This window comes from Homalodisca vitripennis, chromosome 1, assembly GCF_021130785.1.
Source record: "Homalodisca vitripennis isolate AUS2020 chromosome 1, UT_GWSS_2.1, whole genome shotgun sequence".
In the NCBI taxonomy this organism is placed as follows: Eukaryota; Metazoa; Arthropoda; class Insecta; order Hemiptera; family Cicadellidae; genus Homalodisca; species Homalodisca vitripennis.
This window is the reverse complement of record NC_060207.1, coordinates 118,016,861-118,082,451: the sequence shown is the minus strand read 5'-3', so window position 1 is coordinate 118,082,451 and position 65,591 is coordinate 118,016,861. Positions and strand designations below refer to the sequence as shown.

Here is a 65,591-nt window from a genome sequence, read left to right as displayed (position 1 = left end):
AGTCAATAATAGAATATGTCTACACCAGAGTTCAATAAAAAGTCATAATGTAAGTTCAATATGTGCTAAAAAGCTTAATTATTTCATAGGAACAAATTCCAACAGAGTTATTTATAAACAGGTATGAAAGAAGCCGATAAATACTCATGTGAATACCATGGTGCTATACCAAATAGAAATGGTGCATTACAATTCCACTATATTTTATTGTAAGTAAAATGATCTCTCTTTATAAAAATATATTTTGATCAATGTTACTGATCCGATTGCAATTTTATATTATACGTACTTTATACTTGTTACAATTCTTGTTTTTTTCAAACCTCAATTCCATTGATAAAATTAAAAATAGCTTTTAACTTATCTTTATTTTCAGTAATACATTAGTACTGTAATTTACATATAGAGATGTATAGAACTCTTGCTGCAGACTTTGAATAGTATTGTTATTTAATCTATAGACAATAACATTGTTCCATCACCCACTATTCTATTGTACAAGGTATAATTCAATGCAACGTTCCATTATTCTTTATTTCAACATCTTGTTATATGAATTTTCAAAATAATCAAGAGGAAATATCAGTACGCCCTTCGGTCTAAATATGTGTGCTAAAAGTTATTTAAAATCTGGTGTGAAATATTAGAACATGTATTAAACAGTTCATGTTACAAAAACATGTTAAAGGTCATTTCAAAATTTCATTAGCACACACTCTTGTTTGGTTCCCTACATGGCTCACCAGAACCATCTACCATATGACGACGAATTCATCTATATTATATTATTATGTACCGATTAAATAATAATTCTGGGGTAACTGGATTACCGGTGGAAGGAGTAGGCCCAGAAGAATGATAAGGACTGGACTGTACAAAAGAGGCTGCTATTAGTGAGGCGCGCATCGCAGAAGGCAGTGTTTGATAACGAAATTGAGAGGTGGGAAGAGGTACCTCCCGTCTCAGTTGATCGGAAGTTATAGTAACGAGTAGACTTTGAAAGTGCTTAGAGTTTATCTTTTGCTAATCGTCATCGAACCTGTGGGTAAGTGAACCTTTTAACTGGAGTCCAGCCAATATTCATTCTTAGTTATTTTGAATAATTTTGGGGAAAGAAATATTGTAAAAATTAAATTTAATGGGAATTTAGGAACTTTTCCTTTTGATCTGTGCAATATAAAACTTGTTGGTGCAGTAAACACATGTATATAAAATTTTATGTAAAAATACTAAAAGAGTTTTGTGGTTGTTACAGATGCTTTCAGCAATATTTTTAATTCTCTAACACTGAAGAATTTTTAATTTTCTAACACTGAAAAGAAGTAATATTTAAAGTAAAGTAAAGAAAATTAGTAACAAAATTAAATTGAATTTTGATGATAAATTAAAGTGAAGAATTTCCAGATCAGATTAGAGTGTGAAAGTTTTGAATTTTGAAAATTGAATAAAAGACAAGCTGTAAGAACTTTGTACATTTTTGGAGTGACGAATACATTACAAGTTTGAATTTAAAAGTCATCAAGAAGTTTTTATTTTAATTTTAAATCCAGTAATTATTTTCAAGAAGAAGTTTTATTTTAGTTTGAACTTTATTTAATTCAGAATATTTTCATTTTCATTTTTTGAACCTTCACAAACATTTAAATTTCAAAGCTAACCCCTCATGTGCCAGTAAAACGGTACAATTACTTTAATAAGAACTTGTAAATTCTGCTGACTAGTTTCTAAACATATCTCTCAAAATGGTCAATTACTTTCAATTACACTCTTGTTCATTGCCTTATAATATAAAGTTTCAGTAACATAAGAGAACTAATTATAAAGTAGCTATGGTAGGAAGGGTTGGTTCAATGTGACTGTTGAGATTAGCTCCAGTTCACCTTCCTCTGCAGAGTCTGGAATCTGATGCTGTTACAGACCTAATTCTTGGGTGTTAGCGTTCTAATGAGTTGGCACTATGTAGACCACATGTAAGCCAGTCTGTCACACATCATGGCAGTGGTGGGTGTTACCTCACTATCAACACATGATGAATGGACTATAGCGCCAATAGCCTAAGAAGAAAATATGATTTATGGACCCAGTCACCATGTGTGAGTTTACTGGAATGCTTGTGTCTTTTACGTAAAAAAATAATACATAAAAAACTTTCCAGTTTATAATAGATTGGAATATTATTTGTTTAAAAAAATTTGGAAGCTAATATTAAATTGGTCGATGTCAAATATTTGCATTTTGTAAATTTAGGCTTTAGGCAGAGACAATGTGAGTTCACCAGTAAACAACTGTGTAATAAGATGTATATCTACAGTTGATAACTCGTGTTAAATATCTATACATTAGTCTAATGAGTAACCACATGGTAATGATAAAATAAAAGAATAAATATATTTGTAAACAAGCTAAGTATAATTCCCATGGGATTTAACCTGTGACCTATTAACACATGTAGATTATTCAGACAGTAAAAATAAAAAAATAGAGAGCAAGTCAATGTTAAAAGTTGATGGCAGAAACTAATTTCAGGGCACTCTTGCATTGTTTTATCTTCCCCAACTTAATAAACAAGAATTTAAATGTATCAAAACAATAAATCTATTGTAGAATCTTGGAGCATTGGAAAAAACGGTTTATTGTAGTATCACTAGATAAAGGAATACAACATTTTCCAATATATAATTTTTTATTTTGTGCAAGGCCTTTCTAAATCAAAGATTCCATCTTCAGGCACTTCACAAATTGTTTTTGTTAACACGTACTGATATTATTCAGTCTTTCAAGGAAGCGGTTCCACAAAATTGTCACAACGGTAGTTTTGTTAGAGGTTAACTTTGCTTGTTAGAGGTCCTACTACTTCTGCTTAAGCTGTAGGTTTCTAACAGAGCTTTTTAATTTTTGCATAATCTTTTTTAAGTTCTAAGACATCATCAGCTCTGACTGGCTGACCACCTGGTACCACTCAGTCTTTTCACAACTAGTTGTTTAGGCTTAAGGTGCGAATGAGTGTATCCCACCTATATGTTGAAGCACTAAAAAGTGTAAACATGTTGAATCAAGTAAAAAATAATAATAAGAACCCAATGCAACTTTCAGCAGCGTTATTGCCAACCAAAGTATGGCTGGTGTAATGCAAGTCGAATTTAGTATCATGGCTTGTAGTCCTGCATATACCTCTGATATATTTGAGGCATTGTCGTAGCACCAACCTAAGCACAGTGCTATGTCCAGACCTAGATTATTCAAGATTTTTAATGTCTCAAAATGTTTAAATTAATAGTGGTGAACAATCAACACGATGATGAATGGCTAAGTTGTACACCGTGTGCTGTATCTTGAATGTGGGTGCCCAGCTGACGTCATCACCCGAAGGGAATCAGCACGTGATCCCTACCGTCTAGTTTAGTGATCGTGGTTCTAGTTACCGTGGATATAACTGAACAACACAATGAAAACTAAAATCTAGTTTCTATGAACCATTTAGCCTTCAGAAGACAAATAAATCGTTGTCAATATTAATTTTTATTTTGTATTGTGTAATAGTTAAAAACTCAGACAAGGGAAAGTAGACTGGATAGTGTAAAAGCTATAAGATACAAGGCAAAAGAAGCAAGATATGTCTGTCTTGAGGCTATAAATAGCACTGATAAAACTACAAAATTGCATTGGTTTGCAAAAATATGAAGAGAAGATTTGTAGCTACTCAAAATGTTCATTGATGGTTTGAAAACAAAAATCATCAGCTTGCTGTGAACGAACATGGATAATGCAGAAAACATGGATATGAATGTAGCAACTAACTCTTTGGACAGTTTGGTTTATTTATAGTAAACTTTCGCAATGAAGGTTTTGTTAGCGCAATGTAGCCGCAAAAGAAATTGCTGCATCTGCAAATTGAATCTGTTTCAAGAAATAGAATTGGGCAGGAAATGAAAATATTTGATTATAAAGATAATGAAAGTTGGTTTGGTTATAAGGTTGATTTACCCACAAAAGAAAAGTTTATATAAATTATGCCTACCCAATTCCTGACACAGTATTAAATGGTATTTAAGAAAGAGTTGAAGTTTAAATATATTCAGAGATCTTTAGTTTTTAAAATTTCCCGTACACTTCAAAGTCGCTGAGAGATGAAAAATAAAAAAATAAAATAAAAAAACACTATATATTCTGTATATAGTGAGCTGTAATTTATAAAATATGGTTATTAATGACTTGTGTACACAGTACAGATACAGTTTATCCGCATTCATAATTTCTAACCTTCAATGATATTGACTCATGAAGCTTCTTAGCCATATACCTGTAAATATTTTCAGTAGAAATTGAACTAGACTCATTCATTGAGTATAGGTGGCATTATTGTGTATCGGTTTCCTGTTCAAATTAGCTACTTTTATTATAGTAACTATTACTTTGAATCACTTTCATCTAAATATAATACAATTTTGTTTACTATATTGATTATTGGTTATTGTTTAGCCCTTACTTTTTGAACACCAAGTATTCCAAAACGTCAATTGCATGAGGACTAAAAATTATAAAAATGAAATAAATTCCTTCCATACATTTCTAAATTAGACACACACACGCGCGCACACACACACACACACACAAAATTTTATCAAAATCATTATTCTATGCTATAATATGAAATTATGGTTTCAATCGCTTTTTTAATTTTATTGGGTGGGGGGAGTTACAGTATTGTTCTCTTTCATCGAATGTTTTTATGCCTTGGAGTAATATATGAAACGTTTTATCGATCTGTTCACTGGAAGTAATTTTAACCATTTAAAAAAATCCCTCAATCTTCATTTGCTATCTCATATAATTACTAAACCTGCTTGTATTTTTCTGCAGCGACTGTTTCACTAACGTATTGTTATGTTGTTTTTACAGTTCTTTTTACAGTACATGTAGCCTCTTTTGAGTATAACAATACAAACATTTCTTGTACAAATGAGTAGTCATTTCATTTAGATTTAATTTACTTTATAGGCTTAATGAACTTCAAATACCACCATATTATAGAGAATGTAATAACATTTAAGATTATAATATGCAACAGTTCGAACAAAGTTGTTCATCTAATAAAAACACAAGTGTGTTTTCCTGCGATGGAGCGGCCCAATCAAATCAGCCTGGTAACGTCACATGCGCGTCGCTGTAATTCGACCAGGAGAGGGCCAAATGTACTAAGGTGTAATATATCTTGATAATTCATACTGTATCATCAACACAAATCCTCTTGAATATTAAACAAGCTCTTATAACTTAATTGAACCCAATCAATATGTGTAAAATATATAACTAAATCTGACCTATTCAAGATGATTATGTTACATTTGTCATAAAATAAGAAGTAGAATAACTAAATATAATAAATAACATTGTTGAATTCCCATGGAAACTAATTTAGTGCGATACAAAATTCTGAAAATCTCCAGAAACTTTTGAAACGTCCCTTTTAAATCCAAATTATTAGTGGTGATGGCAGAGTCATCAAAAAGTCTCCTGAGAAATATAATTCCAGTTATTTGCAAGGCTATCCAGGATCTCGGTGAGGCCAATGGTTCTTCTGTGAAGTCGATTGTTACCTACCTGAGGTCCAACTGTAGCATGAGCGATGTACCCGGCCTTGGGGAAGTCAAGGCAGCACTCAAGTCGGCAGTAGACAGTCAAATGATACAAATAACAGACGCTGGACGCTACAAGATCTCGTCGGACTGTGGGTGTAGTAGACGCCAGAGACGCAGCTGCAGGAGACGCAGTTCCAGAAGACGCAGCTCAAGGAGGCGTGGTTCCAGGAGGCGGCACTCAAGAAGGAGGCATTCTAGAAGACGAAAGAGTTCCAGGAGGAGTAGGGTATGCAGCCGCAGAAGCCGCCGCAGGAAGGGAAAGCGTCGCTCGCTGTGTAAACCGAGAGGTTCAAGCAGACGCAAATCACACAGGAGCAAGTGCAGAGCTCCCCGACGTCCCTGCACTCGTATGTGGACTCCCAAAAACTCAGGAAGGAGAGGTGGTAGATGCCGGACACAAGATGTCTCCAAGAATGGTGATAATCAGAGTATCGAAATGAACCAACCCGATGTTAAATCTGAAAAAACAACGTAAAGATAATGAAAACAATGTTCCTGTTATAACAAATGTGTTAAATTCTGATGGTAATAAAGAGCTATTTATTGAAAATAGAGTAGGCAATTAATTTTGAGAGCCTAACTAGTGGTGCAGATACAAGTATTGGTCTACTATTTTGAACTATTGCAGAACATGACATATTCCTAGTAATAAGTGTGCCATATCAGTTTAACAAAAAAGTTTTCAAACAAACTGAGTTCAGAGCACTTAAGATAATTTAACTTAAAATGCCATATCCAGTAAGCTATACTTTAATAACACTTTTACTCTTTTTGAACCCAAATATCTGCAAAATTAACCTTAAAATGAAAGTATAAATTTATATTCAGATTGAACCTCACCATACTATACAGGAACAATATTTAAAATTTCATGTTTCCAAAATATTTAGTTTTGTTCCAAAAAAAAAACCGCGAAACCCGATTAGTTTTCATTTATGATATTTTCTTGACCATTTTGAAACATTTCTGTCGTGCAGTTTAGGATATGGACATTGCAGTGATATATCAGTAAGTGAGTTTTCATTCTGAAATAAATTCCAAATGTTAAATTTTGGGATTTTTGGTATATTTCACTGAAGCATTTAGGTGGCAAATTTAACGTTCATAATATTACCTTCCATTTTGATTCATCTTCCTCACGTTCTTAACTGTGCATGGTGTTTCACACCACTCATGCAGTATCTACAGCAGCAAAACAAATCAAGCTATGTTTTAACAGTAAATTACGTTGTCAGCTCCCATTAAGACATGGGCTCAACAAATATGGAGTGGCGTAACTTTAATTCCTTTCCTAACTAAAAGAAACTTAAAACAATAAATTAAAAAACATGAACAGTCAAAATTTTTAAATAGCAACCTATGTTGCAAAATATGTACATATTGTAAAATCATACTAAAGATACACTTTTTTATTTGATGTTTTTTTATCTTTTAAAAACGCTTAAACCTCTGTTTTACTATGTTTTTGGTGAATTAAAAACACTCATTGCTGTTTTTAAAACACAGGGAAAACCTTTTTCATAAACTCCACTGATCTCAAATAAATTGGGACTAGGCACTCTTGCAGTATAAAATACGTCCTTATCGCAGCGTGATTTATCAACAGGACTAAAAGAGTCTAGTTTTAATTGTTCTGGATATTGGTTGTTGTTTAATTTTCAAGTGTTGCATAATTATTCCTAAAATGCCTTGTTATAATGTAGAGTATTTTTATAAACTTATGGTGTAGGATGTATTCAAAATGTAACTGCTGCAGAAACCTATGCATAACGTTACCCAGAGCAAGAGGACACTCTCGAATGGTGTTCCAGCCATTGGCTGGTCGTGTTCAGCCAGAACAGAACAAAGATAATCAGATTGTAAGACTTGTTAGGGATTTAAAAACACCTGACGTTTTGGCTGGTTGTATGATGATGAATCACAATTCAGTTTGAAGTTTAATTTCTGATTCAGTAGTGACCATCTGAACAGTTTGCATTCACGTTACAGAGTGCTCCTAAAATGGTACTGGTATATGCAGGCCTGGAGTAACACTTTTTTGCGCCTTAGGCCACACTTTTGAATTACGCCCCATTTAAGCCAATCTCACCGCACCCCCACCCGCCACCCCACCACACCACACATCAGTCAGACCCACGCTAACAATGAAAACGTATCTACTCCTTTGATCTTCAAAACGCGTATTGATAATGATTTTTTGCATTGAAAGAAACAAATAATTAGTGAGTAGTCTTGGATACGAGGTTTTTTATTAACCCTTACGGTACAAACATTCGACCTCGGGGAGTGGTACAGTAGTGTCCTACTACTGGCACTGAAAGCGTTAAAAAAATAAGCGAATAAGGAAGATTATAACATCGATACCAAGCACAGTAAAACATATGCTATTAATCACAGTAAATAATATGTTACATAATAATTACACTTTAAAATAATACAAAGATACGTACAAACCCAAACCACTTTGGTTGAAGTCAACACTTTTTGTTGCATCGGCTTCGACGCACAGAAGAGCAAGAGTATTCAGTCGCGCCTGTTGCATCGTTGTCCTGTGATAATACTTTATCCTCTTCAAACAGGTAAATGACCTTAAATAAAATAAAAGTGTTTTAACGATTGAAAACCGACTTATATAAAGGAACAAAATAAGCATAATTATTAATTGTTATTATTGTAAGCAGAGTTAGGTAAAAAATAAAGTTTAAAAGTATTCATAAATTAGGATTAATAATAGAAAACATACACATTTAATATCGTAACTGGGTAGTTTACTTTAGGTTACAATTGATCATTACAATGCATTAATTTAAATGAAGAATAAAGTCGTTATCATCATAGTTCTCCGTTAACTAAACTTAATTTAAATATTAAATTATGCTGTTTGTATTTTGTTACATACCTCTCAGCTGATGCGTTCGTCACCGGGGTGGAGAGAAACATCCTCAGTAAGATTTCTACATAGGATAAATTTCCTGTAGGCCACTTTCTTCAAACCATCTGCAGAGAAGCAGTGGATTTTTACTTTCAGTTTTGTTGGCTATGAAATGTGATTTCAGATGAATAAGTTCTTCAAAAATCGAAGCCTCTAAATCATTATGAAAAACACCAACAAGTGTTTTACTTTCAATTTCTAGTTATTGTGTCGTTAAATTCCACAATTTTGTGATTGTTCCAAACTTTTCTATAAACTTCTTGAAGACAATCGTCCTCGTTTTGATCTTTCCTGTTAACTTATCAATTATGGGTAAAAATGTATTCACTCTGATGTCGCCGTTAGCTTGAAGTTCCCTCTTTGTTTTGAGTTTTTTGGCAAGTACATATATTTTTGCTTCGAAAACGACTAGTGCTTTGCTATTATACATATAAAATTGTTCTCTGAGTTCTCCAAAGAAAATGTATTAGTGACTTGAAAATTTCTACGAAGACTGCTACACTCACGTTCATTTTCAACATATTTGTTAACTTTATGAAGCCTAAGGACTCACCCATAACTAAGCTATTACAGCTGTTTATAATAGTCGCATCAATCTTTCGATCAGAGCTCTTGCTTCCGCTCGGGTACCAGTTTTTTATTTGGGTCGCTATCCAATTCTTCAAGAGCTTTGATAACTGTAAACCATTCTTAATGTAAAGCTCCCACAGTGTCATACCTTGCAGATCACCATGCCGTGGAAAAGCCTTGTGTTAATTTAGTATCTTTGTACTGTTCGTCTAGATGTTGAGCTACAAAAAATTATACAACTCTTGAAGTGCCGCTTCAAGTCAGGAAACTACTGCATGAGTACCAACTAATTTTAGAGAATGGGCCGCACAAGGGGCATATTATGCAAGTGGACTGATTTCAAGAAATCGAGCTTGTAGACCAGAATAAATCCCAAATATGTTTGACGCCCTGCTGTAAGATTGTTTTCGGCACTTATATCTGAACAATCCAAAAAGTTGCAGAACCTTGGTGACGGTTGTAAACATATCAAAAGCTTTGTGTCCAACATTTTGCAAGAACTTAAGCACTCTCTCAACTGGCTTTCCGCTTTGCTTAACATAGCGTATTACAAATTACAACAGATCCACGTGTGAAATGTGTAGAGTTAAATCCACAAAAATTGAAAAATATTGAGTTTCTAGCCTTATTTAAAATGTAGGTTAGTACTTGATTTTCAAGTAACCCAATGATTCATCACATACTGTGGATGAGAGATACGAAATAATTCCTCTCCCAGGAATACCATATTTTCCAATGTAGTCGGCCCAAAAAGGGTCAAACTCAGCAAGAACTTCAGGCATCATCGTGCAGTTCCCATCTTAATTGGAACCAAATACCTCTTCTAACCCCCAAAACGGCAACCCACGAGAAGCTAAAACCTTTATTACAACGACAACTCTTTGCAGTATAGGCCTAATTTTCCAGCAACTCATTTCTTGATCCATCATTTTAGTAAGTCTGGAATCAACTTCACCCAATTTTTCTCCTCTTTCTTTCAAAACCATTGCAATGTAATGTTTTTTATGTTCTTTGAGTCTCGACGAAACAATTGTCCAGTCACTAAAACCTTCTTTTACAAAAGACGACTCATTTTCTGAATGAAAGAGACGGCAAGGACCACAAAAATCTGCACTTTTAGTTTCAGAGAACATCAACCAGGCTCTGTTTTATTTTTCTCCAATCACCAACTGTTTATTAAAACTATTTACAGAACGCTAAGTATGGTCCCCACACATCTTATTTGTCTTTGCAAAATCTGCATTTTTATTTTTGAACTAACTCATCGCCGGGTCGGGATGTTTTGGGTTCTAAACTTGTTCCAAGATTTTCTTCTTTATTTACGCTGGTAGTGGAGGAAGATAGTTCATCAGTAGAGATGGCACTAGTACTTGCGCAGATTAAAGGAACAGATTCATCTGTCCTTGTTGTGATAACTAGTTTTTCACTACAATTTTTGACCTCTTCAGATTTAGTTTTAGCTTTCTTACTAAATTCAGTCCTAGATGGACGTTTTTGTGGGCTCATTTAAAAAACTGAAATTTAATTTAAAGTGGTTAAAATGTAATTTTTATAAGCGTTACATTTATTTAAAAAGTTTAGTATTAGACTCTGAAAGAATTTCATTTGGTTATTACATATCCATCGTACAGAAAGGCTGTGTCAGGCCTGTTGTAAAACGCATCCTTAAATACAGACGATAGTATAGACTATTTTAACAAGTTTAGTAATTTAAAAAAAAGTTACAACTTAGCTACGATTATTTTATGACACGGAAATTAATATAACAAAAATGTAATATTACAGTACACGTTATTTATAATAAGCAGTTACCCGCGGCTTCGCATCCAATTTCGAAGTTTTTGCACCTGTATGAACACTTCTGGTTCGAATTTCATTTCCAACGCTAATATTGAGTTTGCCTTCTTCAACGATCAATAAAATATATCAAAAGTGTATATTTATGGTCATTGAAATTTACTTCGATGTTAGTATTTTTCTGTTCCATTGCTTATTTTACCTATTTTTTGATCAAGAACATTTATATACATACACTGCTCTGAGAACCCTACTTTTTTCCAAAGACAGCTAATTTAGGTTTGATAACAGTGTTTAAATGTAAAGTAAAGGTTAGACTACATGTCTATTATATCTGCACTGCTAGCAGTTACCCGCTCCTTTGCTTGCAATTTAGTAGGTTTAGTAGGCGACCACTGCTGGTTCGAGTGAATTATATTTCGACACCAATGTTGAGTTTGCCTTGTTGTCACGATCAAGAAAATACGTCAAAAGGTTTATATTTATGGCCGTTCTAATTTACGTTGTTAGATAGTAACTTTGTCTTTTAGATATAATACAAATATTTTATAAAAATGTACTGCTAAAAGTATATTAACAATGGCAATATGCGTTTGTTTCTTTATAAACCGAAAATATTAGGTACTTTGGGATTATACCGACCACACCCAGACATGAATCGTTATTTCACATTTCGTTTCTACTGATTACTAGATTAGCGTTAGAACAATATTTCGTCAATATAAAACAGGAATTGTCTTATCGCAAACACCTCCCCATCCTCAGACAGAGGTCAAAGTCGAGCGTCTAGTAGATAACGTGATTGCAGAGTCTCGCCGCCCGTTCAGCTGGTGCATCGCTTTGTTGTACTTCCGTGTTTTACCTCTACATTTCTCCAAACACAAAAATTCAACAAAAACAAACATTTACCAAACTAAACTTTTTATTAAAAAAACACTCAAAAACTTGTTTTTATTCTTGATCACATTCCGCCACCCAAAATGCGAGTGCCTCCGGCCATCAGCGCGGGCTTCGACAGCACCTTCGGTGCTGCCCCGCGCTGATGTCGACGAAAGAAAAACATCCCTCGAGATAGTACCTATCAGTAAAATATCAAATTCTAGAGGGGCTAATCAGAAATATAAATTGAATTGTAATGGAAAGGCAATGATGTACCGTGCAAATCACGTGATGCCGCGCGGCCTGCCGTAATCAGGATTCTCGAGAAAGATAAGATAACAGCGACAACAATACCGATCACAATACCTGGAAATGCTTGTAAGTTTGTAATTTTGTAATTGAAGAGTTGTTTTTTCGTTCTATCATGTTTGTTTCTATAAATTTCTATTTTTGTGTTCTTCATACTGGTGTGGTCGGTATAATCCCAAAGTACCAAATATTATTAATATTTTAGAACATTTAGAGCTGGAATTAGTACATAGTTCAAAAGCACAGTCCAGCGAACTTTCATCTAGCATAGTTCTTGCTAACTGCTTCAAATGGAATCTTCGGTGTCAAATTCTGACCATCTTGTGTTTTGAGACATTTCGTAAGATAGATGAGTACTTATCTAATCGCTGAAATCTAAAACAGTGTTAGAATATTTGTACTCACTATACATGTAAACAAATTGAAAACAATAAACAATGTTTACACACATCAGTTGATTATATTAGAAATGCTCTTTTATTTAATATTTCACAACTTTAGAGACCAAGGTGGATTTGGTCGCTACTTTATAGACCGGTGGGGCGGAGAGATTTTCGCAATAATAATTGGCCATATTATCTCAGTGATGCTAAGAATGTTCATGTCAAATTTCAGCGCAATCGGTTGGATAATTTTTGTGAAAGCAAAACAAACAAACAAAGGCACTTTCGCATTTGTAATATTATTATGATTAGGATATTAACTCATGTGAATGCGTAGTTAATAATTATCATAAATTGTGATGATAATTATATCACACAACTTACCTCAAATTCACTCAGATAGCCCAATACATCTCAGTTGATCAGTGATATCCAAATAAATCAACAACATGGAAACATAAAATGTCAACAATTCACCGACACAAACAAAAACAGTGACCCTTCAAGGTACTTATACTCTCTTTACTACAAGAAGTATCGTTTGCACTAGTCTTGACGTGATCAGTTGTCACAGTAGTGAGTTAGTTGACGAGCTCTGAGCAGTTCTGTATTATGTTAGTTTGTTGTCATTCGTTGTCACAACGAGGAACATCGCCCTGAGCAGACCGCTGATTGTATAGTAAAAACGAACAGTTGCCGGCTGCGGTGAATTAACAAAACGCTCAATTTAATCTGTGTTTAAAATTAAACGTTTTAATTAGTGATTTACAAAATTATACGCTCAGGCAATTACCAAGCTAAATAATATGACTAATGTCAAACTTTGTGGATCACTCGGTCAAGAATAAAAGTTAAGATGGTAATTTAATAACAACTTTTTTCATACTATTCTTAAATTTTCCTAGCATAATTACAATTAGGTACACGTGTATCTATCTTGTATAGATATTTGGTCTTAATCGAAACCCAAGTTTCCGAGTTATGAATTTCAAAGTTAGAGTTTGGTTTAAAATCGCCAAAATCAATTTTTTATCGATATAACACCTGGAAGTTATTGTTAGTTTAAAATGTGGAAACGCAGAATTAAACAAGCAAAACTTTTAAATAACTCCCGGTATTGTAGCACTATTCTATTAGCTATATAGTTTTTGGTCAGCTTACAAACTCGGATATCTGTTCTTTTTTATTCGAGAGTGGACATCAAGATTTAGCTCTGGCATTAATTTGTGATTTGTGACGCTTTTTTCAATATTTTGTTAATGTTATTAAATTTCGCTTGAGTTAAATACGCTTCGTATTAACAGCTTTTGTTTTCTGAAGATGTTAATTATCCCTCTATAAGCTTCCCCTGGTTCATGGTAGTGGAGTGTTTATACTGTAAACTTAATAACAGTTTGGCCCGATTTCTGCCCTCTTTTATTAGTTCAGAAGTACTATTTTAAACAATTTTATGACCTAGCATTTTAAACAAATTTTCGGACTCCCCCCTAGTATGAGGGGTTCCCAAACCCCCGACTCTCCGGTCTCTCGGAAACCACCCACATAATATTTCTGGGTGCGCCGTTGGTAACACCTAACTTTACCCACAAAAACATCAGTTTCGCTTTATTTCCGTCCTTTCCCAGAAATTCTGACGATATCTTTCGCTAGCCGTAGTTCGCTAACAGAGCGTTATATGAACATACGTTTGTATGAACTATATCATTATTTTGATGAGAGGGAAGCAACTGAGAAGAAAGTTTGTCGGGTTACTCGTGGAACACCCTGTCTATTTAAACTATTCTTACAAAATAAGCCAAACATGGCATGTGAAAATTGTGTATCTGTTTCTAGATTGTACACGACTCAATAGATAAGAGCTTCATTCTGTTTATATGGGGTTATATAAAAATTTGAAAATCTCCAAAGTATTTGTCATAATTTCAAGAGTGCCATTAACTCTCAAAATTAAACATCGTGAGTTGTGAGTTACTTATTCTTTTATATACACCCTGAGTTGCACCAAAGATCAAACAACTAGTTTTTAGTACATCTAAAAGTGGTCAATCAACGACTGATTTATAACATTATTATAGTATACTTCGATTATCTAATAGTGCAGTGGGTTGCGTTTGTAAATATTTCATAATTATATTTTTTTCAACATTCAACAAGACAAATATATAACCAACAACATGTATTAATATATTTTTCAGTAGCGGATTAAAATATTTGCCAAGGACATTTAATGCACTGCTTTATTAACTAAGTCTTGCAATTCCCCAGCAATACTCACTTTTAGCTCATTTATACCTGCCAGTAGAACCTATACTGGATAGAGCAAAAACCTTTTTCTGTGCAAAATGTTCTGTCACTGTGCTGTAATATATACTTGTAGAAACTTGATACTCTATAATTATACAGGTTATTTAATTTTCATTCATTCAGTGTTGGTCTTAAATAGTTTGTCAATTGGAATGTTTCCACTCCCACACATTTCTCCCCAGATTTATCTGCCGGAATTATTCCATCGCGGCTAGAGGACGAGCCGCTTACGGACGCCACAGGGTTACCCAGATTTCAATAACATCGGTTTTTGCTATAACCAGTGTTGGTTCCGACTCATGGAAAGCTCTCCAAAAACTCTCATGCTTTTTTTTTAAAAAAAAGGAGAGACCGATCCCCTTTTAAGCCTTAAAGTGCAACGGTCACAGACAGGATTTGAACCTGCGCTATCTCTAACTCAGACTCAAAGTCCAACGTCTTAGACCACTCGGCCATCGGGACTCCCAAACTTTGTATACAACAAGCCGGGAAAACTAAATACAAATATACGTCTGCAGTGTATTTAACCCCAAACCCCTCGTGAATGTATAATTTCGCCAAAGACTACAAAAGATGCATCTCATGCTTGGATGCCCATGTTTTGCAAGAATACAGAGCCACAGCGCGTCACCTGTCAATAAAGTCATTACTCTTCATTGAATTTTTACTATCACGATTCCTCACTGGAAAATGTTCAGCCCCTCACTTAGTTCTTGGGCAGATCTCTCGAACTATGTAGACTATTTGAGACTACTTTTTATGTTACTTGAAATTTGTTCGCAGTTACAATAGTTGTCTTGTAATTTGACAGTAATTTTAATTGTGGTAGTATTTGAATATGGTAAAATTGTTAGTTCCTTGAAATTAGGTCTTAATAAGACTAATAATATAACATTACAACGTTACAACTCGTAAATTTTTTAACGATCAGTTCATCTACTGACGAAAAGATGCTAAAAGAAATTAAACTAGGTTGTGACAGGAGGAACGCTTTATAATTGTAACAATAGTTAAAAACCTCAGAAGTGTGTGTTATGTAATAACACAATACACTTTTTTAAGTTCTCAGACATCACTGTAGGCATTTACATATAGTTCCTATATTTTGAAATCATTGATGTGTTTCTTCATATTCTGTAACGTAAATGGGACCCATAGATATTTTTATAATTTAGATAATTTATGACATTCGGGAATAATATAAGTACAATCTTTATTTGAAATACATCAGATATGCCAATTTAATTAATGAATGTTTGTTCAAAGATATGCAAAGTATTGTTATATTGTCAGCATGATTGTGTAAGTTAAACTATGTGTATTGTTGAGTAATTCTATAAAAATGAGCATTATAAAAGTTGCAAACGCTTTGTATGGCTATTTCATATTTTTTTTAATGTGTATAATATTACTAAAAATTTGTTACTGTATAATTTGTATAATTTTACTGCTTTGAATGTTTTGAAAGTACGATTCACATCACATTCTTCAATTACATAATTATATGTTTTTAGTTATTTTTTCGTACTATTAGGTCATGAATCTTTGTATTCATACAATTATAAATAAAATAAGATTTTCATAAATAAAATCAAGGACTCTATATATCTAAAAAAATATAAAATCAATATATCTAATTCATCAACTTAGAGAAATCCATCTCTTCAATTTAAAAGCCCATGGGATTCCCTTAGTTGCTGTAAATCATAACATTGCCTAATGCAAGTGTTTAACGCAGTCATAGTAACTAATATTGGTGCAAAACATCCCCAGAAGAGAAATTTAAAGGTGTTATAGGTTAATTGAATAAAACACTTTTCGGCAAGAAACCAAATTCATTATATGAAAGTACTTACATATTATACAATGTGCTAGCAGTTGTTCGAAATGTTCACCTTGATTTTGTATACACTTCATACAACGACTAAGAACAGAATCACAAATTTTTAGCAATAAAGGTTTATCGTTATTAACAAGTTCAGATGCATTTCTAATTAGGTTTTTGAGTTCAAGATTTTGCAGTTTTGAAGCATATACAGTCTCGTTTATAATACCCCACAATGAAAATTCACATGGGATCAGGTCTGGCGAACGCGCAGGCCAATCGATTGTACCACAGCGACCAATCCATTCATTAAATGTCTAATTCAAAAAGTCTCGAATTTCGATACCGAAATGTGCTGGGGCATTGTCGTGTTGCCAGATGAACGAACGAATATTGAAAACAGGATTGTTTCTGAGGTCGGGAACTACTACTTCTTGCAGCAACCATAAGTAACTTTCTGAGTTAAAATTTCCTTGAAGAAAATAAGTACCAATCATTGCAGTACTCGAAATACCTCCCCACAGAAGCGCTTGAAGTAAAGATGGACGGTATCGCTTACATTTTAATTGCTTTAACATTATTTGCCGCTTCTTCTTGCTATTTCTAGTTGAGCAGATGCCTTACGAGTCGATTTACCGGGACTGGCTACAAAAGCTTGAGCAACACTGTCAGCAGGTTTTCTTCGTTGCAAATTGATCGTGCACGATAACACTTCGGGGAATTTAAAACGCTTCCTGTGTTTTCGAATTTCTTATTTAACTTCCGCATATACTGTCGATTCAGTATCGCGACACCTGGATATTTACCACTATATCCTTCAATTATTATAGCAGTATTTTTATTATGCTTCCATCACAACTGAAGGATGTAAACTCCTTGTTGGGTTGTAAACATTTTAAAAACACGCACAAACAAATAACAGATGTTAAGTTAAGAGCGTTACTTTACACTAGCTACTGGAACAGACAATAATAATGAACTTACTCTGTATTGCTATGAATTTAATAAATTGTTACCAACCTATCGGAACAAAATATCTCAATTTATGGGGAAACTGACATATGCGCCGCCTTGTATACAACAAAAAATTAATTAGTTGTTAATAGGATCGATATCCTATTATGAATTTGAAACAAAAATGTTGACACACATTACATTATATAAAAACTATTTATGTGGTGTATCTATAAAGTGTAAGAAACAAAATTGTTTAACATTTAGTTACTTTGTACGGTTTTTAAGGATATACCATGATTCTATTGTGGTGGTGGCCTCTTATTATACTGCAGCCAAATGGTTTTTTTTCTAACAATGACTTTCTACTCTAGTATAATCTATGCTACATATATATATGTATTTTAATTTTAATTTTCTCTGTGTATCAGCTGATAATCTATTCCTCTTCGACAATCATCTGACTAGTCAACTCCCTTTTGAGATATAAACAATCATATGCCATTGTCGTCTGAATACTTGGGATACTGTCTGCACCAAAACAAAACTGTTATAACCTAAGTGCCAAAACAAGATACTACAGTATGAAACTACGAAAATATATACTGCCTAGATGTGTGGGTGACTATTTAGCATTTCTGTTCATAATTGGAATGCTACCGTTCGGATATTGGTTTGAAGTGTTTTTGGTGTTCCCAACCATGTATCCAGCTAGTTCGTTATGGTACATAATACACATTATCATATCAACATTTCTTCTTGTAAACATCACAAGTAATTTTGTGTATATGGTTTTAATGGACACTAGTATTCAAGGAGAGGTGATGCCCTCAACACTTATTTCTCCAACTTGGAAATTTTGTGACATTTGTGAAACTGTTACTCCCCCTAGATCATGGCATTGCAACATTTGTAATATTTGCATTCTAAAACGAGATCACCACTGTCAGTTTGCTGGATGTTGTATCGGACATCAAAATCAAAGATATTTCTTGTATTTCTTAGCTTATCTTGCATTAGCAACTATTTACACTTTATACTTTAACACCTTCTTTATTCTTCAGTACACCAAATTTAATTACTTGAGTGTTTTAAAATTCACTTTCCCTCTTGCAATATTTTTGTTAGGTGTAGACTATTCAGTTGAACACTGTTATACTCTGTTCTACGTCATAAATCTGTTGGGAATGGTGTCTGCAGTTTTTCTACTTTACTATCACGGTTACTCCATATCTAGAGGGCTTGTAATGTATGAAAAATCACACAATATTTATGATTACGATTCAGGATCATTTAAAGAAAATATATTGCAAGTATTAGGTGACAGATGGTACTTGACTTGGATTTCTCCATTTATCGATTCCAAACTGCCAAATGATGGTATTAATTGGGTAAAGTGCAATTCAAAAGTAAAGTGAGTGAGCTATTTGTAAAAAATATTAAAACTGTTTCATACATAATTAATTACATGTTTGTGAGTACCGTGTAGTAAATATGTATTGTACATTAAATCTTATTAGCCTACTGCTGCCATTGTCACTATTTATTACACTAAGTATATATGAAGTTTTTTTCTTATATTTGCTCTAAAAAGGTTGAATAGTTAAAACTGTGGGTCTAAATTTTAGGCCTAGCCTATCTTATTAGTCCAAATAATATTCTATTCTGGTCCCAATATTGGTGGAGGCCATTAGAGGGTTGTGTAAATTTTCTACATAAACACAAATTAGTCTGGTAGACTGTATTTTGAGGCTTTAAAACACAGACTTCAGTAAATGTTAAGTACAACCTAATAGGCTATTAGGCCTACATTATTTAGCATCAATTCCAGTTTTATGAATTTGACTAGAATTAAGATTATAACTGCTTATGTTTTTTATTATTGTGAATATTATTGTTATAGGGCTTATGTTGTTAATTAGCCTAATATAGATTATATATTTTAATAGTTTATTGATTGTTTTAGCAATCAGCCAGATTTAACCATAGAAATAACGGGTAGGGTACGATAAGCGAACCTGGTTTTTTATATCGAAATTAGCAAATGATATTACTTTATTACCACCTAATCATAACCATCGATATAATCAATCGATACTGATTAATTATTTTGAACTATTAATTTAAATTATCTATATCAACAGCTGTAAACACTCTAAAATAATAGGCTACTTGTAGGATAATATTTCAATTTTATAAAACTACATGACATTGTTTTTTCCTAGCTTCAACATGTTGGACTCGTACCGTAAAACCCATTATCTGAAATGTGTGGGAAAGAAACAACAGTAACTGTGAGAGGAGTAAACATGGTCATCTTCAGTTTTCCTAATTTTGGTTATAATAATTTGATCACTGTAATATTATTTTAATATTTTAATTTGAAACATATGATGAGGACTATAAGTACTTTTATATCGATTGATAGTCTAGGATTTGAGATACGAATATTAGGTATCGATGACTATATTCTTCTATATAAAAAAGCGGGTCCGGTCCGCTTATCGTACCCTACCCGAAATAACTTTTCATTGTAAATTATAATTTCTAAACAATAAGAAAAAAGACCACTATATTTATTTTTTAATAGGTGTTACTATGACAATTTAAAAAAATAACCTTGTACTATTGGTTTTATAAGGATGTAGTTTATTGATAATAGATTAACAAGCTCATTCAAGTTAAATACATTTCAATAGCCTTAGTGTGCTTTAATAAATAATAAGTAGACTTTAATAGTTGGCCTACAATCATTATTCAGTTGTTTTTATGACGTGAATAAGTTGTACTACAGTTTATGATATGAACTTATTAGGATATGTTTTACATTAGTTAACTTATCATAGGTTTGTACATTTTACAGTTAAATTATAAAAACTTAATGGTGTTTATGTATTAATGCCTCCGCAGTAAAATGTAATACTGAGAAACTGTTAAAAAAATAATGGTCTCTGGATAATACCAAAATACCATTATTAGTTTTCTAAGTATAAAACCATAGCTGAACTATAACTACTATAATTTTAAATACTTACAATGTTATTCGTTTTGACATTTTGATATTGTAATATTCAATAGTTTATGTAGTCATAACGTACTAACACCACCGCAGCAAAAATTGTCCTAATGCACCAATAAAGAGCAATCTTGTTGTTTGATTACAGCTAGAAATAAGACGTAAGGGGACAGCGAGACATCATTTGGAATCTTATTTACCCAGAGTTCATATGTTAAAAAAGCATCGGTTGAAAGGAAATAAAGGCAGTTTTGAATCTATTTTTAATTATTTATCGGTCATTTTCCATTTAAATCCTAATGAATACTTTGCTTTTGAATAAAGTTTTTTGCACTTAGAAAATCTTATGATATTAAATGAAGTGTTTTATTTGATATTTTCTCACCAAACATTCAAGTTTAGATTGTCTGCACTTGATAACCATTAAATTTTTGATGCAGTGGCGTTAATACGTAAGTACCAACTTAATCAATCCAACGAGTAGTGCAAAAACTCAAACAATTAAAATTTCTGGAAGAGCAGTTAAGAGAAGTTTGAGGAGTGGAATAACAGCAGACTGTCAAGCAAACCATCTTTGTAATTTTTGTACTACAGAGAAGTGCTATAAATATTGTAAAGTTTGTCTGATATGTCAAAGTTGGTTTTTTTTATTGCATATGATTTTTATATTGTGATATCAAAGCTGAACAATACATTGAATTGTTTGATAATAACAACCAAATAATAAGTGTAGGCTGCTTATTAAAATCACCCCTAAATAATGTAAAACTTAATTATATTATTTTGTTTTATAATATATGATTATTAAGTAACAGTAATTAGTACATAATCAGAGTATGTAGGTAAAAATTAACCTTAAATAATATTTTGTAATATTTAAGGCCTACATTTTTTTACTCTTTAGTGATAGGCTATAATCGATTACATTTTATAATTTGAATAGATTACAAGGTATTCAAATAAGTATTCATTAAAATCGTTAGAAATATTTGTACCGACAACAAATTATTCTTATGTACTCCTAATAGCTTATTCAGGAACAATTCGGCCTGTTATTTATAACATCAATGGTAGATATGTCATCAAAATATAAATTATAATAAGTCATATTAAGAAAATATTCTTTTTTATTTACATTTATTTTAAATTAAATAAACAAAAGGAGATGTAAATATGCCAATTTGGAATAAGCCTATTTTTAAAATTATTTGTTGAGTAAATACAATTATTATATTACAATATTATGTTTTGTTAAAGAGTAAATTGTTTTATTCAAAAAATAAACTAATAAATTGGCCTTATTAACTTCTTCAGAGCATTCAGGAAAACTATTAGTTTATGGGATCTTATCCCATGCATTAATTAGCAAAATATAAAGGCAATATAATTCATCAAGAACCATTCATAGTTAAGATTATTTATTAAAGTATTCAGATTATTGTAAATATTAGAATAGAATAAAGCATACTTATTCAAATGCCCCGACACTGATACAACACTGGTGATGAGCAACCTGGATCTCAGGTCAAGATTGCTTACTCTTCTTGAAGTAGACTTTTGCTCCAACTTGAAAAGGAATCCTGACAGCTGTTATAAAATGTTAGTTCATACAAATGTATATTATGTGAATATACAGTGTAGTGATAAAAAATACAATTATGAAAAAAAAATTTGGTTATGTTGTAAAATAAAATAAAATTGGCTTGTAAGAGAACAAAATAGTTATAAAACTGCAACTTTAGAGTTCTCTGGTCTGTATCAAAGCATAAATCATGATAATAGCCACAAGTATTTAATAAATAAATTTTAATATTTTTATCGAAAATATAAAATAAAAGCATGCCACTCTAAAACTTTAAAAACTCAATCTTTTTTGCACTTTCAACTATCAATAAAAATACTAAAACTGGTCTCATGAAAACCTTGAACAACATGTATACATCCTTTAAAAAATGCATTGGCATTAACTGTAAATATAATGTTATCTTGTGGTAATCTAGGCATAGTTGAAATACTATATCAACATTGTGATTAATTGTCCAACTTTATTAATTTTTAAAATTTACCAGTATTAAATTTATTTGAGGTAAGATTTGAATTTATGACTTAATATGTGTTAAAACAAACATACACTGTAACTAGTTGATGGCTAGTATCATATGAACAGTTCAAGCTCATTTAAAACAACAGAATTATATTGTTGGTGTTCTGTTTTGTCTTAAAAGTTTTAATAAAGCAAAATGGTACAGATTGATCATAGAAACTTGGACCAACGCAATAGGTTAGAAACTTGGACCAACGCAATAGGTTAGAAACCTGGACCAGTGCAATAGGTTAACAATGCCTCTGAAGCACTTTGGTTATAATTTATGACCCAGATGTTATACTTAAGGTGACTCTTAATGGATTGCTGTGAGCTAAATAAACCATGAATTAACTGACTACAATTTCTATTTCAGAACTATTTTCAATTGATATTATGGACAATTTAAGAGATATGATCTTTTGTTATTATCATAAAAATATTTTTCACTGTCCTTCATAATTTAAGTATAGAAAAGTGATTTTCTATATCATGGAAAAAATTATCCTTTCAGTGTTTTTAAATTAAATGTCCAATGTCTTAAACAATTGGTTATGTTTCACTTCACCAAGTCTTCCCCATAGTTCTAGTGAAACAAAAAATATCTGAAATCATACCTCTAAAAATATTATCTACTTCCTCAACATCATGTAGACACATCTATTCTTTCAATAGTCTTGGTTACATTGTACATGGACTGAAGGCAGTAGTGTAAATAATACTACACATTTGTTAGTAGTGTAATTTATTTTTCTCAATAGGAGAAGTCATTCACAAACTGTATAAAAATGCCACATACATTTAAGGACGGTAACACAGCAATTATGTATAAATGCGATAGATAACATTTAGTCTTAGATACTAGCTAAGTTAGGGAGAGGATGAGGGGTTAAGATTGAAAGTCATTAAATCAAACCCATCTGATCACATAAAGGCACGGCTTGTTAGCACCATTTGATATGACTGACAAGCTTTATCTACTAACTGTAAAGATGTAGGTATCTCCAGTTAAAATTGTTTTGCCCAACATGAAAACACTTTTTGCAATACCTGTTAAATAAAAAATCTGAACAAACGACTGAAACATTTTTTGTATAACATATTATATGTAATGTAACATCTTTTGATGGAAACAGATTCACAAACTGATGTGTATATTCACAATGATAACCCTTGATTCCATGTGAGAATACTATAATATTATCGGACATGAGATTGAGTGGGTTTATCTACATCAAACATGAAAACAAGGTCTTCCAGTAATATCTTCCTCTTTCTAACTAAAACAAATTATGTTTCAACATAATAATTATTTCTGTATATTTTATTTTTGATTTTTCAATTTGAGAAAACTTAAATTTTCTTTTCTTTTAAATGAAATAGTCTGTGAAATATGCATTATATTATTTTTTATCAGTTACTGTCAGTATGACTTTCAATCAATAGATTTTAGTATTTATAACTTAATTGTATCATTAGTTTGTTTGTTAAGCTAACCAGATTACTGATAACAATAACTATTTTATGCTTTTTAAAATATTGTTTCAATATTAAACTGTAATAGTACAAGGAAATGTTATTAATGTAGCGATAGTATGAAATTACAGCAGTACATGCAGTAAATTGGCTGGTGTTTTTTCCTCTGAAATTAAAACATTGATATGTAAAGACATTAACTGGAATGTATGATTTCCATAATGCTAAAATCTGAACATATGATTGTATATATGTTTCCTATATACATTTCTTCATTGAGTCTTTGTAAACACTGAGCAAACTAATTTCTATAAATTAGTCAAGATGTACATAACATTAGAATGTAAACAATTACACAACATACTGATTTACAGTAATATGTTTATAGATTGTAATAAAGACATTTTGTACCTCAGTACTATCCTTATTTTAATTCCTACAGTAAAAATAGGTAAATATCACAACGTGGCTTAGATTATTGAATTTAAAACCTCAACAACAATTGGCACATTAAAATTAACGTAATATTGTCACTTTAAAGACAAAGAAGTATTAGAACAATTTAAAATCCAACCTTGAAAGATTGAGTATTAACAAAAATAGGTTCATTAAAATGTTTAAATATAACAGTATTCAGTATTGGACATCTTGGTAACAATATCTTCTCTTGACTCTTCATAGCAAGGTTGAAATTACTTAAGATGAGCAATGGTTTGACTGAGTGTGAATTGAATAACTTACATGAAGTTAGTTATGTCACAAGCTAAGGGAGCCAAATAGCTAAGGTTTTTAAAATATATATTGTAATGTAAAGAAGTACTTTTGTTTAAATTTATCACAAAAGTCATTCTAATAATTTTTAAAATGTAGTACGATGAACAATAAGGATTTCCTTAATGTTGTCAGCAACTGATCCTTAATATTAATCAGTGTACTCTTGGTCTTGAAAAGTGACAATATTTTTAGCACAAGCACAAAATCTTAGTGATTTCTTGAGTAACTATGTTGGGACAAATATACTGTCTCAATATCATGATATATTGTGTTTGCACAGAGAATAAAATATATTGTACTAAAATCTGCATCCTCAACATTGCCCATGATCCAACAAGATTAAGTGCTTATGATACATTACACCATTATCGTAATAGCTAAGATATAAACTATAGAAGCTGCAATATTTAAAACATCAATATTCATGTATAAAAGTCAACAATATAATATCACTAAATAATCCTCTTAATGCAACAAATTTAGAACCGAGATGTTAATGTCTCAGTTCAAAATATCCTACTAACTAAAAATAATATTGCCACTTTATTCAGTACCTTGAAAATCAAATGGTTTACCTGGTCAAATGGTCAGTACCTTGGAAAATCAGTAGTCTAGTCAAATGGTGTTCAAAAAGAGTTTGAAATATAAAACTCTGCTGTAATTGTTTTTTTTAATATTTCATGTTTTGAAGTTGCTGATCATGAATCTAATGTTTTCTAACAAAAATTATGTCAGCAGACATAAAATTATATTTTGTAATACACCAAAAACCATTATTTTGTTTTATTTTTAAACTTATAACTTAAAAAATTTTTATTGTAACAGGAAAATGTCTATAGTTAAATAAAGAGCGTAACATTTCCTATAATATGACTGGCAGTTTTTTGTACCTATACTGTAACACACAAAAATATGTTGAATATAAGGAAAAATCGGATGACTAAGCCTAAAAGTAAAACCTTTTTTTATTTCTTAGTGAGTGAGTATTCATTTAGGGATATATTATCAATACACTACGTGTATAATTGGTTTTTGAACATTTTGCTCTGCAATTATGAATTTGTTGTGTATTGTACTTTAATGAACTTGGAGGGGAGAGGGTTACTACGACAAAAGCCTTATATTTATTTGTTTGCTTACATAACTCACCACTACTGTACTCTGTTCTTGCTTGTGTTTGTCAATAAAAACAATTACAACAGAACTTTTCACTTAAACACAACATTTGACTGGCCTAATTAGAAAACTTAAAAACTGAGTATGAAACCTAAAAATTATTCCAAAGTTATCGCCTTATGTTAAATACACAGCAGTATGCTATAGAGAACAGATGGTTTATGGACAACATACAGAACAAACAAACAAAAAGGTATGTTGCTAGAAGAAAAATAAGTGTAGGCATGTATAACTTACTAAATTGCACACAATTTCTTGTATCTTTAATCTGTCATTGTTTCAAATGATAAACCAATTTACCTCCACTACATTCTTGTTGTGAGAAATTTAAAAATATATTGCACTTTATGTGACATACTGTACATAATTCTCTGCTTCATTGAATATACACCACAGACCACAAGGTGAAGATACAGTTACCTTAAAATATTTAGGAGACATTTGAGTAATACTACAACAGATAATTACTAATTTTTTAACACAATTTCTGAGTATAATATGCAGTTACCACTTCAGAGTGAGCTCAAACTATAGTATAGAGGGTAATGATTTTTGTTGCGCTAAGTACAATTTGTTAGTTTGGTTTTACACTGACACCATCGTTAGATAGCCAACAGATATGTGAAAATTGTAAAGCATACGGCGGAGTACACATGGTCATACACATCCCTTTATATGTAGATTAAAAACATTTTGTTTAAAAGAGAAACCTTTAGAAGTGCTTATTGGTGTGTATAACCCACATCTCACAAATTGATAACTGTGATTTCAGAAACTTTTCAGGAGCTCATAGACTATGTCATGTACGTCATCTTAGAAGCTGAAGATTTCTATAGTCCAGGTGGTTTCTGTTCCCAGAAGCTCTAAGAGGCTATCTAGAGCTATAGCTACATGATCTTAGAAATTAGCTGGAGGTTTTCAGAAGATAGGTGGTTCAATGACCTCACATTTCAAAACCCCAAGTAAGAACTAAGACGGAAATTTACTATAATCTTGTGACCAGAAAGTCTTGTTTAAAATAATGATAAAATTAATTATTTATTAACTCAAATATTGTTTCCAACTAAAAGTGTCAGACTATTACACAAATTTCAATCTTTGTAACTAAGGTTCAGTAAAATATTTCCTAATAATCTCAAATAAATATTAGTTTTACGTAAAGAAATAGGTCCAACACTTATTTGACATATTAAGTAAAATAAACAGCACATGCAAACAAACAAAACTTACTGATAAGTGAATACTGCTGCTATCTAATATGTCAAAATAATCTACCATTAATATTTTAAATACATAGATATTGTTATACTTTTAATTATATATTTCATTTTTAACTATATATTTAAAACAATTATTAAAAACAAGTTTGCCATTTTTTTAACAAACTAATAATAAACAGATTATAGAACACCATATTTTACTTTTGTATACACCAAATAACTGACTAAAATTATCACAACCAATTATTACTACTACACAAGCTTTCACAATGTCCTATTTTTAAGAAATTATATAAAGGATGGTTTACTCATTACAAATTACATTCAACACTAATTCTGCATTCATCTTGTCCTGCTGCTCGAGGACAAATTTCAGAGAAATCCTAATAAGCACATCATTTCCATATTATTGCGCTTTATCTTAGGTTACACAGAACCTGAATTTCCAATGATATAAAAACAGCATTCATACATTAAGGAATTTAATAATAAATCTTATGAAAACGTCTAATGAGCCATTCATCTCCTACATAGCACTTCAGGTAATAAAAGAGCCTACATTTCCTGTAAAGTGAGGAATTAACAGGCTATGGCAAATCAAAATCGGAAAAGCTGTTAGTAAATTATGGTGGAATAAACATATATAATATTATATATCGGACACTTTGTACATGCACTTTCAGTCAACACCGTAATATGGGTGTCTGTCCGGTTTCACAGTAGGGAATCTCACAACAAATAATACCTTAATGCAGAATGTTTAGGACTCCTAAAGGCTGTGTTATGAGTATTTCTTACAAACAGAAATAATTTTATAACAACAAATTAAAAAACTGTATAAATATGTAAATGTACAATCACTATTAGATAGGCATTTTAACACCATGATCCATTTATACTCTTAATATTCAGGTAACCAATAGATTATGACCAGTCAGAAAGAGGTGTCGAGCCATTTAAGAGCAACAAGGACTAAGAGGCTTACAGTATACAACAAATTGACAGAAGACTCATCCTATAAGAGTAAGTCATTTTACAGCACGTTTCTCATACGTACCTATTACTTTCCTGTTTACAGCCGATGAAGAGACAATTATCATCAGTTCAATGAAACAAGGCTTAAGGAGCTTATAGTGTTTTTCATATATCTATACAATTCCAGTACACTATTGATCAATATAAATATAAATTAAATGCAATAAGGAGATGGAATGTTATTAAAAAATGCAATAAAAAAATCATTGAATCATCATATATCATATCATATGTATTCCAATAACAGAACCAAGAACCGACACACACACTCCATTCGTAATTAAAAAATGTAGTAATTAAACACAGTAAATGCTGTTGGACTCCAACAACGTCCATTCCGGTATACAGATGATCAGGTGAAAGATGTCAAAACAGGGCAATGCAAAGTTGCATTGGGTTTCAAAATAGAAATTTCCATTTTAATTTTTGTCAAAATGTAGTATAGAACGTTAAACACAGTAAATGCTGTTGGAAGTTACAATGTTAAGCTATAGACTCCAACAACGTCCATTCCGGTATACAGATGATCAGGTGACAAAACAGGGCAATGCAAAGTCCAAAATAGAAATTTCCATTTTAATTATTGTCAAAATGTAGAACGTAGTAATTAAACACAGTAAATGCTGTTGGACTCCAACAACGTCCATTCCGGTATACAGATGATCAGGTGAAAGATGTCAAAACAGGGCAATGCAAAGTTGCATTGGGTTTCAAAATAGAAATTTCCATTTTAATTTTTGTCAAAATGTAGTATAAAACGTAGTAATTAAACACAGTAAATGCTGTTGGAAGTTACAATGTTAAGCTATAGACTCCAACAACGTCCATTCCGGTATACAGATGATCAGGTGAAAGATGTCAAAACAGGGCAATGCAAAGTTGCATTGGGTTTCAAAATAGAAATTTCCATTTTAATTATTGTCAAAATGTAGTATAAAACGTAGTAATTAAACACAGTAAATGCTGTTGGAAGTTACAATGTTAAGCTATAGACTCCAACAACGTCCATTCCGGTATACAGATGATCAGGTGAAAGATGTCAAAACAGGGCAATGCAAAGTTGCATTGGGTTTCAAAATAGAAATTTCCATTTTAATTATTGTCAAAATGTAGTATAAAACGTAGTAATTAAACACAGTAAATGCTGTTGGACTCCAACAACGTCCATTCCGGTATACAGATGATCAGGTGAAAGATGTCAAAACAGGGCAATGCAAAGTTGCATTGGGTTTCAAAATAGAAATTTCCATTTTAATTATTGTCAAAATGTAGTATAAAACGTAGTAATTAAACACAGTAAATGCTGTTGGAAGTTACAATGTTAAGCTATAGACTCCAACAACGTCCATTCCGGTATACAGATGATCAGGTGAAAGATGTCAAAACAGGGCAATGCAAAGTTGCATTGGGTTTCAAAATAGAAATTTCCATTTTAATTATTGTCAAAATGTAGTATAAAACGTAGTAATTAAACACAGTAAATGCTGTTGGAAGTTACAATGTTAAGCTATAGACTCCAACAACGTCCATTCCGGTATACAGATGATCAGGTGAAAGATGTCAAAACAGGGCAATGCAAAGTTGCATTGGGTTTCAAAATAGAAATTTCCATTTTAATTTTTGTCTTCACTCTAAAAACAAACTTGTCTGTTTAATTAATGTTGGGTGAAACTTCATAATTAAATATGACCATATAACCAATTGGTATATACATTAAAGTATATTATTACATAAATGATAATAATTAACTAAATTATATATGCAAATCAAAATGATATCCAACACCTTGTGCCTTAACTGACAATATATTTTGATTGGAAAGAATAATTGGTGTTGTAACATACTGAAGTAAGATATTGATGAGATGATATACTCTCTGGAAATTTTGAAACTAGTCAAAATAACGAGAAACAGCAATGTAATTGTGCAGAAAAATATAAACTATAATTTATTTGCTAGTTTTTATTGGTTGATTTGGTTTAAATACTTTTAGAATCTCCTCACAGAAGCTACTAAACCACATTGTCCTGATCCATTGGGAAACTACATACCATATTATGATGTCATATTCTCCCACCTCAACAACGAAATTCCCTCCTCTACACTGGTTTTTTCATTAGTAGGACCCCACATAAAAATATTCTTTGCAGTGAGATTCCTTGGAGTGGTACACTTCAATATTAGTTCTTTTGAGGCCATACTACGATGATATTGTCCTGTATTACATATTTAGTGGAGAATCTCATAGCAGAGAATGTCAGTTCTATCAGTTAGGCGCTTGGGTACTCGTATCCATCCCTACACCTATCTATAATATTCTTTGCTGTGAGATTCTTCATTGTAGGATTCTTCACTGTGGGGTCCAAGCCCTTTTGGATAGATATACAGGGTGTATATTATGTCTGGAAACACCCAAATATATCCTTTAATAATTTAAATATAAATTTGAAACCTCTTACAATCGTGATAGAGATTGGGCATCCTACTTTTTGGAACAATGTTTTGTTATGTCACACCAACGGGGGACGTCCTGCCGAGGGTATCGTGAATATTCTTAATGGAAGCCTATACCTTGTGATACATAATTTTAAAGGTAATAGCTTACTGAATTGAATGCCACAAAACCGCATCTCAAGGAATTATTCTATCAGAAATTAGAGCATTTTTAGTATTGAAAATTTACTGATGTTTCAACAATGTAATTTTAACATGGTTCTTGCCACAAAATGTGTTGCACTAAATTTTTTTAGCATTTTTTTTTAAATGTTCAATTAAATAAAACAAAAATTTCATTTTAAGCTGGTTCTATTAGCACAAATTTTGCCAGTTTTTATTACAGTACAATTATGGAAATACTTATGTTATTGATTTCTTATTACAAATAAAAAATAATGTATGCTGTTAGAAAAGTCTTACAACAAAAAACGTTTTACCTGCATTTGGTGTCAAAGCAATTGTTCGAACGGTGTTCCGTCTACGGTTTTGACAATGAGCCAATCTTGTGTAAAATGATTCGACAGAGTTGCCTAACATTTCTTCAGTTATCAAAGCAATCTCCTCTATAATCCTGTTTCTTAGGTCTTCCAAATTATGAGGGCTTTCTTCTATAAACATTGGATTTTTAAATGACCCCATAGGAAATAATCGATTGGTGACAAATCCGGAGATCTTGGAGGCCATTCGATTTCTCCTCTTCGGCCAATCCATTTTATGAGGAAACCTTAAATCCAAATACTCTCTTACCTGTCTCCCATAATGGGGTGGAGCACCATCCTGCTGAAACCATACATTATCAAAGTATTCTCCTGATGCAATTTGAATAGCTGGGATTATTTCATTTTGGAGCATATTGTAGTAAAGTTCGGCATTTAAATTTCCATTGATGAAAAAGGGTCCAACAATTTTGTTACCTAAAATTCCACACCATACGTTCAGTTTTTGTGGTTGCTGTGAATGGGACTCAGTAATCCAATGTGGGTTTTCACTAGCCCAGTAACGGCAATTGTGCCTGTTAACATTGCCATTTAGGAAAAAAGTTGCCTCATCAGAAAATAGTATGTTGGTCAGAAAAATCTCTATTGTCATCACATTTGCGCATCACAAGTTCACAAAACTCAACTCTTCTGTCGTAATCATCCTCACTTAACTGTTGGACTAAATGAACTTTAAATGGTTTGTATTTATTAATTTTCAAAATCTTACTCACAGACATAGGGTGCATATCATGTTGCTGTGCAGCTTTTCTGAGCGATGTATGTGGGTCTTCAATAAATGTTGCAAAAACATCTAGTGCATGTTCTTCATCTGTTGCAGATTGTATCCTACCCGACTTTGGCCGATTACGTACACTCCCTGTCATTTCAAAACGCTCAATAGTTTTTGATATTGTTGAAACACTTATGGGATTCCTTTCTGGGAAAGTGTCATTAAACAAATTACAAACTTCCCGATAAGATCTTTGACGATCGCCATATCCTCGCATCATCAACAGAGTAAATTCGTTCTCTTTCAGACAATTCCATTAAAATGCCAAATAAAAAAACTGAACTACTGTAATTAGATAACTTGTTGGACAGCAATGCTTCAGAGACACTGATTAACTCGACAGGAATGATATGACCTTTGTCCATTTGTAATTCCCAAGCTTAGACCTGTCTAGTGAAAGCTCCATGCTCAACAAACTGAAACCTGTAGACCAGATGATTAATAACACAATAATGTTTCTCATAGGCTAGTGACCTTTGTCTCTTTAAACCTTCCTGCTGACTGGAAAACACCAAGTACAGATTCATAAGTAATCAGAGAAAGTGACTCATAAGTTTTATTCATTGTAATAAAAACTGGTAAATTTGTACTAATGAAACCAGCTTAAAAATAAATTGTTTATTTTTATTTTAATTGAACATTTAAAAAATGCTAAAAAATTAGTGTAACACATTTTGTGGCAATAAACCATGTTAAAATTACATTGTTTGAACATCAGTAAATTTTCAATACTAAAAATGCTCTATTTTCTGATAGAATAATTCCTTTGAGATTGCGGTTTGTGGCATTCAATTCAGTAAGCTATTACCTTTAAAATTATGTATCACAAGGTATAGGCTTCCATTAAGAATATTCACGATACCCTCGGCAGGACGTCCCCCGTTGGTGTGACATAACAAAACATTGTTCCAAAAAGTAGATGCCGAATCTCTATCACGATTGTAAGAGGTTTCAAATTTATATTTAAATTATTAAAGGATATATTTGGGTGTTTCCAGACATAATATACACCCTGTATATATAACAAGAATTTATTGCAAGAACATCAACAGTACGTCTCATGAGAAAATGAGCCATTAATATTTTATATTCATTTTCAGTAAAAACCGGAAGTGCATTTATATAAACTTATGAAGTGAAGTAAGGAATCCAAAGATCTATGGTTGATCAAAAAAAGCCCATAGAAAGTTATGGTGGAATAAAAATACATACTTAGGCACTGAAAACATCACAATTCTTGTGGACAATATTATAAAAATACCCTTAAGTGATATAATTTATTCACAAAGTCTTATTAATACAAATTTAATGTAAACAATAGGTTTCAATGCATTAAGAAGTACTGTAATGTTTCATTCCGTATTGATTAACCGGCTTGTTTATCAACTAGTAGATATTGAACAACCAACCCATTAATAAACCCAAAATTAAGTCATACTAACCTAGCTACAATTTCCTTTAATGAAGGATATGGCTTAAAGAGTAGTGTTTAGAATTCAGATAATATTTGTCATAATATTGTGTAATGTAATCATTTCTATAGTTTTTAATCATGACCTAGTGACGTTTGAAATATAGTTGATTGTGTACACAACGAACAAACTAAGTGAATTCTTAAGAAAACAATACTCTATAAGTCATTATTTTAATACATTTATGTAATTACTTATTTACAACCTTAATCGACTAACCTACTCAATCAAGAAACAGTTACAAGATTTTTATATGATAAATGTTTACACACTAATTTTAAATATTATATTTTATTTGGGTAAACTGAGACAATTCCACACAATTTTAACTTTCATAGATATCAATACTTATTACCAAAAAATATAATAAATATAATATAGCTTTGAGCCTACATTAATTTTGATTTACGTGTATGTAAAAAACGTATTTTATTAAAATAACATATCAGCATAAAATAAAAATGCTAAGTTCTTTTAACAATTAGTAAAATAAATAACATATTGTACTGTGGGTTACAAAGACTTGTATACTATAATGATTAACAGATTTTAACGTAAACACATCTTAACATGATATCAATATTTATCAACTCTACTAGTGGTATCACACAACCTGTTGAAAGTACACATTTATGATGGATAACTGTTAAATATTTGTGTTATCACCATTTAACTGTACTGTAGAACAAAAATATTTTAACATCTTATGTTTATAGTAAAATTAAAAAATCTTGATAAATTAGGTTTTTGGACAATCTTTAATGTTGCAACAACAGAACACAGTTTCGAGAATTGTATTCATCTATCCTCGTCTTCAGGAATAAAAATCTTAAGGTGTAAGGTTAAACATACACAAAAATTAATTAATATGAGGTAATGAACTTTCCTAAGTTTTGGTAAATAACAGAACAATTTGTACCATAATAAAGTTTCAAGCATACTCCTGAGGGTCAAGGGTGACTAGATATTAATTGGTACCAACCATGTCACTGTACAGAAACATGTACATTCAACAACACCAGCATCAACCAGACAATGAAACATTAATTAGAATTTTAATTTTTGTGTATGCTTAGAACCATTTATTAATGTACCTAATTTTAAAAAAAAATTATTTTTTAATATTATTTACCTTTTGGGCAATTTATATATATATATAAAATAGTTTAAAACAGGTTATGTTTGCCAGTTTCAGATTTCAAACCCTTTAACAAAAAACATGTGATAAAAAAGGAGTGATATGTTTAATACTAGGATTAATACCTGATCATTTGGAACAATTCTGGCCATAAAACTTAAGTATAATACTTAAGTAAGGTGGCCATAATTTTACAAAACTTGAGTAATACAGGTCTCAAATTGTGTGTGTGTGTGTGTGTGTTTTTTTTTATAGTAACAACTGTTTTTAAATAATTATATTCATCTTGTCAATTATAATTAAACACCGGAGTAACAGAGATTACTTTTCTTGTCAATTAATTTACTATATAAATGAATTTTCCCTCTTAGAGGCAGTTGCAGTGACCAGGTTGAATAAGGCAGTTATTTGTGGCACTTTAAAAACAGAAAAGCTGAATTCATCCAAACAACCACTAGTGACAGCGTAATCTTCAAGTCCAACGGTACAAGTTTAATTGAATTCAGAATCAATGTTATAAAGAGTTAAACATTTCTTAAGGGTTGTAGAAAAATGAAACCACTGAATTACTTGTCTAATTTATCCTGAATAACAAAACTTGTAACTTAAATGTCTGTCAGTAATTAACCTCAAGGATGTCTTAATACCATTATTTATTAACCTGTCTATTGCATAGGCACTCCATTGATGCTTAATTATCAACTTTATTAAATTTATTTAATTAGGGAAGAAGACACTTAGTGTGTTTCTTCTTTTGAATACATATTACTCAGTATATTACTCGAATAATTAGGCTATTAGAATTGACCTTAGCAAATAACTCACAGTAGACTTCCACAAACTCAACATAAATATTCCGAAATGTCAACACTATAAAATACACGAGTACATACATGGGCCTATAAATTTTAATATAAAAAAGAAAACTATTAAATTAGTTCAGAGATTCAAACAAAGCCTTATCATTCACTAGGGAACTGCACTAACCTTTACAGGTAGCCATTAAGTCTTTCTGTGGTCTGATTAAATTAAAAACGTGTTACACATCTTTACTCTTTAGAGATTCTATCATAGTTTTAAATGGGAACAACAAATTTAAATGGTATAAAAACTAGTATATACTATATGAACAACATATAAACTATCTTCACTAATGATCATCACATGAAACCGACAGGATCTGGGTTGACATCACTGCGCCGCAGTTGTCCCCGGTTCTGGAACAGTTCTCTCAATAATGCTGCCTTCTCCCGTTCCAACACAGAGATCCGTTCGCTCTTCTTCCCCACCTCCTGTAGTCATAATCAATTATTTATATTAGTTATTTAGGAGGTAGATTTAATAAGTTCTCAGCATTATTACCTGTATTCACACAGGTGTTTGCTAAAGAGGAATGTTCTCTTACTGCTGTTGAAAAGCAATTGTTTTTTCTGTTGGTTTTTTAAAGTTTATCTTTAGAGTAGTGACCAACATCAAGTTCTTCATTCTGCTTCAGGAATTCCCATATCAGACTCTGCAATGTGAAGAAAGTGTACAGAGAGAATGGGATGGAGAAATAAAAGTGTATTCGTGTGTACAAACACTGACAATGATTTCAGATAATATTTTTAAATGCAAAATTGTGTTCAACGACTGAACATACAAAGAATAATGAGAAACAACGTTGGAATTGCTTAATATATATTTTTCCTAGCCCATAGCCTTGAGTTATTAATAACAATCTCCATAATTGTGAATTTTTGCAAAGTGTGAAATTTTTGGAATTTCCAAGGTCTTTCACCTTCAAACTTTGTGTATGATATAAACAAGTGACTAATTCATGATTATGTTTTATCTATCATTTTAGTATAATATTGAATATCAATTATCATCATGGAAGACTGATTTTGTTTTTTGCTTTCTAAGCATTACTTTAAAAATTTAACTATGAATTTTTCCACATTAAAACTCAGTTACAGAAAATTACTTAAATATGAGTAAATAACATAAAAATCAAACAGAGCTAATGAAAAATAAAATGGATACAACATTGTCATAGTTCTATGCTTAACAGTTTCTTCATCTGATAGTCCTATGTATCTCGTAAATAAAAAAGAATTGAAAAATGTGTTGCCAAGTGCTAATCTTGAGAACGGCTGCACCAATTCGGCTAATTCTTTTTTAATATAATATTCTTTGGAACCTGAGGAAGGCTTATATGAAGAGAATAATTGAAAGAGTTGCCTGGAATATTTTAGAATTAAAAAAAGTGGTAATATATTACGTTTTTATAATCAAAATTTACCTCACACCAAACAACTGTTTCACACTTTTCAACTGAAGTTCTACAAAGTGGGTAAAACATCTCTTTATGTTTTAAATTTTATGAAATATATTCAGTATACATGCAGTGCTTGATTGGCATTGAATGCAGATTGCAAATAGGAAAGTTAATATCTAACTTTTACTCCAGATTGTGACAGTGTGATGAATTTTTTCATCTAACCCTTCAACTTCGTTATTTTTTTTTTCATGGTCATACTCCCTCCTGCGTTAATTTTTCTGGCGGTTTTTTTAGAGATTTTGTGTTTTATAAAATAATATAAGCAAATTACCCAAGTTTATAATTATTTTATTATACTTCTATGTTGTTAGTGTTTAAAATTAGCCAAAATATTAAACAAAAATTAACCTACTTTAGGTTAATTTCCCTAAAAAGCTAGCTAACCTACAAACCATCCCCAACTCATGTTTATAAAACACAACAAACAATTTATTGTTCCTGTCAAAAACGGGATTTCCTTCTTCAAAACAATATAGTTAGCTTGTAAAACTAATAATAATAACTAAAAACAAAGGAACGTAAAACACACAAAAATATGTCAGTTGAACATAACCATCACACTAAAATTACTGTAAACAACAACAAACGTAAGCTGACAAACGATCGGCTGCACGGCAATGACGTCGTCTTGAATGCAGCTGATTTCTCAGATATTTTTTTCTAAAGATCGATTTTTCGAGATATCGACTCAATTAATCGAAAGTTTGAATCTTCTCCTTTCGATTGGTATACATTTTTCATTGAAAACATTCGATAGTCGTCTGTTACAGCTACAAAAATAACCGACTACTCCATGACGTACTCAGTACGGCAAAACGCGATCTCAAGTAAAAAGTGTCATGACGTACCTAGTACGGCAAAACGCGTTGAAGGGCTAATACATACATTGTAAACTAAAATTCGTCCCCTTTATTAAAAAAAAGAACAATTATTTTATTTGATTGTTTTATTCTCTATTAATTAGTAACCAATATAATCAAAACAGTCTGTAGAATCTTAATATTGTTTAGTAACCATCTTAATATATATCTTAATATATCTTATAATCTTATAATATCTTATCTTATCTTATATAATCTTGTAATATATATATATATATATATATATATATATATGTATGTTGATATATCTTGTATATCTTATATGTATATATCTTAATATGTCTTGACTGTATAATAATATAACATATCTTAATATTAATTAGTAACCAATATAACAAAACAGTCTGTAGAATCTTAATATTGTTTCCATTTTACTCTAAAATGTTATGATAATTATTGTCATTAGATAATTGTATTTTTTACATAGATTTAAAGTCTTCAATATATTAGTCTTTTTATGTATATTTAAACATTCGTATGTACGAATAAGATTGACTAGAGTTTTAAATTGATTAAGTTGTACTCTTATCAACGTTAATGTATTTTTATTTTAATGTTGATTTTAGTTAAATATAGTTGAGAAGATTTCAATATAACCGCAGTGATCTGCACAATCAAGTCCTTTTTCAGAGAAAACCGGGACTGTTATCAGACCTTTCCTTGTTTATTGTTAGTTTTATCTAACCACGCAACTTGTTTAATGTGGTTAGATTATATTCCTAATAATCTTGTTTGTAAAGTTTATATTATTTTTTTTGGAATAAAATCTCATTATCTCAATTACTATTTTAATCTTTTCCGGAAAACCAGGCACTGCATTTTTGATGCTGGCTTACTACATTTCATTTCACTGACGTATGAGATTAGTTTGGTGGGTTTCTACTGGCCCATGCACTGTGCTGCCACCTCTCAGAAATAGTTTTGAATTATTTGAAACAATATTGTAGTCATTTTTTACAGTATGTTTAACGATTTGTTAATGAGCAAAGAAATTTCCAGCTGAGTGTGAAATGTCTGCTGACATAAACAAACTCGTCGAGCCACTGTGAAAAAGATTCTTTATACATTTTATTGTTGTTTTCTCATCGTAATACAAGTTTGTTTTAATTGTTAATCTATTTTATATTATGAGGGTAAAGTGCAATTAAATTATGTAATCAGTTCTTAGGCCTCATTCTCATGTGAATCCTATATAACTTTGGATTGAGTTGCTAGGTTATAGTGTTAAAACAAAGAGTGAATTATTCATTTATTACTATTTTGTTATGGCTCTGGCTCCAAGTGTAAGTTGCTGGCAAATAACAAATTAATGAAATTAGTGAATATACTAGATAATAGTTTAACATCCAGTGACGAAAAGACAGAGTTGCCTCCTCTACCTGATCTAGGTCTAGATAGCCCTAACAATAGCAATTTGTATTAAATATATTTTACAGTTTTTGGAGTAGAAAATAATGTTTACCAAAACATTAATTAACTAAGATAAATACATATTTAACATTACAAATTATGATTTAATGCACCACCAACGGCTTTTTTAAAATACACATTGAACCATGGGATTTTTGTTTCAAAAACAACAAAATATTTGTTTTAACAATTAAATTATTATGAAGTAAAAATATAATTGTGTAAAAAAAACCATTGTTGGTATACCTTGTTTTACTCTACATTTAAAAAGCCTAATCATTAAAAATAACCATGCATTATCCTGTTTTTAAACAAAAAGTGTTAGTTTAACAAATAATACAACACTGTACTTTAACAGAACATTTAAATACAAACAGAGAAATTAGCCCTTTATAATGAGTCCCAAACCAACCTGAACGAACAAAGCTGTGAATATTTTCACATAATGGTACTCCAAACTGGTCAGCTTATTCGACAGTTTGTCAGAAGGCATTTTATAATAACTTTGGAACTGGCAATTGACATAATGTCAATCCTGAATCAATTCCATAGTGCCTTCCCAACATTAAAATGTCAATCTGACATGCACCCGTATTGACAGTTCATATACTACATAAGTCCACCTACTATTTATTATATGATTTCAAAATAGAAAGAATTGCTGATTTCAATTGTCAAATTTGTTTTGCTGTTTTAGGCAACAGTGATGTTATAGTTTCGTCATAAACTTGCCAGAATGATCGTCTTTATATTTAGCCATTTTGAAGTAGGTGTCTGTCTGTTATTGGTCATTAGATTTTGGTCAGTATTTATTTCGTGAGGTAGTGTTTTTTTTTGTTAGTAATTTCATGGTTTTATATGATATGTTGTAATTAGTAAGCCTTGGTCAATCTTGGCTATTGTGCAGTGCAGTGAAAGTGTTTAGGAGCTAACAATATTAGTGATATATCAGGAGTATGGTTTATTGTTAATTTAAGCTTGCTATAGCTTTATTTTAGACTCTTATTTATATAATGTCCCCAAATTATGCTGATTTTTTATATAAAACATCCTTTTTTTGTACTCCTCAAAAATAATGTATTACACATATAAGTTTAAAGTGAAAATGCACTTTTTTACAAAATTTAGGGTGGCCACAAAACCAATTTTCCAATTATCAGGTTTTATCTCCCAGTTTCCCAGTAAAAAATTTCCGATTCTCTAGTCTTAACTCTTACGCCGAGTACAACAGTGACAGTTTATCGTCACTAGCTGTATTTGCAAGAAATGCCACAAAGCTGTGGTGGTCTAGCAAATTTCGTTGTTAGTGATATGCGAGAAATTTGGTGCAGATTCATCACTACCACCTATTTTACGCTCTGTGCTTTTCTTATCTCAATCTTTCAATATGTCGACTTAACATTGATCGTGTATACCTAATAATTTTCATTTCTGTAACGTTTTGAAAATACATATATGCAATTTGTAATGTGGGTCAGAGATCTGCGGTGCACGAATTTTCTGTATGAGACAATGATTTCACCATTACACTCTGTAGAACCAACAAATGAACCAAATACTTTAATCTGAACTCTACTTAATTTATTTATCCTTTTGGGAGAGAAGCCTAAGAACATCACACTAATTCAAAGAAATTTGCAGAGATTCAGTCTACAACTAAGTCGTAACCTCTACCTTCTTCTTTTAAAGTAATAGAAAATGGTAGCTTATAAAATGAGCTTTCAGAGTATAATTTACATAAAAATGTATGGGTAAATATTTATATTTATAGAGAATGTACAACAAAACAAAGTACAACGTATAGATAAAATAAAAATTGTCGATCGCCTGTTTTCCGCTGTGTAGCTAACGCCTGTGCATAGAATCAGCAAACATGATGGCGTTGACAATATAGACATAGAAATATGAACATTAATTAAAATATTATTTTATTAACACATTATTTTTATTACTGCATGTTTATAAATAGTTTGTAGGCACACAGGATTACAAAACATGTTTTACCAATAGATAATTTACGTACTGGCAAACAATTGTCCATGACAAGACGCAGTAGACTCTCGACAATGCACCAAAATAAATATATAAAATATTATTTCTTAAACTACAGTGATTTATTAATTTGGTTATCTATCTACATTTTGTCATATGGAAAGTACAAAAATATTTTAGCAATCAGTAATTTATGTACTGCTGATCAGCTGTCCTACGCAAATAGACTTATGTGGATACGAGATTCAGCTTCTCCATATCACAAGTTGTAATATTGTGAAATTGTGATTTTTTAAGCACTTCTGTTGGTATCAGAATCTAGTGAAAAGAGCCAGAACAATACAACTTAAACACAAAAACTACATCCTAAATTTGTTGTTACAAATGTCTTTAGATTGCCCACCTCCGTTAGAAGCAGATTCTGCTGTTTGAGCCTGGTCAATGGGTGTGTCACAGCCAGGTTCATGTGTAGGGGGAGACCCCCACGCTCCCCACTCTCAGTCAATGCTGCAAGGTGTCTATTCACTTCCAGTACTCGCGCACGTTGTAGCTCCAGTCTTTCGTGTTGTGCTTCACTCCATTGGTCCTACCATGTTTAATGTCTTCTATTAATTCAAAGTCATAGTTGTGACAAGCAATTTAAATCTAATTCAGTCTATTGCCTGGCTATCTTTCTAATCACACTACTTATCTCTATCTCGATTCTTAACATTATTTACAGTGCCTCCATCTTTCAGATGCAAAATTCAAGTGTTTTAAAGTGCTTAAACAAGTACTAGTGTTTTTACATAATCAATTTCTTAATATTACAAATATTTTTATAAAAAAAACAAATAAGTTATCATATTTAGACATATAATTTTTACTTGCAAACTCAAAACAACCCATTGGCATGATGTCCATTGGCATTTTATATATATTAATCACTGAAAACCGAGCACATTTAAGTAAATAAGATAAAAATATTCCTGTATTTTATTTATACATGCATAAACAATTTTTTTAAATTAATTATCTAAAACAACCAAATTTAAAAAAAATCAAGTTCTAATGCAATAAATAAAAATAAAAACCAATGTAGAGATTTTTTGCCCCTAAATAACTAATCTGCCGCTACTTGTAAACAAGTTTCTACTATATAGTGTTTGGAAATTTAATAAACATAACTGTCTCGTAATTGCAGTTTACAATGCACAGGCACTTTAAAAAATTGCCATCTTCTAAATTTCATTAGTGGACCATCCTTATCACTTAGGGGTATGAAAAATAGATTTAAAAAACCCATTCTCAAACCTACCAAGTGTACAAAAAAATTTTAACAACAAATGTCTAATATTTACAATAGTCTATTTATTTGAGTAATAACATGTAAAATAATTTGGTTTTGGATCTTGTACTTCATTGTAAACATACTATGAGATGTGTTAAAATTCAAGTTTTCTTATAAATAATATTTCAAAACATAAAGTCAGTATTACGGATCAGCACCGAGATGGTATGATTACCCCCAGCTGCTATCATCACAGAACCTTTCCATGATGGTTCGCCAACAGGTTAAAGAATAATTTTTTTATAATGCATAGAGCACTTCCATACACAATGGGTAACAACAATAGATGCTGCTAACTAGTCAAATATAATTTAACCCTTTGGCCGCTGGACGCTCGGCGCGTCTGACTACCCAAAACCGCTGCCGCCTAAATAGCCATTTTGTTAGTACTCTACATATATTGTTCTAAAAACCATATTTTTGAAGCTAGAACAATAACTTTGGTTGTGTTTTATTTGTAAACAACTACCGCATCACTTGGATATATTTTATTATAGATTTTAGCATATTTAAAAATGACTAAAACCTAAAAAAAAAAATTAATTAAAATTTTGAGTTTGAACAAAAATATCACTATAAAAAAAAAATATTTGTACTGTAACATTTATTTTTATTTTGAAGTAAATTTTATATTGAATACTTGTACACATTTTCGATTAAATATATTGATAAATAATAGAGAAAATGGTTTTTTTCCAAAACATGACAATTTTTATTTATAACAAATTCTTACCTTATGGAGGCATAAGCAGTGCAGGTTCTATGTTGTAGATATTAGACAGTTTATGGCAATTAGTTAACTTAATCACAAAAAATAAGTAGTCTTTCCCAGTATTAGTAGTATTTAAAAATTAAAAACTTAAAATATTTACACTGTTATTTACAAAATGTATGTTTATGACACTTTTCTCTTATTAGCACCTGTGCTTAGACAACTACTTTATTGCATTGTTTGCAAGCATGGCGAGTTTTCTTTCTTTTTCCACCGGAACTTGTACTTTGGGCACTGCATACAGAACAATTTCGTTGTTTATTTTCAGGTAAGTGGTAAAGAGGCTCATTTCCAAAATCTGCAACTAGTACCGGTGCAGGGTCCCCAATCCATTCCTCAGTTATGGCTTCGATAATTGAAATTTTAAACGCTAGTCTAGACAGGGGCTTATCAGTATTCAATTTGTAAAGAATGTAAAGGTTTACTAACATCCTCGAAAAAATGTGAAATGCTACTTTTTTCCAATAGCGTAGAGTGCGCCGTTCATCCAAATAGCAGTACGATTAGCATGATCTACCAAAGGGCTAAAGCGTGCACAAGGATCGTAACCAGGTTCCTTTGGTTTTGGTAAGTGTCTGGTGTCTACCACGTGAAAAAATTTTAAAACCGTCTCAAATCTAATCCGTGAAAACATTTTCCTGAACCATGGTGTTTCCTGTGAAGTTTTCGTTGACCAGTACATCTCAATATTTGGTTTTCTGTTTAGGCCCATATTCAACAGTACTGCGATAAATGCTTTGATTTCTGTGAAACTCACAGGTCTCCAATTACAACATCTACTGTGGATAGATAGCCTAGCACGGTTAGTGTCGATAAAATATCGTGCATAATTATTCGTTTGCGTAGCAAGTAAATTCATAAAAAGCAAACGAGAAAAATAAATCAAAATAGTCAATGGGGGAAGAGTTTCTTGGTGGGCAGTGTTTCGGTCCAGGTAATTCATGGTAAGTAAAGCTATGGGCATGTCCAGGATCATTATTTTCTTCAACATCCTCCCAACCATCATTATCACTATCAATTGATTCTGAATCAGTGTCATCACTAGAAATTGAGTGGGGAGTGGTGAGGTGTCGTCGAGACGGACGGCCGGGACGGCGAGGCCTAGTTGGTGCCTGTGTATGATTACTCGGCCCAGGCCTAGGGTCGTCAACATCACATTCGTTTTCTGAGTCCGATGATAATACAGCCCTATTTGCAATACTAGAAGTACTACTTGCATTAGGTTCATAGGTTGGATCAGAATCCATGTCGTCAACAGTCTCTTCAGAATCGGAACTGCTTTCAATGTTGTTACATTCTGAATCACTCAAAAAATCAGTTTGAAATAAGTTTCGTATAGTATTTTCACTGAGTGGTGAACTAGGTAATCTACTCATTTTCAAAACACATACATAAATAACAAATATAAAGAATAAAACAACAATTAAGCACAAAGCAGTCAGCAGAAACACAACACAACAATAGTAACCACAACGTTCCCGCGCAACGAGTAACAGCTGACTACAGACTGATGTATTTGAATCACGTGACTATTGCGAAACAGTAGTACCAACATATAAACATCAAATATAGTTAATTTGGACTTTTGGGATTGGAAATAACAAAACTAGACCTTCCTATATCTTTAAATAACAATTTTATAATGATATTACGAAACGTCCTCGTTTGAGGACGTCGGCGGTTTTCGGCGCAAAAGCTGATGTCCTCATATGAGGACGTCAGCGGCCAAAGGGTTAAGAGCCACCTATACTGGTGGCTATCTTCATTTTAGCCCTATAAGAATAATGTTAAAACTTAACTTTACAACCTTATCTATAGTCTTAGATGTCTCATTTTAAATATATGATTAAGATTGTTCCACTTGCCAGCACATGGAGCATAGTGTTATAGTAATATAGTAACCGGTGGAACTCTATGACCTAGGTAAATGATAGAGAGTGAATGCAGTCATAATGATGATAGCCTTTACCATGTTACATCTATTGCCAGTGCTTTCACAGCATTCTTCTAACTGCCCGAAACAAATAAATTCAAATTTGTAAAGAGAAATTCTAACAATCATGAAACACTGTTTATTGTTTCTATGGTAATTTAAAATAAAAATTTATTCTAAATTCAAAAATTGAAGTGTCAACATGCTAAAATGTTTAGGTCCTATATGATGATTTTCTTAATCCCAGCTGTGCCCCAATTTATTTTAAATTGCTCTCCACAAGAATGATGAACTGCTACAGAGATGATATAAGACTGTCGTTAAGTGAATACCCCCTTTTAATGGGCCAAGAAGAAAGTGCCAACTCTGGTTCAAGATGGCCAGAGGTGATTGTATGGTACCAAGATGGAGAGTGCAATATAGAGAAGGGTGGAGGATATGAATCATACTCGTGTTACGCTCTGCTGGTTCAAGACTCCATGGAAGACAGCATTACAGAAATTCATTGTGATACGCTCCTGCCTGTGTGCCGCTCTGCTGGTCCAAGACTCCATGGAAGACAGCATTGCAGAAATTCGTTGTGATACGCTCCTGCCTTTGTGCCGCTCTGCTGGTCGAAGACTCCATGGAAGACAGTATTGCAGAAATTCGTTGTGATACCCTTCCTGCCTGTGTGTCGCTCTGCTGGTCCAAGATTCCATGGAAGACAGCATTGCAGAAATTCGTTGTGATACGCTCCTGCCTGTGTGCCGCTCTGCTGGTCCAAGACTCCATGGAAGACAGTATTGCCGAAATTCGTTGTGATACCCTTCCTGCCTGTGTGCCGCTCTGCTGGTCCAAGATTCCATGGAAGACAGCATTGCAGAAATTCGTTGTGATACCCTTCCTGCCTGTGTGCCACTCTGCTGGTCCCAGACTCCATGGAAGACTGCATTGCAGAAATTCGTTGTTTGATACGCTTGTATACATGCACAGCTGGATCCAGCCGAATTCTCTATCAAAGAGTCGTCTCAGTTTTGTAACACATGACTGAGGGGTGGCAGAGGGTTGATGTTTATATAACGAAGTTTAATTGATACTGTAATTAAAATTTGGAAGTCTGATTCTTGTAGTTTATTAATGTGTAACTTCTAGAAATAAAATATTATAGAGGAATAACTAGGTCCACACAGGAATGTTTTGAAAATGTAAGAACAGCAATCTTGTCTGAATCAAATTGGAAGTTCAGTCCTCATTTTGACACAAAGTTGAATATAAATTGAATTTTTCATTATTTCTTAATCACAGCTAGGTTTGAAAGGATAATGCACAAGGAAACTTTTGAATACCCTAAGGCAAATGTAGGAGAACACCAATAGTGTAGTAAATGCAATAAAACATTTTGAAAATCATAAAGTCGGTATTACGGATCAGCACCGAGATGGTATGATTACCCCCAGCTGCTATTGTTACAGAACCTTTCCATGATGGTTCGCCAACAGGTTAAAGAATAATTTTTTTATAATGCATAGAGCACTTCCATACACAATGGATAGCACCAATAGATGCTGCTAACTAGTCAAATATAATTTAAGAGCCGCCTATCTTCATTTTAGCCCTATAAGAATAATGTCAAAACTTAACTTTACAACCTTATCTATAGTCTTAGATGTCTCATTATCAAAGATTGTTTCACTACAGCGGACTCTTAAGTAAGCTGCAAACTTAATGCACCATAAAATTTCAATGTGCTTAATTTCTTTGACTGGAGACTACTCACCATATGTGAGCCCATTCTGCCCAAATATTTCATCTTCTCCTGTACTGCAGCCACCTGTTTAAGGTACCAGTCCCGAGCTTTCTCCACAGCCTGAAGACCTTGCATCAGCACATCCTTCTCCTGCTCAATCTGCTTCATCCTCTTCAACTGAAACATTGGAATCTAACTCAATATTCCAATGTGGTTTTCTACACTGCCACCTTCTTCTTGAATACCAGAAAATTAATTCTTTTTTTTTAAACACCACACTCTTATTTCAATTAGCTAGTACCAACTTGAAACATAAAAATACCTATAATTGGTAAAAAAGAAAAAATGTGTCTTGTTCTGTAAGTAATTTGGAAAATGTCAGAACAAGCCATGTATTTACCTTTTCTTGGCATCCAGTAGTAATAGAGAAAAGGATAATCAGTGAAAAGATCTTTCGTATCGTTAATAATTGAAAACCAGAAACCACTTTAAATTTACTGACAATTTTGATGTCTGTGGAGTAGGAATAATAAATAAAAACTGAATTAGGAAACGGTGTATTGATTTAAAAAATGGTCGTACCAATGTTAACAATGAGAACTGCAATGGCAAGTAGACCCGTAATTTTGCCCTGTAAGCCGGTGATCAAAATCAACAACAAAATTTGTGAAAATCATTGTTTTATAATTAGAAAACTTCCTGAACATTTACACAAATTTCACAGATTTGTGAATGAAACAAGTGAAAATGCTTGGTTACCACAACTTTTGTACTAGGTGGGTTCTAGGTGGGTGGGTTTTGTATAGCTTAAATATATGTATGTAAATCATTTTTTTCTTTTTGTTAATTTTAAATTTTACAACTTAAGATACCTTCAGGACTTCTTGTTCTTAAACATTTACCATGTTATAATCAATGCCATTCTGCAGTGTGTGTCTACGAGGTTCCCGTCTTCGGCTGCTGCCTTTCTTGTGGGGCAAGACTTGTTGGGGCTCAGCAACAACTGCAACAGTCAGATAATTGCTCTCAATAAAGATCTGACACTTAAATATTAGACAGACATTCCAATAAATATTATGTAACACCATGTTGTCTTGCAGTATTATATGATTTACCAAAATTAAGCCAACATTGAACAAATATTTGGTGTTAACACTTTTAGTGCCAACGTCCATTTGACATTTGAAAAACTACTGAGAAATACCAATATCCGTGTATATGGTCGTTATGAATACTACTGCAAAATGCCAACGGACATTGGCGACAGTCGTTTATACACACGTTCGCGGTAAAAATTCAACCGCATTAATTTTTTTAGGTATAGTAAATTTGTTGGTATATAAACAATCCCAGAATGAACCAAATTACAAGAAAAAAATATATCTATAGCAATTTTGCAAGAATTTGATATTTAGTTTAAATTTAATGTAAAATAACCAAAAAGTAAAAATATTGTTTTCTAAAAAAACAACATAACTTTTACAGTTTTTAAAATATTAATAAAACCAATATGTGACTAGAGGCAGGGACGACTTTCGCGTACAACACAGAACAGCAACATTTGAACATTTGCCATCCAAGGTTGGTGTCAAACTGATCAATAGACACCATCTATATTGGTGGGCATTTCTAGCTTGGGCCAAGTCACACTGAATCAGCAGTACAGGGCCACCTCAAGGATATACAGCAGGGCAAAGTCATCAGTTTAAGCTCCCTAAAGGCATTCTTACAGGAATCTCTGAAATTCAATTTTGAAATGATTTGGACAGCCTTCTTTTAACTTTTAAGTACCCTTTCGAACTTGTATTTAGAACAAGTGCCCCATAACCTCAAGCCATACGTCAGATGAGGATACACCAGGCCAAAGTAGACTTCCTGAGGAAATAAAACAATTGAATGACCCTGAACAATTCAAAGCTCGGCTAAGACACCTCTCGGATTCACTACTCAGTTGACAAGTTTATAATGCGCCGCTGGGATGCAATTTAAAACTAATATGATCAATCATCTGGTTCTTATAAACAGTGCATTAAGAACAGCTGACAAATGAGTGAGTGAATGGTAGTTATTTGTAAAAATCTTATGTGATTACTTCTGTATACAGAAACACAAAATACTGAAGTTTGTATCGAATTGTGAAAATGTTTGTCACAATAAATATTTATTATTATAATATATTTTAATCATAATAATAGTAAAATTTAACTTTCTTTTGTTTTGAAATTTACTTTTTGAAATTAAAAATAGTGTCATCATTCTTTACAACCCTATGGTCCTTTGAGCTCTTCCGTATAGTATAGTTACAAATTCTAGCAAAGAACTGTTATGACAACAATCTATTAGAACAAACACAACAATGGGCCTCTAGAAACCCATAACAGGTTAGACAAATATGGCTCGTTTCAGCATGAATGCATTACTTCTCTGACTAGTAATCCTGCAACGAAGTCGGGAGTGTGCTACATGTCACCTGCAGTAATACCGATAGCCACGAGGTAAGTGCAATGGCACATAACAGTTTTCATAATAATGTTTCGCAATGAATAATCTCTCACATGAATACCGTATGTGATCTAGCGGGAAGTGGTTAAGAAACACTTTCAAGCAGTTTCTGTTGTTACACTACATTGCAGTTACTCATTTGTTTATTTCTTCTCAGTCCCAATTTACCGCATTATAACGGTGTTCATTATTTCTTTTCTGTTCCAATTTACCGCCATATAACAGTGTTCAATTAGTTAGTTCAAGTAATCAGCTAATTCTATTCCCATTTTTTTTTTAAATTCTATTGTTTTATTATCTGATATAATTATGTTGTAACCTCATTTTTACGTTGCTGGTTGACCTGGCAGTTTGTAATGTTTTATTGCGTTTTTTAACCAAGAGTATATAAATGTACATTTTTGTGCAATTACCAATTGTTTAAAATGCGTGAATGTAGTTAATGAGTGCGTAAAATGTGATGTGCGTAAGAAAGACTTTCAGATGAATTTTTAGTTGAAATATTTATGATTTGTTAGGGCACTCTTACAGAGAAAAAACACACCAGTCAAAGGTTAAGTTCTTGTAAACACATTAAGTAACAGTACTAATCAGAAAACAATAGTAATGATAACGGTATATTCTGGCAGATTGATATGATTTCCAGGTTTTAGACCAAGTCATTATACCAGAAGATATCTAAATAAACTTCTTTGTACAATAATGAATGCGGACATTATTATATGCATCTGTATGTGTCTGGGTGTACCTGCAGGTTTGCCGTCACCAATACTGCGACCACGACTGTATGCCATACGCTTCTCTTCTTGATCACCCATCATAACACCAAGTTGCCAGTTCTGCAGAGCTGTCCGTATCTCTTGCTTGTCCAGCCCACCCGCTCGCTCCCGCTCACTTGCTGCCAGTTGCATAGCCCGCTCCAACCCTGCAGCTGTTCTCGGTGGTTTGGGTGGACCATATAGTGGTGGGGACTTGACCACAGGAATCCCCACTGTGTCCTTTTGATCCCCGGGTAGCTGAGGCATGCTCAAAGTACGTTGCTGGGCCATTGCATTGTTTGGTCGCACCTAACATTAATAGAGACTAAAATATTCTTGCTGTATCATACAAACATTTACACATAATGTACACATTGCACATTATAAGTAACATAAAATGTTGAATTACACTACTGGTATTTGATACATTTACAATGCCACAGGTACAATATTATAGACTTCATCTTCTTATAAATAAAAATGAATCGTTAAATGTGTTGGTAAGCGCTAATCTCAAGAACGGCTGGACCGATTCGGTTAGTTCTTTTTGTAAATTGTCCATTGAAGTCCGAGGAAGGTTTTTATGAAGCAAAATATAAGAAGAGTTACCTGAAATATTTTGAAATTCAGAGAAAACATAGTTTTTTACGTTTTATAATCCAAATTAAACTGGCACTAAACAGCTGTTCACACCTTCAGTTTTATGTCAACAAATTGGCTGAAAAATCTGTTTACATTTAAATATTAAGTAAACAGTGCTTGATCAATAGTGTAATGCAGATAGTAAATAAAAAGTAAATATCAAAATTTTACTCCAGATCATGCTAGTGATGAATTTAAATCATCTAATGCATTTTATATATTATTTAAACACTGTTATAAAATCAACCTTAATGAACAAAGTCATGAATGAGTTTTCACATACGTTACTTTAAACTGGAGGGCTTCCTTGATATTGTGATATGGCATTTTAACAGTGGCTTATGGGAAAACAGAAAAATTAATACTAACATGCCTCAACGTAACAAAAAATTTTTTATTTTGGAATGTTGCGTAACCTTAATAAGGATTTCTCCCTTATACCAAAAGTACATAGGAAATGGGTAGGACTTCTCTCTAGGCCGTAATAGGCTTCTCAGTCCTACTTATGTGTATATTTTCTTCATGGGGAAAAAAAGGCAAACCCAGCTATGTTCCTGGAAATATTTGAGAAGGAAAGTATATTACAGAAGCCCATAGTAGATGATTTTGACCAAAGTAGATTTCCAAGAACTGCATAATAGAACTATATAGTATTTTGATCGAGGCAATATGGCAAGCTAAATTGTGACATAGTAAGTGAATTTAAACTGCAGTAGGTACTTTTTAATCGAAGTAGGGTTCTTGGCCCTATACGTAAGTATACTTTTTTTCTTCAACAGGACAAGGCAAACTCTAATATGGTACTGGAAATGTCTTAGACGTGAAATATGTGATAAAGGCTAGAAATAGACCTGTGTATTGTATTTTCTTGATCGGGGTAACAATGCAGGCTCAGCTGTGACGTTGGAAATATAATTAATGTGAAACAGAAATGCTCTTCCACATGCAAAACATGATATATTAATTAAATTAAACTCTGATACTATATACCATGAACTTAAATAATATCTACTTGATGTATGCCTAATTACGTTTTAAAATTTTCATAGAACTCCATCATATTACATCATAAGTGCTTTTACTAAGTAATATAAGGACTTCGGTTCTAATGATTGCATGCAAAGCCGTGGGTAACAGCTAGTTTTAGTAATAAAAATAAACTACTCATTTTCAGTAGAAAAACGTTTCTATGAAGACAAATAACTTGAAATATCTCACACAATGATACCCTCATTATCTGAGATGCAGATCAACCATGTACCATAATGGCTTAATAAATAAAAACAGTTACAAAAATCAAGAAAATCTTACACGAGAACTTATAACAAAGAGGTCTAACAGATATCACGTAGTTACAGTATTAAAAAAAATGTTGAACCTGTTGTCCTCATCTCTTTAGTAAAGAAAAACCTTCTTAGTTCATATTACTAGTTTATTTCAACAATAAAGCTTGTGTGTATAATTCTCTGCATCCAATTAAAAGAACTGATTTCAAACCACGTATCCATACATTCAGTAAATTGTATTACAAACTTGGCATCTTGCCAAGTAGACTTGCGATGTGATATTAGATAATAAGCAACATATGTTCAAACATAATGAAATATATAACAAATATGGGGTTTTTATTTAAAATTATCATTAAAAATTGATTGTACAAAGCTGTTTGTAACAGAAAAAAAACTCTCTATTCTTACTTTCTATTCTATGAGCCAACCTGGATAAACAGCCAAAGTGATAATCACCTTTATTCAATATTACACAATAGAAATAAAAATAATTTGAAAAATAATGAAATGTGACATTGTCAGTGTCACTTAACTATAGACCTCAGTATATTGTAACTGGTCTACCAGATTGCATGAAGAAGGGTAACCTTATCTCTCAAACTTCGTAAGGCAAAGTGTTGTATCAGCATCAGTATAACTTGTCAAGACATACCGTAGCTGTGTTGCTGGAGTTCCACTGTGGTTTATCCATGTCCAGGAGAGGGGCAGAAGGAGGTCGACTGGGCTGCCGGCTCTCCACCTGGTTCCGCAGGAGGCATATTTTCAGCCCCGCACAGAACCTCTCGAATGACAACAGGCCATTTGGAGGTGTCACCTTCCTCAGACTCTCAATTACACCTTTAGGAAGCCCTTTCGTGCCATCGTCCTGCCACCGCCTCTCGATTTCTATAGAATAATCACTTTTATGAAAATGACAGAATACACTTATTAATGTAGACAAATAGTTACACTAGCCTTTTAGCCTAATTTTATATATATATATATATATATATATATATATATAATTTCAATAAAGATTGAATCACAAAAAGTACTTGTTCCGCCGGGACTCGAACCCGGATCTCTCACTTGCCGGGTGTATGTGCTACCATTACACCACACAGCCCTCACTTTTTACGATTCAATTATTTTGTATTTGACCATATCTGTCACATCTATGCGTTTAATTAACCAAACTAACATATGATCAGAAGGCCAAATGCATGAAAAACGACTTTTATTTACATTAATTAAATTTGTATAAATGGCAATAACCAAATTTAATTTCAAAAAAATATTGAATCATTAAAAGCACTTGCTCCGCTGGGATTCGAACCCGGATCTCTCACTTGCCGGGTGAATGTGCTACCATTACACCACAGAGCCCTCACTTTTTACGATTAAATTATTTTGTACTTGGCCGTATTCCACATATGTGTTTAAATGACCAAACTAACATATGATAGAAAGACCAAATACCTGTCAAACACAAGGTATTCAAAAAGTCCTAGGAAAGTAAAATATTTTTGAAACGATTTAAGATAAAGCTACAAAGCTTGGTTCATACTTACTGGACACAAAATCTAATTTTAAACCTATCCAGTGACCCGCTACTTCTTCAGCAGTACGGCCCACAAGGAGTTAGAAGAAAATTTTTAATGTAAGCAAAGGATGGTATGCATATCAAATTAAAGGTCTTTATTAGTACGGACAACCGAGCCGGAAATGGCATCCGTTCAAAGATGGTTTGAATTGGCATAGAAATATTTTTACACCCTCCAGCAAACAAAAGAGAAATGTGTCAGCGTACGAGTGGCTTCAACAATGCTCAGCCAAATTTCATAGTTGGACATGCAACACATAGAACTCTCATACTTGTCTAAGTAAAAATTTCATGCAAAATTTTAAGTAAATGGATGAAATATTTCTCAAGATATCTTGCCATATGACACTTTCACATTTTTGTTCATTAAATTGTGCTTGATATCAGTGTTTAACTAATAAAATTCGATACTTTCTGATTAAACTGAGGCCACCGATAATAAACGGGATTTAGCAACTTTGGGTGGGCAGTTACACAATAAATACCAATGGCTAGGTTAGGTAAGGTTAGGTTAGATTAGGTTGGTTAGGTCAGTAAACCTAAATCAACTAACCACATCAGCCGCAGCATGCTTTGAATTGGTGGCCTCCGTTTAATCAGAAAGTACCGATAATATTGTGCTGCCAATTTATCTATGCAACATGTTGAAAATCTGCACCCATATATAAGTTGACTCATATTTGGCAAATAGCGTAAGCCAACGATAATAAATCAAATCAAGATAGGCCTACATAAAATATTTGTATTTGATATATGTATAAATGAGACTATGAACAATGCAATCTGTCAACATTTATTAACAGAATAAAGAATATTCAAAAAAGCCGATCCAATCGGACCTTGGCACTTTTCAAAAATACTGGCTGACTGATCTCATGTGCTCTTAGCATTTCTCGGGATTACTTGTGGGCCAGTAAAATCAGCTCTTGGCACTCAAAGGGTTTATCATTTAAATCACATTGGATATTGTTACTTTAAAACATTTGAATCCCATCATCTAAATGTCTGCAGAGGCTAGATAGTAATTTTACAATATAATAGTTTACACTAAATCCTCTATAGTCACTCCTTAGTTTAATTTAAAAAACTAACTAAATGCTTGTTTGAATTACGAGGGCAAATCAAATATAAACGGTAATTTTGCTGTTGACTGTACCAAACACGTTCGAACGTGATGCGGCTGTGGGCGATTGTCGTTTTGCTTAATAGGAGTGGGGGGGACTGCTTGCTTCACACTAGCGTTGTGTTCTGCCTTCAGTACAGCCAGTCCGAGTGAGAGGTACATCCATCTGTTGCGCAATGCATCGTCATAAAATATTTTTAACAAATGAAGGTGTTAAGCCTTCAGAAATTTTTACTCGTTTGCAGGCACAGTTTGGGGACACTACTCTGTCTCAAAATCGAGTGTATACGTGGGCCAGAGAATTTAGGGATGGCCGAGAACGTGTTGAAAACGAAAGTCACGGTCGACGCCCAAGGTCTAGTCTTACAGATGACAACATTAGTGCGGTTCGACGGCTTATTGAAGGTGATCGCCGGTTAACTGTTCAAGAAATCTCGTCGGAAATTGGTATCAGCTACGGGAGTGTTCAGTCTGCAATCACAGACCACCTTGGCTTCAGAAAAATTAGTGCTCGCTGGGTTCCGAGGTTGTTGACCGGAAATCAAAAACAGGTCAGGTCGGAGATTGCTGGGAGACTTCTGCAACGATTTCAAGAAGAAGGTGAAGATTTTTTGAGGCGTATCGTCACATGTGATGAGACGTGGGTCCACCATTACACTCCCGAATCGAAAATGGCAAGTAAGGAGTGGCGAAGGAAGGATGAAGGCTGCCCAGTGAAAGCCAAAACTCGTCTCTCAGCCGGAAAAGTTCTTGCAACAATTTTTGTTGACTCAAGGGGAGTTATACTCATTGATTTTCTTCACGATCAACGAACAGTGAATGCGGCTTACTACTGCCAGGTGCTACAGTCAGCAAAAACCAGTTACCGGAACAAAAGACGAGGTATGCCCATTAGAGATGTCATCCTTCTCTATGACAACGCAAGGCCTCACACCGCATTGTTGACAAGGGATAAATTTGAAGAAATGGGCTGGGAAACTCTCGAACACCCTCCTTACAGTCCAGACCTGTCCCCTTGTGACTATTTTTTCTTTGCGCCCCTGAAAGAACCACTTGGAGAAAAACGATTTGAAAACAATGAAGACGTCGAATAGCACGTGCGCGATTGGTTAACAACTCGCCCTCAATCTTTTTATGAACAGGGAATATTCAAGCTTCCAAATCGGTGGCAGAAATGTGTAGATAATGCAGGAGACTACATTGAAAAATTTTGAAGGTATAGTTTCTATATAATATTATTCAATAAATATAATTTTTGAAAATTACCGTTTATATTTGATTTGCCCTCGTATAATGTGTCTTACCTGAAAATTTAACAAATCCAGCTCCTTTATCATCCATGATATCAAATAAGGTGCGAAGAGCACCAACAAAGGGTTTTGGAAGTCCATCTAACGTTGCAGATTGAGATGGAGGTGGCATGGCTGCTGTCTACAATCTAACACCCTAAAAAAAAAAACAAATGAAATACATACCTCAGGTCTTTCTATTGCTCAGTATAGCAGCAGTAAAAACAACATGTACATCATCCACATCTTCAATTAATTATCCTAATTTCTTGGCCCAATACTACAAACTATAAAATTAAGAAAATAAAATTGAGGGTGCCATAGTACATAAGTGCCATTACTATGGCAAAATGAGTGTTAGAGAGAAATTCTGTGCACCAACTATTACTATGTCCTATTTATAACAGATAAACATTGAGTCACCACTAACCCTTCCAACATTCCCATTGTCCTATTGTGTCAGTTTGAGTTCTAATAGAGTTAGCACAATAATGTTTATCATTCTAGAGTATCCGATATGAGTTAAAAACATAGAAATGTTATCCATTCACTGAATGTCAAGGTAAAAATTACAAATAAGTCGAAAAAGGCATATCAGGAAAGTTGTTAGTAGAGAAATTTGGAACGGAAACAACAATTTGAAATTTTAAAATGATTAGTACAAAAATGTTAAGCTTTGTGAATGAATACAAAAATGAAGATGGACGTTAATCCACAATAATAACAAAAAATGTGAAAAGCTTGAGAATGCTGGTTTTACATAGTTCCTCCAAAAACTTTCCATTGGACTACCCACATCAGGAGGGATTTTGTGTGGAAAAATCACTGATATTTAGTGAAAAGATTAGTGTGGCTGGTGATAAAAGAAGCCAACATTTACTCTATATTTTTCATCTCGTGTAAGATGCTAGTGAAACCGATTTGAATTAGAGGCTTAACGAGAAATGTTTTGGCATCCAAAAGAGAAAGTGTACCAGGCTATAAAGCTAGTAAGGAACATGTCACAACTCTTGTGATTTAACTAACTATACAACCAACCATCAGTTACTACTTTTAATGACTACGAAGCAAAGTAGCCAATGAGATTTACCAAATTTTTAGAATGTACTCGTTTTCAATAGTGGGTATATATAAATCATACGGTTGTTCACCCCATAATAAGTAATAATTGCCAATAATACAAACTGATAAATAATCCATTGATCACAACTAGCGACACACCGTTATCGTGTGAATATCTCCTGATTGGCAGTTTGAGGCCTTGAAATGTATTTGAGGATAAATTGGCCTTACTGTAAAAAACAACATAAAGCTAGTATTCTATTAATAATAACTAAAAATTAAGGTAATTAAGGTAAATTCAGACAATTTGACAAAATTTCAACATAAAATAGAAAAATAAAGGTATAGCGGAGTACTACAATAAATATTAAGGGGAGGAATTCCTAACTATTAACTGAAATTACTTTGAATAGTACCGAATGTCCCTGGCCATCAGTATGAACTTCGGTGGTGTCTTTGGTGTACTTCTGGCAAAAAAGAAAATCACTTCAAGATAGTACTTAAATTCAAGCTCTATGACGTGATCTCTCAAATAGTCCAACATGATCTAACGCCGGAAAAGTGGCATACCCGAAGGCAAACTGGCCTATACAAGAAACAATAACATACTAAAACAAAATAAAACTAAAAAAAAAACAAATATAATCAAAGAAAAGAAAGAACAAACTTATACCAATAAAAAGAATAGGGAAATAAAAATAATAGTGAACTTACCAACTATCTAATGAGGATAATATATAAAAGATAATGGATGCAAAAATTAATTAAATGTAAAATTCCATGTCTAACTAAAAATGACACAATATCTGAACATTTTATTCTAATACAATCAAACAGAGCACCCAATACACATTGTCCATATAAGAAACTAATACATTTGTAGAAAATAACTCCATTGTTGTAACTAAATTGAAGGGAACTTGAATACAGAATGGCTAATGGCGACGACAAAACCAAAGGAACAAGGTCTTTATTTAAAAATCTACTACACAGCAAATCAAAAGTCACAAAAAAGGGGAAAATAATTTAATAACCATATTTGCAAATACGATATCTATTGGCAAACAAGACCAAGACCAATATTGCCATACTCTGACCTCTAAAATTCCTTGTAATTTTTCACCTCGAAGTTGGTATTCCGGTTATATTATCTCAAATAGTTCAATTTAGGGGACCGAGGGGTATCAGAGTTTCTGGGTGTAGGGAGTACAACCTTAGGATGGTTAGGCATTGGAGAAGAAGATAACCGGAATACCAACTTCGAGGTGAAAAATTACAAGGAATTTTACATTTAAATTTTTTTGGCAATCAATTGCATATGAGGATAATTTCAATTAACCTTAAATTTAAAACAGTATCAGTTATTGTGCAATTATGGATCGTTACCACTCAAAACCTCTTTCTGGAAATGAAAACATACATTTTAAGAAATTTATAAAAGTGGTTTGAGATCATTAAGCTAATGTAAACTAGAACTACAATCGAATCATCGATATTCATGATTATCTAACCTCCCAAAACCAAATCGTGTTTTAGGACTTTCAAATTAAAGTACAGCTCAGCTGTTTCTATATCTAAAAAAGTAATAATTTCATGATGAATATAATACTATCTAGAATATGTGTATTTATAAAATGTAAAAAACTAAAACGTAACATTTTGTTACTTCTTACTATTTTGAAGGATAAACATATCTGACAGCTTGTCAGTCAAATAACAAAATATTGTTCAACTTAATCATAGTTACGGCCATTACTGTAATATATAACTTATTACTTATAACATAATATATAACTTATATATACTTATAACGTAATTTGGTTAAAATGGGTGTTAGGTTTTGTTAGTTTAGATAACCATAAATATAATTGATTCCATTGTGGTGATAACCACTTGTTATACAGCAGCCAAAATAACCTACAAGACATCAACTTGGCTAAAACATTGTGTCCATAAAATTAGTGCAAGTTTGCATAAGCTAGAGGGATAAATGATCTTATTCCTAACATTTTGGATTATATCTAAATTTTTACTGGGCAGCTTGTAGCATCCACACAACCTGAAAGAAATAATATTCGAAATATTCTGATGGTTCAACTTATAAAAGCTATAATAAAAATTGTAAATACAAAGAAAACCAATAGAAGAACTATACAATTACAAAAATATTTTTTTTATTGAATTAGACTTGTATTTACAATTGCTGTTCCTTGCAAATTTATAACAATTATAAATAATTATAATCACCTGCACCATATGAAAGACTAAATCCTTTCACTTATGACATAATGAGAATGGCATTTTCATTAGGTAGGCTTACTGACAACACTCACGTCGCGAGAAAAGTAACATAAAAGACAACAGTCAAGTGCCAAAACAGGTTTTCAACAGTTGAATAAGACAATACGTACCAAAGGCCACGGAACAAAAATGTCAGTTGTTTTAGAACAATACCGTTCATTGCAGAATTTAATTAATATTACGTATATGATTATATTTGAGAGTTAAATATTTTAAAAGAAAAAGTATAGTACGCGTGACTATAAATCTATTTAACTACATAAATAACAAATGTTTTAAACAAATTAGCGTTAAAATATTTCCAGTTTTCAAATCATTGTACGTGTGTAAGGCATAGTCCTCATCTACCACAATCCAACTACGTTAACAAACGTACTGCTAGAAGTGCTGTTTTTACAATACTACAGGTTAAATTAAGAGAGATTTATAAAACGTTATCCTAAGAAAAACACAAAACTAAGATATTCATGTTAATACGGTAAGTAGTCCTTCAATAAGAAACCCACGACTATGATCATCCTTTCAGTAACTGTCTTCGCGCCTAGCAATTTCTACTTAGGCTTACGGCGCTTTCACAGTAAATTCAAGCCACGAAAGACCTAAAGGAATAGAGTTTCTAATTCACCAGTATTTATTTCATAGTGCTTTGATGTCTGCACGGATGTGTATTCAATGTTTTTTATATGCTATGTTGATAGTTTAGAGTTAGTTAAATTCACGGAGGTTGCCTGCGTGCTGGGAGACAGTATGACGTCACGTATGACGCGAAACCGAGCGCCAACGTTACTAACGGCGACACGGTGTTACAAACGGCCGAAATCCAGGGGTGGTGGAGGACGAAAAGATCTTTAGGAAGCGTACATTGTCATCATAACCGGGGAGAATCTTTAATCAGCACGATTCCCTTTAAGACTAGGATAAAGTTAGAGCAGGCAAACATGGGGCTTTCAGAAGTGTACAACACGCTAGCTTCGCTCAGTTAACAAAAGTGATTTCAAGTATTTCAACAGTTTTAAAGGGATCCTTGCTATAATACAGCAGATGCTAACTGTATACAAAATATATCCATGCACAACATTTTGAATTGAAAGAGCCTATTATAGCATGGGTCGTAATATACGTGTAACTAGGACACTAAATCTGTAATCTTCTTCTTTTAATTCTCGTTTTACTAATTTTATTTGTTATTTACTACTTACTACAGTAATTTATAATCTTAAGATAATCTCTATTAAATATAAATAACAATTAACAAGTAACAATAACTTAGTTTAACATAAAATTGTACCGGTTTTATCAAATAATTTTAACTAGGAGCTACGTCTCCGTATACAATTTACAAAATCGAAGGAAGATGCTTTCGTGGTCAAAGTATTTATGACGTTATATGCTGAAGCCTTGTGATGTTTTTTACTCAGAAGTAGGCACAAATCTGATAATTTTAAATCGGGGTCAATAGTAAATTTTCGATAGTTAATACAATGATTACCTATTGGTTCTTATGTCAGTATTTGCACGGGGAAGATCACCCATTGCTAGTTTGAATAAATGATAATTCTGATTCCACTGTTGAGATTGCCTGCCCTGATGCCCCGATCAAGAAAATATATACATACTCGTATAAAAGTCTCGGAAACTTACTTTGGCCAAAAATGTCTACTTACAGCTGTTTAGATTCACTCTCAGTCAGGTATTTCCAGTGTCATAAGTTGAGTTTTCCTTGTTGTCAAAGAAAATGTATTTAAAATTGCCCGCAACTTCATACGCGATTACGTAAGCTTTGCACATGTATGAGCACTTTTAAATCGAGTGAATAAATCTGACGCCAATATTGTTTGGCTTGTCATGATCAAGACGTGTATATACGAGTAGACTAAGCTCACTTCCGTCAAAAGCAACTAAGATGGGTTTTATACTAGTCTTTAAATGAATAGTAAAAGTTACTAACTTTGTCTTTTATATCTGCACTACAGCACTGAATAGGTACTGCATACTTAATATTTGCCAAACTGTACAATTAAAAATATATTTTTACTAAAACTTTTAATTTTTTACCTGGATATGTTCTTACTCTATGCTCAACAGCGATTGCAGAAATGATAGAAATAAGAAGTTGTTAGGATCAAGCTTACTCTGTGCTTTCACACTATAAAAGTAAATAAATTGAAAAATAGTGGTTAACCCTTTCCTGCCCATAGGCTCCATATGGATTCAGTTTCTTTCTGATTTTCTAGAGCCAACATCTGAAATCTTACAGATTTTAAACTCTGGGGACGGGTAAATTTGATGTTTTGGGTGGGGAAAATGATTTTTTTCATGTTGGCAGACCTGTAAATTCTCAAAAGAAATAGTTTTGTTCAGCTGAACTCACAGCTACTACATCAACTGCTGAATTCATCATTTTCAGAGGTAAGTTAGTGTTATTTACTATTGTTATGGAAACTGGGGAAAAAAATTATAATGATGTTGCCTAGGTTTTCACAAATGTATTTACTTACATAAAAATTAAGATAAGTGGTATAATCTATTGTAAAACAACCAAAGTATAATTGAATCCGTATGGATTCTATAGGCATGACAAGTTCATTGTTTTATGGTAGTGAAGTTCTTCCTATGCCTATAAGTGCCATATGGATTCAGTTATTTTGTTCAAACGTCATGGTTCCTGCTGTACCTGTAGGTGCCATATGGATTCAATTTGATTTAGACCAGTAAATAGTGCATTTTAATCTGTGTATAGTCTATTGCCCACCCATAAAATGGGAGGAGGCAATAAAAATATTTTATTACAAATTTCAAAATACTCCTTTATTTATTTATAAATATGCTAAGATTGCCTTTTTGTATAAAAGCCATTTTGTGATATACATCTGTATTCTTTCATAGCCTATTTTTTTATGAACGTTATAGTAAACTAATTTATTTCCAGATGGAATGATCGTGACGACGGTGTTATACAAGAGTGGCTACTTTTGCCAAGTAGTGATATATCGGAAGAAGAGGAGCTTGGAAATGAAGGAGAAATTGAAGAAGACCTCGTATTTGATATAATTTTCAATCGGGGCTTAGAAGAGCAGCTAGAAGCTGATGGAATAAATTTGGAAGAGGTATCTGAGTGAAGTTTTTTAATAGCTTAGTTACGTTCCATAAATTAAACGCTGTATTTTTTTATTTCGTAAAAGATGGAGTAGTTATTCAAATTAATATAGCCTAGAATAAATTTTAACAAAATATATTTTTTTTTTTATTTGGGAAAATAATTTAATAATGCATGGGTTCCCTACTTTGAACCTGTTTTTTTGTTTCTAACTAAAAAACTTTACATAACTTACTTTTAATTTATTTTGCAGATTCGGGTTGCAGTGTCTGAGGGTGATAATGAATTTGGAGACGTTGAAGAACAGGAAGCCGAAGACATCCAATCTGCATCTGAGATTGTGACTGCTTTACCAGAAGAAGAGGACGTGAGTATGGCAGATCCAGACTATATGCGTCCAGGACCTTCTACAGGTAGGCCTATACATAGAAGAGGGGAGGGGAAGACGACAAGAAAATGCCCCCAGAGTAAGACGTGCTGTACAAAGGGATAGATCCCCAGTATCCATTTGGAATAAGGAAAAGTTCATCTCTCCTAATGTTCAGTGGGAAGGTACTATTCCTAACCCCCCCACAGAAGCAGCTTCAAAAACCCCATTAGATTTCTTCTCAATGTTTATTAATGAAGAAATAATTCATCTAATAAACAGAGCAAACAAATCTTTATGCTCAGCAGAAGGGAAAGGACTTGAGTGTTACAAATATTGAAATACAACAATACATTGGCATATTGTTGCACAGTGGAGTAGTCAATGTTCCCCAATATCGTTATGTATTGGGCAGCGGAGACTCGCTACCCAGCAATTGCTGAAGTTTTGCCTAGGAACAGGTTTTGATGATATATTAAATCATTTTCATCTTGTTGATAATACCACACGAATTCCTGGAGACAGCCTTTTCAAAGTTCGCCCTTTGATAAATACTATTGCTGAGGCTTGCAGAACGATTCCACCAGAACAGAATCAATCCATCGATGAGCACATGATACCATTCAAAGGGACTTCACACATGAAGCAATATTGTGAAGAAAAAAGCCCAAAAAAATGGGGCTACAAAGTATTTATGAGATGCGGAGCATCAGGTTTGATGCACGATTTCTCAATATACATTGGGAGTGAAAAGACTTGTGGTGACTACGGTCTCGGGTTCAGCGGTGACATTGTAGTTGAACTTTGCTTGGATTTGCCAAATGATAAGGGCTTTAAAATTTTTTACAGATAACTGGTTCACCTCAATAAAGTTATTCAATTACTTAAAGGAGAAGGGGGTATGGGGTACCGGAGTAGTTTCGTCCAGATCGAACCAATCATTGCCCACTGTTGGAAGAGAAAGATCTAAAAAACGGCTCGGAAGGGGGTCACATGACAGTGCTGTGGATACAAAAAGCAGTCTTTTGGCAGTTAGGTGGTATGATAACAAACCAATCACTATGCTCACTGCTATTGACAACATTGAACCCATAGAAAACATGTAGGAGATGGTCAAAAAAAGATCGCCAGCAGGTAGATGTTCCCCGACCAGCAATCCTACAATGAGTCAATGGGAGGGGTTTGACTTGTTTGGGATGTTGATTTCACTGTATCGAATTGATATAAGGAGCAAAACGTGGATATATGCGAATAGTTCACTGGTGTTTTAATGTTTCAGTTGTAAATGGGTGGCTTTTGTACCGGCGCTTTTTGAAGCAAACTGGGCAAGAATGTAAATACACGCTTGTACAATTTCAGTTGTATGTCGCAAGAGCTCTGTGCTCTAAAGGAGTCATAACGGAGAAAAAAGGACCTGAAGACCTCGGACTGATACTCCTCCAATTACTCCTAAAAGAGGACCGAAAGAGGAAGTAGCACATTGGCCCAACGCCTGTTGGGAATTAAGTTGCGTTGCGCACATTGCAACAAAGGACAAAAGTAGGAGTAGGTGTCAAAAGTGTGCAGTCCACCTGTGTTTGACCAATGTAAGCAACTGTTTTTACAGTTTTCATAACTGTGACTAGTGTGTATATTGCAATCTGTAATAATTTTTGACTAGTATTTTAATAATACATTGTTCATGAAAATACAAAATGTTATTGTTATTTATTCTCCTATGTATCTACCCAGTTTTGTTGTTGTTGTAAATTAGTGCCATATGGCACCTATGGGCAAATAATAGTGTAGTGACAAAGTAATTGATATTGGATACTTGTGTTCTCTATAGAATCCATATGGACACAGTTTCCTAAATGTTTAAATTGTAATGGATTTTCAAAATAATTAATGAAAAAGTGTTTATTCAAAGTATAAATAAAAGCATTTTTACAGAAAATAATTTTTTTTCTTACTTTTTCATAAATTTGGGCATGAAAGGGTTAAATTAATTAAACAATGTTGCTGTCATAAAACAATTTTAAAAAGAACATTTAATTACATTTAACAGGCTTTTTGAATTAATATTAGCTACTTCAGACTTTAGAGACCAATGGGGTGTAGTCCGGAAGGATTGTTGAAGTATGAATATGCTTATATTCGTGCCAGGGACCCTAATAATGTCCATGTAAAATTTCAGTATAATCGTTTGAGTAGTTTACTAAAACAATCAAAACTAATTGAGAAAGTCACTTTTGCATTAAAACATTAGTAGAATCGTCTAAGCATTATGCTTTTAGACTGAAAGTAGGTGATTAGAATGTATTACAAATACATTTTATTAGGTAAAGTTTATTGGACTTAATTGATCATTTCTCGTGAATTTAGTACAGGTAGTAGACTTAAGTGCCATAGGGTCCGAGGTAGATGCAGTGGTTAATTTCAGTGGGAACGCAAGGGAACGGCGTTCCCTTACCTCCCAAGAG

General features: G+C 32.8%; 3 protein-coding genes across 5 annotated transcripts; 2 read left to right on the top strand and 1 right to left on the bottom strand.

Moving 5' to 3' along the window:
* The first annotated feature begins 18,039 nt into the window (after positions 1-18,039).
* LOC124370256 (probable palmitoyltransferase ZDHHC24) lies at positions 18,040-19,695 on the top strand. The gene has a single exon (XM_046828547.1). It carries the CDS (start codon positions 18,177-18,179, stop codon positions 19,008-19,010), a length of 834 nt encoding a protein of 277 aa, XP_046684503.1. The 5' UTR covers positions 18,040-18,176; the 3' UTR covers positions 19,011-19,695.
* A 13,682-nt stretch (positions 19,696-33,377) lies between these two features.
* On the bottom strand, positions 33,378-59,744 carry LOC124370235 (suppressor APC domain-containing protein 2). 3 transcript variants are annotated; one of them, XM_046828533.1, is made up of 8 exons: positions 59,612-59,744; positions 56,318-56,459; positions 52,961-53,193; positions 50,368-50,686; positions 48,020-48,120; positions 47,148-47,294; positions 41,757-41,939; positions 33,378-36,039 (listed from the first exon to the last, which is right to left on the bottom strand). In XM_046828533.1, the coding sequence occupies exons 2-8, from the start codon at positions 56,433-56,435 to the stop codon at positions 35,908-35,910; spliced, it is 1,233 nt and encodes a 410-aa protein (XP_046684489.1). In that variant the 5' UTR covers positions 56,436-56,459; positions 59,612-59,744; the 3' UTR covers positions 33,378-35,907. The 3 variants fall into 3 exon arrangements, with proteins under 3 accessions (XP_046684489.1, XP_046684494.1, XP_046684482.1); XM_046828538.1 differs by lacking the exon at positions 59,612-59,744 and adding an exon at positions 59,398-59,413; XM_046828526.1 differs by lacking the exon at positions 59,612-59,744 and adding an exon at positions 59,372-59,389.
* Positions 59,745-62,323: 2,579 nt separating this feature from the next.
* Positions 62,324-63,255, top strand: LOC124352753. The gene is made up of 3 exons (XM_046802412.1): positions 62,324-62,376; positions 62,595-62,772; positions 63,016-63,255. The coding sequence occupies exons 1-3, from the start codon at positions 62,324-62,326 to the stop codon at positions 63,253-63,255; spliced, it is 471 nt and encodes a 156-aa protein (XP_046658368.1).
* Positions 63,256-65,591: the final 2,336 nt, after the last annotated feature.

Bases quoted from the DNA above. Each gene is read 5' to 3' on its own strand.
- LOC124370256 (XM_046828547.1), top strand. From the start codon at position 18,177: ATGAAACTACGAAAATATATACTGCCTAGATGTGTGGGTGACTATTTA.
- LOC124370235 (XM_046828533.1), bottom strand. From the start codon at position 56,435: ATGCCACCTCCATCTCAATCTGCAACGTTAGATGGACTTCCAAAACCC. The intron at 47,295-48,019 runs GTAAATGTTTAA...CCAATGTTTCAG, and splicing joins ATGGCATTGATTATAACATG to TTGAAGAGGATGAAGCAGAT. The intron at 41,940-47,147 runs GTGAGTAGTCTC...TAAACATGGTAG, and splicing joins GCAGAATGGGCTCACATATG to GACCAATGGAGTGAAGCACA.
- LOC124352753 (XM_046802412.1), top strand. From the start codon at position 62,324: ATGGTTCCTGCTGTACCTGTAGGTGCCATATGGATTCAATTTGATTTA. The intron at 62,377-62,594 runs GTAAATAGTGCA...ATTTATTTCCAG, and splicing joins ATTCAATTTGATTTAGACCA to ATGGAATGATCGTGACGACG. The intron at 62,773-63,015 runs GTATCTGAGTGA...TTTATTTTGCAG, and splicing joins ATGGAATAAATTTGGAAGAG to ATTCGGGTTGCAGTGTCTGA.